This window comes from Schistocerca americana, chromosome X (genome assembly GCF_021461395.2).
Source record: "Schistocerca americana isolate TAMUIC-IGC-003095 chromosome X, iqSchAmer2.1, whole genome shotgun sequence".
In the NCBI taxonomy this organism is placed as follows: Eukaryota; Metazoa; Arthropoda; class Insecta; order Orthoptera; family Acrididae; genus Schistocerca; species Schistocerca americana.
This window is the reverse complement of record NC_060130.1, coordinates 99,738,195-99,810,283: the sequence shown is the minus strand read 5'-3', so window position 1 is coordinate 99,810,283 and position 72,089 is coordinate 99,738,195. Positions and strand designations below refer to the sequence as shown.

Sequence of the window (72,089 nt, the reverse complement as noted above, 5' to 3'; positions counted from 1 at the left end):
TTAGAACAACTGAACCCATTGTTGACTGGAAATGGTTATGATCGGCGACTTGGAGATCATTTGCAGCCATTCTTGGACTTCATGTTCCCAAACAATGACGGAATTTTTATGGATGACGATGCGCCATGTCAGAACATTCTGGACAATTCGAGCGAATTTCTGGCCACCTAGATCGCCCGATATGAATCCCTTCGCACATTTGTGGGACAAAATCGAGAGGTCAGTTCGTGCACAAAATCCTGCACCGGCAACACTTTCGCAATTATAGACGGCTATAGAGGCAACATGGCTCAGTATTTCTGCACGGGACTTATGAGTCCATGCCACGTCGAGCTGGTGCACTACGTCGGGCAAAACGAGGCCGACCCGGCATTAGGAAATGTCCCATGACTTTCTTCACCTCAGTGTATATAGGGTGACTCTGCTAAGAGTCGACAGACGCCTGTTCTCCGGTGTTTCGGCAGATGTATGCAATATCGTTTTTGCAGTGTGTCAATGAAGTTGCCTCCTCAGATGTTTTATGCGACAGCCAATGACAACGGAAAGCGTCGATTTGTTTCCCGTGACCACTCGACAGAGCAGTCACAGATTAGTCAAGTGTGATGCTCGTTTTATCGAGATGTGTTAACAGAGACAGGAAAACACGAAGAGCAACCAAAGCTCCAGCAACGACTGAATAACTGCGCCACAGTGGCGCGCAAGTCCCTGCTGCAGTGCCGATATTCTTCCTGTTTTGCTGTCCCTGTCAGTACGCACTGATGAAATGAACTTCGCACTTGACTAACCTGCGACCGCTCTATCGAATGGGTTCTTAAAATTGCGGTTTGAAAAACAATGTCTTTTTGTAACAGGAAACAAACCAACGCTTTCCTTAACACTTGGCATCGCATGAAAGACGGGGTGAGCCAATTTTTTTGGACTGACTCCACTTACACATTGTAAAACCTAAATTGCAAACTCCAGAGTAAATGAGCCTAACGACTCTTAGGAGAAAGACCATTTATAGGGAGGCTTCTGAATTTTCCTCTGTGTGAGACTTCATGTGCCAGACAAGCCCTCTTCTAAATTCTCAAATTGTGCATTTTATTACCTTTTGACAACAGTATCCTCGCTCAAAAACAATCGTTCCTTTATTTCATTGTTTAATTATGGTGAATAAAAAGATACATTGAGAATTTTCGGACTCTCCTAAACGTATATTTCTGAGAATTTTCTTACGTAGCAAAGGATATGTATAGCTTATTTTGTAGTAAACCGTCATTTGTGATTTACAGTTACTGTAAATATTTAAAGTATCTTGTCGTATTAGTTTTCTCTCATGAGAGTATATAGTCTGAGTTCATCGCAAATTAACGCTCTTGCCAAAATTATTTGTGACTTTAACGTCAAAAACTTTTCAAAGAAACAGTAAATTTCATAGTACGTATTTCTGTTGTCGTAATAGATGTCTCATTTTGGCTGTTATTCGCTTCAATTCTAAAAAGCTACTGGTAATACTCGTAAAACATTAGACCCATAAATTAAAAGAGAATCAGCAAGCTCAGTGAACCGCGGTTCATCGGTCCCTAGACTTACACACTAATTCATCTAACGACAACACACACACCTACGCACGAGGGAGGACTCGAACCTCCGGCGGGTCGGGCAGCGCAGTCCATGACATGGCGCCTGAAACCAAGCAGCAATCATTTAAAAAAAAGACTCCGTCTTCAGTCCACAAGTGGCCCATCGGGACCATCCGACCGCCGTGTCATCCTCAGTTGAGGATGCCGATAAGAGGGGCGCATGGTCAGCACACCGCTCTCCCAGTCGTTTTGATGGTTTTCTGTGACTAGAGCCGCTACTATTCGGTCGAGTAGCTCCTCAATTGGCATCACGAGGCTGCGAAAAATGGCAACGGCACATGGCGGCCCGAACAGTCACCCAGCCAAGTACCGGCCACGCTCGATAGCGCTTAATTTCGGTGATCTGACAGGGACTGGTGTATCAACTGGGGCAAGGTCGTTGCCTGCAATCATTTAAGATTTTATATTTAAAAGCCAACTGAAAATTTTTTAATCTTAATGTTTTGATTATTAATATACTTCAGATACCTGTTAATGGTTGGTTGGTTTTGGGGAAGGAGACCAGACAGCGAGGTCATCGGTCTCATCGGATTAGGGAAGGACGGGGAAAGAAGTCGGCCGTGCCCTTTGAAAGGAACCATCCTGGCATTTGCCTATACCTGTTAATGTTTGACTAATCGGTTGGTTTCTTAACTGTTTAAAAGATCTTTCCCTGACATCAATTGCTAATCTCATTTTCTCGTTAATATTCAATAAGTTGTTTGATTTCTTATTTGTTTCTAAAAAACCACTTTATTTACAAATAATATTGTTAACTTTTATTTAAATGAATGAAAGATTATACACGTTTTAAACTGTGAACGCTACTTTCTTGCCTTCTGGTCCAGCTCAACCGCTCAACAGTGTATTAAGCTACTTTAGGGTACCTACGCCCAGACCACTTAGTCTGACGTTAATATTTTACGGTTCTGTAAAATACTGGACCAGCCACAACACAGACCCATTGTGAATGTGGTTCTTGGGCATGGGATGTCTTAGCCGCTGTTTGTAAGCAGCTCGAAGTCGCCTCGACTAGTGTCTGGTTATTTGAAGCTGCAGCAAATGGTTTTGTTGGGATGGCTGCCGAGAGTCATGCCATACGGGTAGTAAAAGTACTTCAAGTACTATTCTCTCCTTTGGATACTGTCTCTTCTCCAGGAAGTGCTAGATCAATCACTACTCGCCCACTTGACTGTGAGTATCGTGTCAGGTGAACGTCTAGACGCAGAAAGGGACCAGGGACGACTCAGGTTGTTACATTCACCATCATAACCAACAAGTCTGAGGTGCTGTCTTACACTGAACCTAAAACTGAGCTAATGAGACTCACGTCACCTGCTAAAAAACGTGGTGTGAGTCAGGTCACGGAGAGCCAAACTCAAAAGGGTAGGAAGTTCAAACATGAGCAACACATTGCTACCGTTATGGAAATGGCAGCAAGGGATGGGAAGGAACACAAGGTGTACGCAATGTCTTGCTGAAGACGCTATTCTGGCAGCATTGAGGGAGTATGGTACAACCGGCTGCAGATTGTGGCGCACATTGCAACAAATGATGCCTGTCATCCAGGCTTCGAGGTTATATTTGGACCATTCTAGCGAATGGCAGAGAAGACTGAGAATACTAGCCTTGCTCATGGAGTTTCAATAAAGCTTATAATCTGCAGCTTTGTCCCTAGAACAGGGCGTGTCCCCCTGGTTCCGCGCCGAGTGGAAGGATTCATCTACATCTACATGGTAACTCTGCAATTCACAATTAAGTGCCTGGCAGAGGGTTCATCGAACCATATTCATACTACTTCTCTACCATTCTACTCTCGAATGTCGCGTGGGAAAAATTAACACTTAAATCTTTCCGTTAGAGCTCTGATTTCTCTTATTTTATTATGATGATCATTTCTCCCTACGCAGGTGGGTGTCAAAAAAAATATTTTCGCATTCGGGAGAAAAGTTGGTGATTGAACCAGAGACTGTAACAGGACAAGCTAACCCGCGATTTCCATGTCTTGCACCATTGGATTGAGAAATGTATTGTCGCCCTAAACGGGTCAGATGTGCACTACACATCAGAGGCAGTTCACTATAACAACTGACGAAGCAATCTCAATAAAGTGCGAGAGTTTCCAAATACTCCAAAAAAACGGTTCAAATGGCTCTAAGCACTATGGGACTTAACATCTGAGGTCATCAGTCCCCTAGACGTAGAACTACTTAAACCTAACTAACTTAAGGACATCACACACATCCACGCCCGAGACAGGATTCGAACCTGCGACCGTAGCAGCAGCGCAGTTCCGGACTGAAGCGCCTAGAACCGCTCGGCCACAGAGGCCGGCCACTCCTAAAAAGCAACGAAGTTAACATGATAATATCGGTCAAATTATCCATTTGTGTAAATGGTATCAGTAACTGTTGTCTAAAAATTTATTAATACTGGTATTGTGTATACGACTACTAAATGTGCTTTTTCTCTACGATACACGTTTCGTTGTATTCAGATGAAACACTGCCAACTGTAAGATTTACTCGTCTGTTTTGCCGGCCGCTGTGGCCGAGCAGTTCTAGGCGCTTCAGTCCGGAACCGCGGGACTGCTACGGTCGCAGGTTCGAATCCCACCTCTGGCATGGATGTGTGTGATGTCGTTAGGTTAGTTAGGTTTAAGTAGTTCTAAGTTCTAGATGACTGATGACCTCAGATGTTAAGTCCCATAGTGCTCAGAGCCATTTGAACTCGTCTGTTTCTGGCTTTTAATGTGTAATTGATATCTGCATTCACGTTATACTTGAATTTTCCTCTTCATAGTGGAGCTGTAAATAAAAAATCGAAAGAAATTGTTTGACGAACAATGAACAATAAAGTCTACTGGTGAGACAATATTTTTCAGACGGCTAGTAACACAGTTCATGGGCAGTCATAGGGCGGAAGTAAGCGAGGGGAAGGGCTGTTTTCCCGTTCCCCACCAGAACCCTCACAGGCATTCTTCTGAGATGCCTACTGAACAGCAAATTGGTTAAATCTCGAAATTTACAGCAGTCAGATTTTTCAGAAAAATTTAAGCGTATATGGAAAGAATAGGCTAGTGAAAAATGGAGGTGGTGCGTTTCTCACAGCAGACAAGAAACTAAAGTCCACAGAGATAGAAATTGAAGGTACATGAGATATTGTTGGGGCAAGACTCAATATCAGGGCTAGGAATAAAATTATAATTCGAAACATATATGGATTACCAGACTCACTTCCTAATGTATGAGAAAACCTTAGATAAAACCCCGGTTGGCTAGTAAGTGAGTTCACAAGTAGTGCTGTAGTCATCAGAGGAGACTTTAATCAGCCACCAATTAATTTGGATAATTACGGTTTTGTTAGTGATGGGTGTGACAAGATATCATACGGAACATTACTGTATGCATTCTCTGAAAATTAATCTAGAACAGATAGTTCGGAACTCCACTCATGACAGAAGTAGTTTGGATCTAATGGAAACAAACAGACCTGACCTCTTTGAGGATGTCCACACTGAAAATGGTACCAGTGACCATGTGGTAGTTCAAACAGCAGTGATTACCGAAGTACAAAGGGCAACTAAAACAAGTAGAAAGATTTATATGTTCGGTAAACTAGATGAGGAAGCAGAAGTATGACATCACAATTAGGAACTTAAAACTCTTAACGCAGGACAGGAGCATACACATCAAGTATGGCTTACGTTTGAAAGAATAGTTGGCCATGTACTGGACAGATATTTATCTGTTAGACTATTTCATGATAGGACGGACCCTCCTATGGTATGCAGTCACTATAAAGAAACTTCTAATGCAAAAGAGACCCGCATAACAGGTGTAAAACAAAGATAATGCATTGACTGTCAAAAGGGCAATGCGTGAAAACTTCAATCAATGTAGCAGAATAGTATCCAAAGATCTTTCACAAAACCCGAGAAAGTACTGGTCGCATCTAAAGACTGTTAGTGATACAAAAGATAGTGTCTAAGCACTCCTTTGCGAGACAATAACTGAAAGTCGAGGTAATAAAGCCAAAGCAGAAATGATTAAGTCAATTTTTAAAGGTTCCTTTACATGCGAAAACACAGGAATATTGTTCCAATTTAGTTCTCGCACCATTGTAAAGACGAGTGAATTGGGTATTAGAGTCAGTGGCATTGAAAAACATGTGGTACAGTAAAAACTGAACAAACCTCCAGGACCAGACGGAATTCCTATTAAAATCTGTACCTTACTTTGCGGTTTAGTTAACCCCTGTTTTTAACCATAATATACCAAAAAACTCTCAAACAAAAAACTGCGCCCAGTGGATAAAAGAAAGTACTGGTCACAACCATCTATAAGAAGAGCAGCAGAATTGCTCGACAAAACTACCATCCAGCATCATTCACATCCATCTGTTGTAGAATCTTATAACTAATTATGAAATCAAATGTAATGAGGTACCTCGAAAAGAAAGACCTCCATTCCAACCAGCATGGATTCCGAAAAACATCGATCATGTGAAAACCAGCTCGTGATTCTCTCATATGACATCCTGAAAGCCGTGGATCAAGGTAATCGGGTATATGCAGTGTTTCTTGTGTCCAAAATGTATATGAGTAAGTACCACACATACGCATACACTTATTACTGAATGTAAGATCATCTGGGATATTAAGCGAGATTTGTGGCTGAATTAAGGATTTATTGGTGGGGAGGGCACAGCACGTTATCTTGGATCGAGAGTCATCGACAGATGTAGAAGTAACTTCACATATGCCCCCGCGATGTGTGGCTGTTCGTGTACATAATATTAATGTCAGCGGCCTTCCCACAGTGGTAACGCCGATTCCCCTCGGATCACCGATGTTAAGCGCTGTCGGTTTATCTAATACTCGGATGATTGACCTTCTGGGCCTGTCGATCACTGTTGGCAAGCTGAGTACACTCAGCCCTTGTGAGGCAAATTGAGGGGCTACTTGACTGAGACATGGCAGTTCCGGTCACGAAATCTGATAACAGTGTGCTGACCACATGCGTGTCCATATCCGCATCCAGTGAGGCCCATCGGCTGAGGACAACACCGCGATTGGTCGGTACCGTTGGGCCTTCCGTGACCTGTTCTGACGGAGTTTAGAGCTTTTAGAAAATGTTAGTAGCAATACCATACTTTTCGCCTATGATGCAGTTAACTATAATGAAGTAGTGCCTGAAAAAAGTTGCACGAATGTGGAGTCGCATCTTGATAATATTTCGAAGTGGTACAAAGACTGCCAACTGACTTTAAACGTTCAGTAATGTAAAACTGTGCAGTTCACAAAACGAAAAAATGTAGTGTCCTTCGACTATAATATCAATGAGTCACCGTTGGAATCGGCCAACTCATACAAACACCCAAGTGTAACAATTTGAAGGGATATGAAATCGAAGATCACGTAGGCTCCATCGAGGGTACAGTTGGTGGCAAACTGCGGTTCATTGGGAGAAGAGTTAGAAAATGCAAGCAATCTATAAGGGTGACTGCATAAAAAACACTCATACGAGGTACCCTAGAATATTGCTGGAGTGTATTGGATCGGTACGAAGTAGGACTAACAGGGGATATTGAACGGATACAATGAAGGGCAGCACAGATGGATATAGGTTTGTTCAACCCACGGGAGAGTGTCATGAGGATGCTGAAAGTCCTGACCTGACAGACGCTGGAAGGTAGATACAATATATCCCATGAAAATATAATTACAGAGTTTGTTGTATCAACTTTAAGTGATGAATCTAGGATTATACTAATACCCTCTAGTTACCGCCCCATAGAGTTTGCACAAACAATATTAAACTAATTACAGCGTGCACAGAAGCGTTTAAACTGTTATTCTTCCTTCGCTTCATAGATAAGGGGAACGGGAAAGACCCCTAATAACTAGTAGTGGATAATTATCCACTAGAATGGGCAGTCAAGATCCTAATAATTGGTAGAAAGGAACATATTCTCTTCCATGTACTTTGAAGTGGTTGACAGAGTACAGATGCATAGTAAATTTAGTTTATGTCGAAAAGAGCTGTTGGTCATGACTAGCACTTGGAATGGAGACCGTCCGCGTCTGCCAAGTGCTGTGGGCAAGCCGGGTGCACTCAGTCCTTGTTAGGCCAATTGAGGAGAAGAAAACTGACAGCAGCCGGGAGAGTGGTGTGCTGACCACATGCCCCTCTGTATCCGCATCCGGTGACGACTAACGGCTGTAGATGGCTGGCCTTCAGGGCCCGTTCGGCTGGTGTTTGTTTTTTAATGGCTACTACGTCATGTACTACAATCAAACCGTAGTTACTGGTGTTTATGTGGCAGAATGGAATAGTGAAGTACTTCCACCTCATATACCTGACCCATGTGTCACGTGTGTATCTGAGACATGTGGGTGACTGACGAGTATAGGGCGGTGGTGGTTTTGAATTTTATAGCTGACTATGAAAATGTAAGGTAGGAGGAGAGAGAAATCAGCTTAAGCCCATTTCTAGTACCGTATGGTCTTGTTCTGTGAGGCACTCAGGACACAGCTTCAGCGGTGGTGACGAGAAACTAGCCTTTTCTCCTCTTTCAGTCCAAAGCCTGGTGACGAAAACGTCTTCCACCAGACTCGAAAGAGCCAACTCTGGCTAAAGCGTATTCGTTATCTTGCTGTCCAAGGCGGACCAGTGGTTCGATACAAAATGGTCATTTGTGCATTGGTTGTGAGGAACGATATGGGGAGAACTGCGTAACACAACGATCTTATGTAGTAATGGCAATTAAGTATTGGCGACAAGAGTAGTATGTGACCTTAGTTGGAAGGAAATTACATGTGTAACAGTCCTAGATAGTTCAAAATCAGTGGCACAAATGCCCGAGAACGATTCGATAATGCGATCGTGTCAGTGAAAATTTCCATAGATCGAGAAAGTGAACACCAGGCAAGTCATGAAGACGAATTTCCAATACTCTGAGCCACTATAGGTGACTCATTGAGATCACCGCTTCAGGTTGCGGGCCGTCATTTACAACAACTGGAAGTCAGTATAAAGCATTAAGGCACCGTGGGAGCGTCATAAGTGTTCTGGTATACTGAAGACAGTGGCAGTCGACAGACATGAAGTTCACTCACCACTCATTAAGGATGAACCGATCAATCGTCATCGCTATCCAGAATTATGCGTCAACCCTAAACGACGCTGTGTAGACCAGAACGATATCGCGGTGTCTTCCAGGAACGCTACTTCCCGTTGAACACCTGATCTGGGTCTGGTGTCTTCCCGCTTATTTTATGAGTGGTTCCAGTAAGTGCCCGTGAAACTTTGTGAGTGGCTCCAGTACCGTCCTCGAAACTTTGTGAGTGGTTCTAATAACCATCCGTAAAACTTGGAAACTGCATTTTATCTGCATGCGGATGAGTATAGGATCCGAAGAGAGAGAAGCGTCACACCATCACAACATGGCGTGAGTCCCTACTACTCCCTGTTTCCTGCCATCACAGTATATGGCCCAGAGAAAATCGACATATTGTCGGCTTTTATTGGAAACTCTATACTCGGGTTCAGTTGCCTTCAAAGGGCAAGTACAGAATTTTATATTCCAACAAGATACTGGCCAACGTAAACCACATGAACCTTTTACTGCCTTACAGCTTTCTATAAATGTAGCTTAGCCAATACGTTTATAACAAGAAAAAAATCTTCACAGAGCGTCAGATACAAAACACGCTGCTGGGCACCCAAAATGCAATACCCTGAAGCAAGCATCAAAATCTGGTAAAATTTGCAACATGCGTTTGCGGCGACGAGATATGCACAGTGCAGGCACACATCTCGGGGGCCAGTAGCTCCACTTATAAAGGGGGAACAGACGGCTCTGTGGACATACTGGAATTCTTCTTTCGTGCGACACCTTTGCGCAAGCAGCTTCAGTATACCTCGTAGGAGACAGCGAGTATCTTTCGAGTACGTTTCGGAGTGCGACCGAAAGAAATAGTTGCCTATAGGGATTGCGAATTATCTTTCAGAGAACTCGGTGATCGTGTCGGACGGAACCAAGTTAATGTGATGCGGATCGGTAATTGCTGGATGCAGGAGGGAAGGATGGACCAACAGGACCGATTGCACTCACCTCGTTGCGCCATTTCACGTGATGGTTGGCATATTGTGCGCACGGCAGTGATGGATCACTCTGCTACATCACGAACCATATCACAGCAAGTTCTGTCTGTTGCATAACAAACCGTGTCCACGTGCGCCGTTCGACGTCGTTTGCAGCAGAATGGACTGTCCGCAAGGCGTCCATTGCTGCGTTCACCAGCGAGTCAACGCCAGAGGCGTTTGCGGCAGCAATGCTGTGGATGAACGATGGACGTGGACGACCGAATGGAACGACACTTCTTTTACCGACGAATGCCTATTCTGCCTGCGTCAACAGGATGGCAGGTTTACAGACTCGAGACACAGTGGTGAAAGACTGTTGAACTGCTGTCTTATGCATCGCCATACTTGTTCTGCTACCGATATTACGGTTTAGGGTAGTATTGGATTCCATTCACGCTTCCCCTAGTACGCATTGCCAGTACACTAACCAGCCAGCGTTCCATCTCGGAAGTGTTGGAAACCTTTGTCCTCCCATATCATCGAAGCCTGTCGACGGCCGCATTGCAACGGGGTAATGCACGACCATACGTGGCCCACATCTCATCGGAATGAATTGTTGCCTTGACCTCCACGTTCTCCTGGTCTCTCGCCCATCGAAACGTCTCATCGGTGATTGCGGAACGACTGACTCGGGATATACCACCCGCTGCTACACCAGACCAATTTTGGCAACGCGGACTGCAATACCCAAACAACACTTCAGGAGCCTCTCTGAATGCCTAGGCGTGTAGCAGCGGTCGTGGGCAGCAATGGCGGCAACACTCAATTCTGATTTCATCATCTTCCTTACTTCACATGCGGCAGTATTTTCAATCATGTCCTCTTTGTACAACGTCTATTTTCCCAAATCAGTTCCGCTGTGATATCTCTGGTCCTTCTTGGTGTCGTATTCTGGATGGCCAGGAGTGTATTTGGAGCTATGAACAATCTACCTTAGGACCATATTACAAGTCTCTATGTCCGCTCACTTCGGCGAGTATTTTTCAGATACATGAACGAGAACTACAAGTTAAGCGACCATTCTGTACGGGCACGGTTAGCGGTAGAACATTGTTTCGGTTTGCTAAGGATAAAGAGATGTAGGAGATCACTTCTCTGTGCCCATGCTGAGAATTCGCCCTAAAATTACTCAAGGAAATCACGTGAAGCATACACTGTTCATCGAGAACATTATGACCACCGACCTACTATCGACATAAATCCACCCAGGCGATCCAGCGTCCTGGCGTGGAATGACTGCTAGTCAGACACACGCACGGCGCATGTAGTATCAACGAGCGCGCTGTACGTGAGTAGAGTGGGGAAGGCGTGCGATCTATCTGAGTTTGACCGAGGGCAGACTGGGATGGTCCGGAGGCTCGCCACGAGCAATTCGGAAACTACACGACTTCTGGGATGTGCGAGGAGTGTTGTGGTGCGTGTCTTCAACACGTGGCGAAACCGAGGAGTGTCCACACGTTCTGGGTTTGGGTGCCACCCTTCGCACGTCATAGGCTGGGCAGACCGATAAAACAGGACAGGCGGCGAACTGTGGCAAAAATAATGCCAGACTTTAATGCTGGGCAGAGTACAAGTGTGTCTGAACACACAGTGCACCAAACACTAGTAGTAATGGGAGTTTGCAGCCGACGACCCGTGCATGTTAACACCACGACATCGGCAACTACGGCTGGAATGGGCACGTTACCATCAGCACTGGACGTTGGCGCAGTGGCAGAACGTTGCACGGTCTGGTAAATCCCGATACCTTCTGCATCGTGCCGATGGGTGGGCGCGAATCCTTCGTCTTCCAGGGGAACATCTCGTTGACACCTGTACTTAGGCAAACAGACAAGCTGGCGGCGGCTCCATTATGCCCCGCGGAACATTCACGTGGGCTTCCGTGGGTCCAGTGGAGATCGTGCAGGCCAACATGACAGCCGAGGAATATTGTACACTCGTTGCAGACCACGTACACCCCTTCATGCCGATCATGTTTCTCGGCGGCGGTTGCATTTTTCAGCAAGGAGTGTGATGGAGTGGTTCGAGGAACACAGTGGCGAGTTACAGTTGATGTTCAGGCTCTCGAACTCGCCAGATCTGAATCCGATCGAACACATTTGAGATGTGACTGAACGTGGCGTCAGAGCTTATCTTCCCCTCCCCGGAATTTCCTGGTATTTGGTGACTTGCGTGGGCAGATGTGGCGCAACTTCCTCCTGCAACCTGCCAAGACCTCACTGCTTCCACACCACGACGCGTGGCCAATGTTATTCGTGCTAAAGGTGCTCGTACGGCTACAAGGTATGTGGTCGTAATGTTCTGGCTCATCGGTGTACGTCAGTGAAGCTAAGTAGAAATTTCAGCCCCTTTCTCCAAAATGTGGATAAAGTCTCCCATATCTGTGTCATTTCGACTCATATTCAGTCAATGGCACGGTGGCGTCATATTCAGTGCATCATCAGACTGAGTTTTTGTAAAACTCGCAGCTGCCAAAGTATAATATTGTAATGGATCTTTAGTAGGGAATGCATATCTATTTTAAAATTTATGTAATGACACTGTAGCGCAAAGCATTAATTTTATAGGTATTATATTACGTAGGTAGACACCATTGAACTTTCAGTGTACAAGAGGCAGTTGTAGGCTAAAGTTTTGATTATAACCGCGGAAAAAGAAAGTTAGGTAGCAGCTTCTTGTCTAATTGGAGGTAAATGAACGTACTCCTCGTACCATGGAAATACGCGAGCACAGTACCTTAACACACCATTAGAGGAACCAAAACTAAATGGCGCAGCCCACTATCAAAATGGAATATCGTGCGGTATCCATTTTCGACAGCAGGGGAAATGTTGCAGCCGTGTCAGACCATTGCATATGACTTCTGTAGCCTCTGAGATGTCCTAATACAGCTGCAACATTTCCGCTGCTATCGAAAATGGATACCGCACGATATTCCATGGCAATGTTTGAGAGTTGTTTTTCTGAAAAGTTATCCCAAAGATCCATTAAAAAACTAGTAAGTCGTGGATAACTGAAAGTATTAAAAACTCATGTAAGAGGAAGAGGGAAATTTATGCAAAAGCGAGAGTAAGTCAAGGTCCAAAATTGCTTGTATACTACAAAAAATACTGTAGTACTTTATGGAATGCCATTAAAATGTCCAGAAGTATGCATGTACTGATAGAAATGAATAATGCAGATAGTATGCCCAAAACTAAATGGGACATTTTCAAACGGGAGACAGGACAGCCAGACAGTGTACAAGATTCCATAACAACTAAACTAAATGACAATGTTATGACTGACAATTCACATGTCACAAGTACTTATAATAGTCACTTTATAAATGTAGCAGAAAATATAGGATTAAAAGGTTCAGCTGAAAGAGTAAGAGAATATATTAAAAATGTCATACCACAAAACTTTAAGCAAAAAGCAGTAGCACCAAGGTCCGTCACCGAAATTAATACAATTATCAAAATTTAAAAAAACAAAAGCTCTTGTGGGGTTGACAGAATTTCAAACAGAATTTTGAAAAGTTGTTCCAACTTAATAAGAAACGTCCTTAGGAATATATTCAACGCGTCACTGGCACAGGGAATTTCTCCAGGCAGGTGAAAATATGTAATTACTAAACCACTTCATAAGAAAGGTGACGCGACAGACTTAAACAATGATCGTCCAGCTTCCTTACTGACATCTTTTTACGAAACATTCGAAAAAGTAATGTGTTCAAGAGTGGAAACAATTTACTTAGCAAATCGCAGATTGGATCCTAGAAAGGTTGCTCAGCTGAGAATGCTAGTTATACATTCACTCATCAAATAGTACAAGCCTTAAATAATAATATATCGCAAGTTGGTATTTCTTGTCATGTCTCTAAGGCCTTCGATTGTTTAGACCATGACACTCTCTCAGAAAAACTCAAGTTTTATGGAATTTATGACCTTGCACACAGCTGGTTTGAATCATACTTGACAAACAGAATGCAAAAGAAAGTGCCGAATAATTCAGACAACTTTGGAAAGATAGAAAATTTTAGTGACTACGGTAAAATTACAAAGGGAGTCCCACAGAGCTCAATTTTGGGTCCACTCTTTATTCCATATACAGGGTGGTTCAATGATAGTGACCAGGCCAAATATCTCATGAAATAAGCAGCAAACGAAAAAACTACAAAGACCGAAATTCGTCTAGTTTAAAGGGGGAAATCAGATGGCGCTATGGTTGGCCCGCTAGATGGCGCTGCCATAGGTCAAACGGATATCAACTGCGTATTTTTTTCATAGGAACCGCTATTTTTATTACATATTCGTGTAGTACGTAAAGCAATATGAATGTTTTAGTTGGACCACTTTCATCGCTTTGTGATAAATGGCGCTGTAATAGTCACAAACGTATAAGTACGTGGTATCACGTAACATTCCGCCTCTGCGGACGGTATTTGCTTCATGATACATTACCCGTGTTAAAACGGACCGTTTACCAATTGCAGAAAAGGTCGATATCGTGTTGATGTATGGTTGTTGTGATCAAAATGCCCAACGGGCGTGTGCTATGTATGCTGCTCGGTATCCTGAACGACATCATCCAAGTGTCCGCACCGTTCGCCGGAGAGTTACATTATTTAAGGAAACAGGAAATGTTCAGCCACATGTGTAACGTCAACCACGATCTGCAACAAATGATGATGCCCAAGCAGGTGTTTTAGCTGCTCTCGAGGCTAATCCGCACATCAGTACGAGACAAATTGCGCGAGAATCGGGAATCTCAAAAACGTCGGTGTTGAGAATATTACATCAACATCGATTGCATCCGTACCATATTTCTATGCACCAGGAATTGCATGACGACGACTTTGAACGTCGTGTACAGTTCTGCCACTGGGCACAAGAGAAATTACGGGATGATGACAGATTTTTTGCACGCGTTCTATTTAGCGACGATGCGTCATTCACCAACAGCGGTAACGTAAACCGGCACAATAAGCGCTATTGGGCAACGGAAAATCCACGATGGCTGCGACAAGTGGAACATCAGCACCTTGGCGGGTTAATGTACGGTGCGGCATAATGGGAGGAAGGATAATTGGCCCCCATTTTATCGATGGCAATCTAAATGGTGCAATGCATGCTGATTTCATACGTCATGTTCTACCGATGTTACTACAAGATGTTACACTGCATAACAGAATGGTTATGTACTTCCAACATGATGGATGTCCGGCACATAGCTCGCGTGCGGTTGAAGCGGTATTGAATAGCATATTTCATGACAGGTGGATTGGTTGTCGATGGCCTGCACGTTCACCAGATCTGACGTCCCCGGATTTCTTTGTGTGGGGAAAATTGAAGGATATTTGCTATCGTGATCCACCGACAACGCGCAGCATTGTCAATGCATGTGTGAACATTAGGGAAGGCGAACTACTCGCTGTTGAGAGGGTTGTCGTTACACGTATTGCCAAATGGAGGAGGAGGAGATTAGTGTTTAACGTCCCGTCGACAGCGAGGTCATTAGAGACGGAGCACAAGCTCGGATTAGGGAAGGATGGGGAAGGAAATCGGCCGTGCCCTTTCGAAGGAACCATCCCGGCATTTGCCTGAAGTGATCTAGGGAAATCCCGGAAAACCTAAATCAGGATGGCCGGACGCGGGATTGAACCGTCGTCCTCCCGAATGCGAGTCCAGTGTGCTAACCACTGCGCCACTATTGCCAAATGCATTGAGGTTGACGGACATCATTTTGAGCATTTTTTGCATTAATGTGGTATTTACAGGTAATCACGCAGTAAATGCATGCGTTCTCAGAAATGATAAGTTCACAAAGGTACATGTATCACATTGGAACAACCGAAATAAAATGCTCAAACGTCCCTACGTTCTGTATTTTAATTTAAAAAACCTACCTGTTACCAACTGTTCGTCTAAAATTGTGAGCCATATGTTTGTGACTATTACAGCGCCATCTATCACAAAGCGAAAAAAGTGGTCCAACTAAAACATTCATATTTCTTTACTTACTACACGAATATGTAATAAAAAATGGGGGTTCCTATTTTTAAAGAACGCAGTTGATATCCGTTTGAGCTATGGCAGTGGCATCTAGTGGGCCAACCATAGCGCCATCTGGTTTCCCCCTTCAAGCTAGAGAAGTTTCGTTCTTTGTAGTTTTTTCGTTTGACGCTTATTTCGTGAGATATTTGGCCCGGTCACGATCAATGACCTTCCACTTAACATTCTACAAACAGAATTGGTACTTTTGCAGACGAAACCAGTGTTATAGTAAATCCCATTACAGATAAAGTAACAGAAGTGTTAGTGAATGATATTTTTCAACTAATTATTAAGTGGTTCACTGAAAATGGACTCTTCCTAAATTTTGAAAAAATCACAGTACATTCAGAGCTGTACAACAAGTAGTCATAACAACAATTGAGGTAGCACACGAGCAGTATTTGCACTCAATAATGTCGTACGGAGTAATTTCCTGGGGTAACTCATAACTTAAAAAGAAAGTATTGACTGCACAAAATCCAGAAATAAAAAAAATATGTGGCGTTCACCACGGACTTCATGTAGGTAACTGGTCAAGGAGTTAGGCATTTCAACTGTCCCGTCACAATAAAGATATTCGCTAATGAAATCGTCATAAATAATCCCTCATAATTTGAGAATAACGGTGACATACATACCTGCAACACTAGAGGGAAAACTGACATCTATTACCCATTATTAATACTGTCAGTGGCTCAGAGAAGAGTTAAATATGCACCAATAAAAATTTGTGATCAGTTGCCCAATAACATTAAAAGTCTGACAGGTAGCGGAGCAAGTTTTAAATCTAATTTGAAATCATTTCTCCTTGACAACCCCTTCTGTTATACTGACGAATTTCCCCTTAAAAACTGATAGCCAGTATAAAATAAAAAATTTTAAAAATATATAGAACTTATTTTCAATGCAGTTACATGAGTAGGAATAAAATTATGTGTTTATTCATGTTGACAGTAACAGTGTATACGTATTCTGTAATCTGACTCATTCCACATCATTTCGATAATCGTCCAAATGACCTTTGGGACAAATAACTAACTAGCTGTACCATTTTGTTTTGGTTCCTCTAGAAGCGTGTTAAGGTACTTTGCCGCAGGGATTTAATTTTGTATCAGAATTGCAGACAAGTACCTGCAAACGAACAAACAAATAATTATGTAGCTTTATTTTATTTGTAACTTCCCTCGTAATGAGTAAAACCAGTGTTACACCGCAGAATCTAGGTAGAATTTCCTGAAGTCACAGCAAGAATATGTAACCACTATTGTGCCACAAGTCATAGGAACAAACGATCGGAGGGTATTACTTGGCTGAGACATACATGCCCGTAGGTGGCAGTTGTATAAAGACAGTCATTTGAATTATGTGAACGGCAAACATTTATACAAAAATTGAGGTTCTTTGAGACCTGCAGCTATCGCCGCAGCCCGAATTTCTGTTCCCAAACGCCTTTATGCAGCCACGTAACAAATTTACCTAGCTGATAGAGGATTTAAGCATCAGATTCGCAGTCATGGGGAACATGATTCAAACCCTATTCGGTTATATACGAATTGAGTTTCAGTGATGTCTCTTAATCACTTCAGTGTAATGTTGGGACGATTTCTTTGAATGGCCACCGACGGTCTTCTTCTACACCCACATCTACATCTACTTCTACATATACGTACATATTTCGCAAGCCACTGTATGGTGAACGGCGGAGGGTAATTTGTACCACTACTAGCCATTTCCTTTCGTGTTCCACTCGCGAATAGAGCTAAAGAAAAAAAGTTGTGTATACGGCTCCGTACGAACCCTAATTTCTCTTATCTTCGTGGTCCTTACGCGAAATGCCCGTCGGCGGCAGTAGAATCGTTCTGCAGTCAGCTTCAAATGCCGGTTCCCTAAATTTACTCTGTAGTATTTACTCTGTAGAGTCCCATTTGAGTTCACAAAGCATCTCCGTAATATTTGGGTGTTGATCGAATCTACTGGTAACAAATCTAGCCGCACATCTCTTAATTACTTCAATGTCTTCCTTTAATCCGACCTGGTGGCAATCTCAAACACTCAAACAGAACTGAAGAATAGGTCGCACTAATAATCTATACGCTGTCTCATTTATAGATGAGCTACATTTTCCTTAAATTTTTCCTATACAACGAAGACAACCATTCACCTTCCCTACAATCGCCATTACAACGCTTTGCAACCTTAGATCTAGATATTTAATCGATGTGAGTGTGTCAATTAACACACTAGTTATGGTGTATTTGAACATTATGGGACTTTTTTTCTCCTACTCTTCTGCTTTCCACTTTCTATGTTATCCTGTATCCCCCTACACTTACTCAAAGACGACATGTTTCCGTACACCACAGCTTCATCAGCAAAAATCCGCAGATTGCTGCTTACGGAGTCCGCCAGATCATTTATGTACCATAAATATTATAAAAATGTATGTATGTGTGTTCCACATCTGCTCCTAAATCACGGGGCTGATTTCAATCAAACTTGGTTAAATACTGTCTGGAAAGAATCACTGTTCGAGTAAGAACCACTTAGCTATCAAAGGCGTGGGGATAGAATTGTAAAAGAAGCGAGGCCCAACACACGTGAATGCTCAGACTTTATTCATCCAATATTTGAGAAAGAGAGCACTTAGTGACTTTCAACAAATATTCCACACAATTTCAAACCTTTCCGAAACGTTTTCTCGCTGAAAACTCCCACAACATTACGAAAATAAAAAAGTTTCTCGCTTACTACAGTTTCACTGTTCATGCAATAAAACTGCCGCATGAGGCATGACGTTTTAATTTATTATTTCTTTACTACTAACTGCATTCGTGACAGACTTTGAAAACGGTATTCACATATACCACTGCATGTGCCTCCAAAATTACATCATTCGACGCCACGTAGATCAGGAGACATGACGACATAAACATTGAGCTGTGTGCAAATGAAACTGCAGGGCGAAATTCTTCACAGATACAGGTGAAACATGTATTCAGATATAATAAATATATGAAACATAGCCGGCCGCGGTGGTCTCGCGGTTCTAGGCGCTCAGTCTGGAACCGCGCGACTGCTACGGTCGCAGGTTCGAATCCTGCCTCGGGCATGGATGTGTGTGATGTCCTTAAGTTAGTTAGGTTTAAGTAGTTCTAAGTTCCAGGGGACTGATGACCACAGATGTTAAGTCCCATAGTGCTCAGAGCCATTTGAACAATTTTTTTTTTTTTTATGAAACATACGTGAGATACTTGCGACACGTGCGATGCGGTCAAAGCCATGGATAAAAAACTCTTTCTCAACCCCCAGATCGAATTCAACTAGTCTTGGTGCACATTTACGTAATATCTGACAACAAATATTGTGGCTATAAGAATCGGCAACCTCCTATTGGGCTGAGGGGCGATAACGTGGAAAGAGAACGGGGGGGGGGGGGGGGCGAGGGGGGGGGGGGGAGGAGGGGCGATGAAGAGATGGGGAGAAAGAGACGGGGAATGAGGAACTGAACACAGAAACGGCGGAGGAGGAAACTGGACAGACAGAGGTTCAGAGAGATGGCGGAGGAGGAAGAAGCGCAGAGTGAAATCAGTAGATGGACAGAGGTGGTAGGAGCAGATGGGCAGGGAGAGGGTGGATAACAGATGGGCACAAAGAGGTGCAGGATACAGGACATGGACAGCGAGAGGGAGAAGAAGGAAATGAATAAGAGGAGGGCGGAGGAAACTGACAGAGTGAGAGGAAGGACAACGTTGACTAATAGAATTGGAATAAATGTATAATCGGGCAATAACAGTGGTCCTAAAGAGTTACCTGAGCCACCCTTGACGATACCCCTGTTTCCAATGAACACTCGTCGAGAACAACGCACTCAGTTCTACCACTAAAGAAGTCTTCGAGCCACTCACATAAGTGGGAACCTAAACGGTATTCTGCGACCCTCGTTAACAGCCAGCAGTGGGGCGCCGTCAGCTCTACTCGGAAATATATAGAATCTGCCTGTTGCCCTTCATCTATGGTTCGCAGGATGTCGTGTGGAAAACGGAAAGTTGAATTTAGTATGAGCCACGATTTCTAAATCCTTGCTGATTCATGGACAGAAACTTTTCCGTCTCAAGATAAGTTATTATTGGGCTGGTGAGTAAGTTCAGAGCATTTTCCTATCAGTTTATTAAAAACAACAGATACACGTAACAGAGACCTTAGTCATCAATAACATATTCTCCTTGACTGTTTACAACAATCTGCCAACGCTGGCCTAACTTCTCGTTTCCGCGACTGTAGAAATCGTGTGATGTTGAGGCGAAGAAGAACTCGTCGAGGCATGTTCGGTGCACATATTCATCCGGAAAGGAAGTTGCTTGAAGGTTGTTAGGTAGTGAGCGGAAAATTTGAAAATCTGAGGACGCAAGAACAGGTGAACAAAGTGGGTGCGGAATGACTTCCCAGTCCAACTCTTGCATAGCGTTTTCTGCAGTGTACCAGAATGCGGGCAGGCGTTATCGTGGAATAACATCACTTCATGCAGTCTTCCTGTTCGTTCTTCTCGGATACCGTATCCAACACGTTTCAATTGTTGACAATAAATGCCAGTATTGATGGCTACACCACGGGGAAGCAATTAGTAGTACACCACAAAGTCGCTGTTCTACCAGATGCGTAACATTATCTTTTGTAGGCGCGCAGGTCTTTATACGGGCCGGCCGGAGTGGCCGAGCGGTTAAAGGCGCTACAGTCTGGAACCGCACGACCGCTACGGTCGCAGGTTCGAATCCTGCCTCGGGCATGGATGTGTGTGATGTCCTTAGGTTAGTTAGGTTTAAGTAGTTCTAAGTTCTAGGGGACTTATGACCACAGCAGTTGAGTCCCATAGAGCTCAGAGCCATTTGAACCAATCTTTATACGGGGAGTTGCTGCTTTATTTTGGCTCAATCATTGCTTTCTTTAACTTATGTTAACATAAAGACACCATTACTAGGCACCCGTAACGATAGAGGATAGGAATGGTCGGTGTTTTTCACGAGTCAATCGATGATGAGCACGCAGAGATGCACATATTGCTACCCGCTGATTTTTGTGGTTTTTGGTTGAGCATACGGTACCCATACACAAGATTTCTGAACCTTCCCCACTGTATGAAACTGTCGCACGGTGATGGAATGATCACAGTTCACCACATTTGTCAGTATTTGAGTACAATGACGTGCATTATTGTGGATTAATGTGTTTAAACGATCTTCATCGAACCCCGAAGTTCTTCCTGAACGTAAAGAGTCACTAACGTCAAAATCATCCTCCTTAAAAGGCGAAAATCGTTGCCTTATGGTCTGTCCAATGGCAATATCCCCACATACAGCGCAAATTTTTCTGGCTGACTCCGCTGCTGTCACCGCCTCTATCGAACTCAAACAGATTATGTAGGAAACGTTCAGTTTTCTCCACCTGGTATATCATTTTCTAACGTTCACAGCTCCACTCACTATCTCCGAATGACAAAAAGAAAATATGGAAAATGAAATAGCAACAGTGAACTACAAATAAAAAATGATAAAGCCAAAGCAACCGGATTACCGACGTTCAAAACAAAAACACTACGGAGTTATGCACCAACCTAGTATTTTCGAATTCTGCATCAAACCGATGTTAATGATATTGGTCTGTAATTTCGCGCGTGCGTTCTTTTACCATTCATATATGCAGGAGTCACCTGTTCTCTTTGCAGCCGCTTGGGACTGCGCGCTCGGCGAGATACTCGCGAAAAATGCAAGCTAATTAAGGGACCAATGCCGTAGAGTACTCTCAGACCTGGTGCCATTTATTTTCAACCTCTCTACTTCAGGTTTGCCTATTACCATATCCTCCATACGAGAGCCTGTGCCACGGCCAGACGACGGTATGTTTGTACGACAAACCTGCGTGAAATTTTAAGCTTCAACATTCCCTTCGCTGTCTTCTGCTGTCACACCAGACTGGGTAGATGCCTCCGACCTGTTCAGCCATTTTACCTAGGATCATGACCTTTCCGGGTTCTCGGTGAAGTCTTTTCTTGAGGTATTACGGCAGGAGTCAAAATGCTTCGCGCAGACGCACGAATTGCTATTGTCTTTTGCTTGTCGTTACTCGCGCGTTCTGTTTTGAGCCGAGAGTGCAACAGTCTCTTGTTTCCTCAGTATCTTTCGAGTTTTGTTACTAACCGAAGTTGGGACTTTTCTATTCTCAATCCGCTTATTGGGCACAAATTCTCCAGAGCGTGATTTACAATCTGTTTAAAATTTGCTAGTAAGTTCTCTCTGTTCATCACACTGGAGCTAAATGTTTATTCGTTGCCTAAGTGGAATGATGACAACTGCTTATCTGCTCTTTCTAAATATATATATATATATATATATATATATATATATATATATATATATATATATATATATATATATGTATATACTCTCCTTGTATTCTTGATGGATTTATTAACTTTAGTAAGCACAGTTTCTGTTGTAACCTGATGTGACCGCGACCGGGACGGTCGCAGGGTGGCCGAGAAAGCGCGACGAGACCAAACGGAGAGCGGCCCGTGCAAAAACAAACAGAAAGGACGGACACGAAACAACGACGGTCGATGGAGAAAGACCTTACGACGACATCACGCAAGACGCAACGGAGTAACAGAGACAACCAAACGAATCCAAGACGTCCACGATGAACGACATCAAAGTACGATAAACACGCTGTCTTGTCGAGGAATTGTGTCGAGCCTCGCACAACGATTAGAGAGCGAGAGGCCGGCTCTTAAATACTGTATCGGGGGCCTCGCTGTTGGCTGCTGGAACCACGTGTTCCACCGTGGCGCCCTCACACTACATGCAGGCCAGTACGAGAGCGCCGCCACAGCTTACGGCGAGATGATGCAGAGACCTCTAGGGGTCTTCGACGACCATGACGTCTGGCGGGGATTCAAATTCCGCGGAGCGCGTTACGAGAGTTTCTGTGATGACATCATCACCAATACTTGCCTTTACCCTGACACTGTCGAGAAGGTCAGATCTGTTTGTAGGTACAAGGATTAAAATACTTCCATTTCGTGCGGGTTAACGAACTAGCTGTTCATGACAATTTTTGGAAAGTATGTTCGAAACTACTTCACAAGACTGTCTGTCCGTACCACTTGCAGTAAATCAATAGACGTTCCAGTCTATGTTCAGTAGGTTAAAGTCGCCTCCAGTCAAGATTGTATTAGTGGGGTATTTCCGTGCAGTACTTTGAATGAGCCGGCCGCGGTGGCCGAGCGGTTCTAAGCGCTACAGTCTGGAGCCGCGCGACCGCTACGGTTGCAGGTTCGAATCCTGCCTCGGGCTTGGATGTGTGTGATGTCCTTAGGTTAGTTAGGTGTAAGTAGTTCTAAGTTCTAGGGGACTGATGACCTCAGAAGTTAAGTCCCATAGTGCTCAGAGCAATTTGAACCAATTCTTTGAACGGAGCTAAAGCTGTCACGGCGGGATCGGGCAGACGGTTGTTGCTTGCGTCCAGGTAAAATAACTATTGGACTCAGTTTCGACCTCGAGGGACACAATATTTTTAACGATTGCAATGAAAACTTCCCCCACCTACGACGTCTAATCCGGTTTCTTACATATACGTTTCATGCCGCGCTAAATATTTCGGAGCTTTCTATTTCGGATCTACATCCATACTCCGCAAGCCAACTGACGGTCTGTGGCGGAGGGTACTTTGAGTACCTCTATCGGTTCTCCCTTCTATTCCAGTCTCGTATTGTTCGTGGAAAGAAAGATTGTCGGTATGCCTCTGTGTGGGCTCTAATCTCTCTGATTTTATCCTCATGGTCTCTTCACGAGATATATGTGGGAGGGAGCAATATACTGCTTGAGCTCTCGGTGAAGGTATGTTCTCGAAACTACAACAAAAGCCCGTACCGAGCTACTGAGCGTCCCTCCTGCAGAGTCTTCCACTGGAGTTCATCTATCATCTCCGTAGCGCTTTCGCGATTACTAAATGATCCTGTAACGAAGCGTGCTGCTCTCCGTTGGATCTTCTCTATCTCTTCTATCAACCCTATCTGGTACGCATCCCACACTGGTGATCGATATTCAAGCAGTGGGTGAACAAGTGTACTGTAACCAACTTCCTTTGTTTTCGGCCTGCATTTCCGTAGGATTCTTCCAATGAATCTCAATCTGGCATCTGCTTTACCGACGATCAACTTTATATGATAATTCCATTTTAAATCACTTCTAATGCCTACTCCCAGATAATTTATGGAATTAGCTGCTTCCAGTTGCTGAGCTGCTATGTTGTAGGTAAATGATAAAGGATCTTTTTTTCTATGTATTCGCAGCCCATTACCCTTGTCAACATTGAGATTCAATTGCGATTCCCTGCACCACGCGTCAATTCGTTGCAGATCCTCCTGCATTTCACTACAGTTTTCCATCGTTACAACCTCTCGATATACTACAGCGTCATCCGCAAAAAGCCTCAGTGAACTTCCGATGTTATCCACACGGTCATTTATGTATATTGTGAATAGCAACGGTCCTACGACACTCCCCTGCGGCACACCTGAAATCACTCTTACTTCGGAAGACTTCTCTCCATTGAGAATGACATGCTGCGTTGTGTTACCTAGGAACTCTTCAATCCAATCACAAAATTGGTCTGATAGTCCATATCCTCTTACTTCGTTCATTAAAGGACTGTGGGGAACTGTATCGAAGGCCTTGCGGAAGTCAAGAAACACGTCATCTACCTGGGAACCCGTGTTTATGGCCCTCTGAGTCTCGTGGACGAATAGCGCGAGCTGGGTTTCACACGATCGTCTTTTTCGAAATCCATGCTGATTCCTACAGAGTAGATTTCTAGTCTCCAGAAAAGTCATTATACTCGAACATAATACGTGTTCCAAAATTCTACAACTGATCGACGTTAGAGATATAGGTCTATAGTTCTCACATCTGTTCGGCGTCCCTTCTTGAAAACGGGGACGACCTGTGCCTTCTTCCAATCCTTTGGAACGCTACGCTCCTCTAGAGACCTACAGTACACCACTGCAAGAAGGGGGGCAAGTTGCTTCGCGTACTCTGTGTAAAATCGAAATGGTATCCCATCAGGTCGAGCGGCCTTTCCTCTTTTGAGCGATTTTAATTGTTTTTGTTGTTTCACCAACTCTCGGTTCCGAGAATAATTTGAGCGCAACAACTTTCCTGGAAGTCTGTAAGTTCAGGTACTTTGTTACGAATAATTCGACAATTTACTGCAAAAATTTGGACTGTTGGTGTGTCTTTACTTTTTATTTGGTTTCATTTTGCTCTCTCCATATCGACTGGCGAGTGTTCGCCGGAGGACCTGAGCTACCGCTTAGACCAAAAAGCCGCTATGTTCACACCATAAATACTCTCCTACTCAAGTAGTTGCTTCCTTTGTGTAATGCACCCCTTACCAGTCAATGGAATCCTACAAATCTCCACCCCATAACGCAGGTCCAGAAATCTGTAGCCTATACCCTCACAGAATCGACGAGGCCTCTGGTTAAGACCATCCACTCAGCTCTGATTACGATGTTGCAAACTGTGAACAAGGCATGCACCCCCGCGAGTGAGGCAAGCAGTATACGCAAGTTCTGCCAGCTATGGCCTCCTCCCCATTTGAAACGAGGCCGCTCCGGCAGACATGACGAGCACACCTTGGTCTTCTGTCTGGCCCTGGACGCTACTTCTCTAATGGACTCCATGAGGGGCAAAACAATGGAGCTCTCGATAGGGTAAGTAGCAAAAGCCTGTCCCCGTGCGACTGCTTGGACCCTTCTGAAGGAATGGCCATGTATCCTCCCCTAAATGAGCTAGTGCACCGTGTGACATCGCTGTTGGCCTAACGGTAGATGATAACTTTCTTTCCTCCCTCTTTCGTCGTATACGACCATTTACAGTGGCGAGCGTTTTTAGAATGCCACCGTACATTTTTCATACAATATCTAAACTGAGATCCACTGAGATTGGGAAAGTTATTGTAAGTTTTACGTCAATACATATTTTTCATTCACTATTTCTGCGAACACTGGTCAAACTACCTTGAAAATCTTCGTTTAAAATGTAAACTAAATACGTACCTTCGACTACCAGTGATATGTTTCAGGCACAGTTACTATCAATTAATATAGTACTACTGAAATGCAATTCTTTTAGACCTACTGTGACGTGAGACCGACACTGAAAATTTTTGGCCGCATAAGAAACAAAAAAAAAAAAAAAAAAAAAAACACAGACGGAAAAAAAATCGAAACACCAAGAAGGAGTTGTGCGACATAAACGAAAGTTGTTAGGCATGTTTTTATAGCGGAAAGATGATGGGTATCCAGATTTCGCGCCAGTATGAGGATGCAAATCACGTTTACTTTAAAGATTCACTTTAACGGTCGTGTGCGGTAACTACCTTTGAGATTGGACGTGGTGATTTTAGTCATAAATGCCTTTACGGCGACGAAGATGCCATTATCAACACCTCACTGAGTTCGAACGAGGTCATGTGATAGGACTATGAGAAGCTGAATGTTCCTTTTGTGGCATTACAGAAAGACTTGGCGGAAATGTAGGCAGCCGGCCGAAGTGGCCGTGCGGTTAAAGGCGCTGCAGTCTGGAACCGCAAGACCGCTACGGTCGCAGGTTCGAATCCTGCCTCGGGCATGGATGTTTGTGATGTCCTTAGGTTAGTTAGGTTTAACTAGTTCTAAGTTCTAGGGGACTAATCACCTCAGCAGTTGAGTCCCATAGTGCTCAGAGCCATTTTGGAAATGTAGGCACTGTAAATGATTGCTGACAGCGGTGGTTAAGAGAACGTACGGTCGCAAGAAGACGAGGTTCCGGATGGCCACATAGCACTACCGAGAGGGAAGAACATCGTGTTCGGCGTATGGCTCTGGGGAATCGTACTGACACAACGAACTGTTACTTCACGGACAGTTCCGAGCCAGACGACCTGCAGCGTGCAATCCACTGAACCCAAACCACTGGCATATGCAGCTTCAGTGGTGTCCAGAGAGAGCTCATTGGAGGGCAGGGTGGAGGGCTGTTCTGTTTTCTGACGAAAGGCGGCTCTGCCTCTGTGCCAGTGATGACCGCGTGCTGATTAGGAGGATGCGAGTTGAGCGCCGGCAACCAACCTGTCCGCGTGCTAGACACGAACCTGCAGCTAGAGTTACGGTCCGGGATGCGATTTCGCATGTCAGCAGGAGCAGTCACTTTGATATTCCAGATATTCTACGCACCCTGACTGCAATCTGGGGACTCGATCTGTTGTGCTGCCATTCGTGGACGGTATTAGAGCAAGAGTTTTCCAAAAGGATAACGCTCGTCCACATACCGCAGTTGTAACACAACATGCTCTGCAGAGTGTCGACAAGTTGCTTCGCCCTGCTCGATCGCCCGATTTGTCTCCAGTCGAGCTCATACGGGACACCGCCGGACGACAACTCCAGCATCATCCTCAAACAGGACTTACCGTCCCTGTACTGACTGCCCAGGCCCAACAGGCGCGGAGCTCCATCCCACAAGCTGACATCCGGTACCTGTACCACACAATGCCAGGACGTTTGTATACTTGCATTCAACATTCGGGCGGCTACACCGGTTATTAATGTCCCATCATTTCGCATCTACAATGGCTTAAAAAAATTGTTCAAATGGCTCGGAGCACCGTGGGACTTAACATCTGTGGTCATCAGTCCCCTAGAGCTTAGAAGTACTTAAACCTAACTAACCTAAGGACGACACACACATCCATGCCCGAGGCAGGATTCGAACCTGCGACAGTAGCGGTCGCGCGGTTCCAAACTGAAGCGCCTAGAACCGCTCGGCCACTTCGACCGGCTACAATGGCTTATCTCACGCTTGCATTAACCTGATATTGGATTGTTACCATTCGAATGTGTTACCTAGACAAATGTATTCCCGAAATTTCGTTATTCGGCATTAATAAATTTTCGATGCTGATAATTTTGTACGTCAGAATAGTTTCGTTTGTTGTTACCTGTTTATTGGTCAAAAGAAGACGAAGTTGCCAGAGGAAAGTGAGCTCACCAATGCAAACTCTTCAGGTATTAGGGCTTCCTTGTTCATTAGCTGCTGTAATCAATCACATGAACTACCTGTTGCTCGCAAACTTTGAATACTTCAGAACTTCCTGCCATATTACACATCGTATGCCCAACTGATACTCGAACAGGGAGTGTTGTCTATTGGAGGCAGCGGAGTTATATGAGCACGCCCCACGGCCACAACCTACTACTTTCTAAGCTACACAGTGGCTCTTCTGCATACTCTGTTGGTCTAGCTCTCCTCGGAGAAAAAATATTGGAAATAACAGCTGAAACATAGAATAGGAATCTTTGACTTTTCCAGGAGCCCGTTAACTGAAACCAAAGTCACATACAGTGCATCTGATCGGCGGCCGAAATGAGAACATTATCTTTTCCGGGAAAGGCTTTTAGTATACGAGCGATCCGACTGTGGCTCACAGCTAGATTCAAACTTTTAATATTCTATTATCTCTCTCCTATTTCCAAAACTCCATAGTGCTTACGATACTGCAGTGTTTGTGTTGTTAAGAAGAACGATGCAGTGTTCGATCGGACACGCATGTCTGTCCGAACCAGGCAGCGTCTTTCAATTAAAATGTCTTCCTCTGCACGGGAATTACATAACGTGTGCAAGAATACAGGAACGACAACATATGGAATATTGGACCTGCCCGTGAATCTCACGTGTTAAGGGCGATCGCTCGCGTAAAGCTGCAAATCCGGTTTCGAGTCCCAGTCCGGCCCAAATTTTCCTTGTCGTCATTCCTTTATACAGCTGATGGTTCATTTCATGTCTCTTTTGGTAATCTTTGCAGGACTAACAGCTCTAGTATTGACAAATAATAAATACTTCAACAATATTATGCGGTGTACCGACACGTGGTGAGAGGGCTTCCTACATTTAGACACATATAATTCATGAAATTATTGCGGTGAGCTTAACTGATAGAGAGAGAGAGAGAGAGAGAGAGAGAGAGGGCGACGTTTTTGATGGGAAATGCACACTAGGTTATGATGCCCATACATACGGCGGCTAAAATGTGAGGCGAGTTTTCTTCACTAAGTTCGTGGAACCATTATAAAGCAACTGCGAAGCTGATTACAAAGTTCTTGCTAGGTACACCGCTGACTCGAAACGGTGTGCTGTGGAGAATCTTAAAAATTTGTTGAACAATGCAAATCGCCATGTCTCCGTCTTACGTGGATTCTGTTTTGTTACACCGTACCTATTCATTCGGCTAACTGGTTTTATGAAGTTAGTGGTAATTAAATCATCGTGCTTTCTAAAGACCGCTCATAGGTCATTAAATAATTTGACAACTAGCAAAATAGAGGGTCTGCAGAACGGCTAGAATAACAATATTTCGCTCTGCACGCACCCTTTTTGTGTCCTCTCTCTGTTTCTCTTCCCTGAAGCCAGGGACCATAAAATGAGGTATAGAGATGGTTGGTTACACAGCTGGTGTGACTACAGATGTTTCGAACTGTGTTTTCAGCGTTAGTAGCCATCCTGAAATATTCGTACATATCAGTCAGGTGCATAAGTGCTAAACTACACATGACAAAAAATGGTTCAAATGGCTCTGAGCACTATGGGACTCAACTGCTGAGGTCATTAGTCCCCTAGAACTTAGAACTAGTTAAACCTAACTAACCTAAGGACATCACAAACATCCATGCCCGAGGCAGGATTCGAACCTGCGACGTAGCGGTCTTGCGGTTCCAGACTGCAGCGCCTTTAACCGCACGGCCACTTCGGCCGGCTCTACACACGACACCCAAGACTTCTGTCCCTGTTCGCAACATAAGTTACCATAAACAAATGATCAGAGAGACCTCTCCGGTTCACCTCCCATGTGAGGAAATGTTGTCGGTATGCAATTCTGTCCTCTCGGTTTCAAGATTGCTGTTAAAAAATGATTCAAATGGCTCTGAGCGCTATGGGACTAAACATCTGAGGTCATCAGTCCCCTAGAACTTAGAACTACTTAAACCTAACTAATCTAAGGACATCACACACATCCATGCCCGAGGCAGGATTAGAACCTGCGACCGCAGCGGTCGTGCAGTTCCAGACTGTAGCGCCTAGAACCGCTCGGCCACTCCGACCGGCTGTTGGAACGTGTCAGATGTCCCACGTAATATGACCACAAACTGATTTAATCAGTCAAAGTGGAACTGTCACACGCATGAGTCAAAACACTAATAGCTGCCTTCTATCGCTGTGGCAGTTATTTTTCGATGTGTTTCCCGAAGGTATTTCAGGTGAATTCCAGTATAGTTCGGTGAATAGGAACACGAACGATTTCGTTTTCGTCCTCATTGATACAAGAGCTTGTTCTCCATATATTTCATGACCTTGATGTCAGCGGGACATTCGTTTTTCCTTCTTTCTTAAACTGTATCTAACTATAGTAGAGATTTGGTGCAATGTATACTAAAAGACAAGCCACAAACAATACGAGTTCCTACTGATAACGTAGTGTCGTTATTGGAAACTTAATACATGTGACATACTATTCCCAAAATTTAGATCACAGTCAACTGTTTACGCAAGCAGCAATTTATTTGTCGCACATTCCGAACGCAGGATTTCAACTTCGGACTAATACGAAATAATAGTACCAAAACTATTATACGTAATTAATAGAATCTTTTTCCGAAAGTGACTGACGGAATGTTGTAAAATAAAACGCCTTCTATGAGTATACAAGACGTCTACAGGCACAAAAATTTTCGTTTACCTATGCACTAAAGTATTTTGTGTCCTTTGACCTCCATCTTCACATAAAGAGCATTTTCAGTAGAGTTCTTTGTTATTATCCCAGAAAATTCCCTGCACCTGAAGACAAGACTACAGAACCCGAAATATAATTGTGCATAGGCAAAGAAACCTGCTTTGTGTTACAACATTTTTAACATTCATTTATCTTCATTCATTACAATCTCGGTTAACGATATAGATAGAGTTAACTAAATTATCAATTAAGTCATTAATGCAACACCGTTCGCTTCAGTGGTAAGCTAACATATAACGTGCTTGTATGTTTATCTGTTATATCACACGAATATTTGCACAACGGTGTCAAGTGACTCCTTTGACTACGATAATTCGTAACTTCCTACGAGTCTATGCTCACTAACACAATTGACGGATACACAAATCCACGACACGTATATTTATAAACAAATATCACCATAGAAGAAATGATCTGTTGCGCGTATTGCAGGTGCTGATTACCCTTGACAAAGGAGATACTTTTTTAAATCTATTAGTCGCTACGTCGCTGTTAATGAGCGTATTGGACGCAAATAATGAAAGTACTAGCACCTGATCGTGGAAAACCATCCCCAAACGCCTCGTGCCGATTCTGTAGTAATAAACTTGTGGCCGACGCGGAGCATGCGTTGTTCCGCTACGTAGCTGTCAACATCAAGTATTTCTGATACCAGTGCAGATATCAGAAAAGGATTTCTACAAGTAACACTACGCAAAATAGTGCGGACAGTGCTCGTAATATTTTTACCTAACGAGACAATGTAGCAACTGATCGCCTGTCTAATGACATACTTTACGTTCATTGTTACGGAATATATGAGCCTTTACACAAAGTAGTACAGCAACAGTGCAAATAGACGAGTAATGTGCTAAAAACAAAGGCCAAGACTGCCAACATAACTTTGGTGCTGCCCCGTTTGCTGATGTTTACGTGACAAGTCAGGTTAAACTAAAATGTCCCTTTCATGTTCAACACGTTCCCCGTATCATTTTGGGAAAAGATACATTGCAGCCTCGACAGGCGTCATATCACAGCGTTCCTCTTTTCGAGGACTTTCGATTGTCGGTACAAAGTGTATAGTTCCATTGAAAAGCAACAGTTCCTTCATTATCTCGATCGATAAAAATAGCTGCTAGCACTGGCTATAGAGTGCCACGCTCTCCTCTTAGCGCACTGTCACTTGCAGAAAACTTTCCTGTCATATCTTCGACGCTTCCAGAAATATTTGAAGTTTGTAGCTTAGACGACTCACACTGTTTGTTGTGTACGATCACTAACCGCCACAAAATCCCGTGCGCTACAAGACTCGAATAAATTCTGGCGGACTCTAGCATTCGACGGCCTTTCCGTTTCGCAACAAATACTATTTTGCAGCTTCCGAAGTTGTGCCGGTATCTGAGCAACGCGAGCACTGGTGGAGCACACGCGGTCTGCGCCGGAGGTGGGCTTCGACTGCGCCAGCCGTTGCCGGCGGCGCGCGGCTCTGCCGCCTCTTCCCCCTCCTCGGGCGCGTCGCTGTGTTTGTGTCGAAACGGACCAATTGGAACGGACCTTGCATCTCGGATCGTTGCCGGGTATTGTTGGCCTACTGGCCGGCGATGATAGATACGCGATCGTGGCGACCGTCATATTGCACGTCGGGATGCTCCTCTCCTTTCACCGTATCCTCGGCGCGCCATCCTTGAAGATGCACCCGCCGCGTCGCCGTAGGAAGGGATGCGGCGGTGCCCCCGCTATAAATACTCGCGCCGGAGGTGGAAGGCGTCAGTCTAGTGTCGGCTCCCACACAAGTAACAACAATCACAATCGGCAGGTAAGTCAGCCGTGCTATACCTGCTACGGCTTCGGTGCTCGCAATTGTTTACACTACAGTTTCAAAAACCGAGTGTTTATCGGCCCAAAAAAAGTGTGAAACAACTCAAAACGTACATTTTAAAAATATCTCTTAGGGAATATAGTCCACTCGGAGTCGATTTCTTCGTAAAAGAAATTTTGTCGTTCTTAATTTTGCAGTGTAGGGAACTTTTTCGCATTAGATTACACCCGAAGTCGACATTTATTTTTACTTTTCTGTTTCAAAAACAATTTGATTTCTCATTTATGGATCCTTCCGCTACTTATTGGTAGATAATTCCACATTTAAGGTGGAACACCAGGTACAATGTTTTTCTTCTACTGGTTTTTATTTCAAACTAGTTTTCGGCTTATTGAGCCATCTTCAGAAAACGACTGACTAGCATCTGAAAGGGACACTAGTTCTTAGGTAACCGAACGTTATAATCAAAGATACAATCCACTTTTTATTAACTTTAAAATTCCAATTTTCACAGTGGGCAATGTCAAGCACAATAATTAGTTAAACTACACAATATTACTAGTTAAATGGTTACAACGCTAAATTTTGTCAGGTCTTGACAGTGACTAAGAAACTGTTAAACTGAGCACCCTTCATTTATGTTATGCAAGAAACATGCTCTTTAACTTTGATTTCTCCAAAGATTTTTTCTCCTTCGAGACCACCATCGAGCATTAAGCCTAACTGAATTTTAAACTTTTGTTTATAGAGGAATATCTCCCAATGACATTGTTTTTCTTCTTGGGCAGGGTGAATTCCATGTTTTGAGTGAAACGGTTAACTATTATCCAAAGCCAATATCACTTTCACAAAACGCAGCAGGACTTCAGCCCTACTTACGGACGTGACTTAAATTCTAACGTGTGACGAACCACCGAGTAGACCTCACAGCTCTGGTTTGTACGCGTGCCTATGCTTTGGAGATTGGTACGGTTTATTTCGTTCGATCAACTGTTCATTCTTCGTGTAATACTAACCTACGCAGTGTCAGCTGTAGCGTGAGTACGTTAATGGTAGACTAGGTGGGAACTTGCTAGTTTACCTGCCGTACAAAAAAGGCCAGTAGGCACGCTGAGACTTCTTAGACGGTGTGCTTACTGACCACTTTACACGCCACGAACTCTAGCAACCTACCGTCTATTCCACGTGCAGTGCGTTCTATAAAGATGTCGTCTATTGCTGGCGTTAGAGAATAACGTTGAAAACACAATGTAGACGCATACAAAAAGTTTGAAGTTTTTTTAACTATGAATCAAATGGTACTAGAATAGCCATTGGACAGAAATATCCGGTTAGTTTAGTCCCTATATCTCTTGCTCCGAAATTTTCATTCTCTTCCCAAATCAATAAAATTTACGATAATAGTACTAGTTTCCAAAATGATGGGAACAGCAAAGCGAGAGTTATCTAAACTTCATCCAATGTCAGTTTGCCTGTTACAGCCGTGGTCGTGGCAGTCGCTAGCTCTCCGATATTTCATCTCACTCACACGCGTCTATTCGCGTATAGATGGCTGTTGAGATAATTCACAGTCACGTATTCTATGGAGTCCAGAGTCCAGGTGCTTTAGAGTTAGAGCCAGTTTTGGAAAATGGAAGTTATGGGAGTTAGCATCTAGCACTGTGCAGTACGGTACTTTACTGCTTGATCTTTCTCTTTCTCTCTCTCTCTCACTCTCCCTTTATTTTATTTTATTTTTTTTACACGACTGCTCCTAAAGAGTGTTCTATACACTCTCACTGAAGCACATAATACTGAAATGGACTGACCTGGTCCACAGCGCCATGTGCACGTGCTACAGTTTGTTCCAGAGCTGAATGAACAGTGTGATGTATTTTAAAAATTACATCTCTAACGAAACTGCCTGTCTCGCTCTGTACAACTTACTTACGTAAACACGTCCCATATATGTGGTTTTTTTATTTCGCAGGTGTTGATCCACTGGACAAGACGCGCCAGCGCCATGATGCGGTTGGTGCTTTTTCTAGGTAAGCGCGTCAAAATCAGCCCATTTTTAGAAATCAACCGTAGCTACTGACGCTCCATTTATATGTCAACGAGATGATACAAGAACTCCTCTAATGTATTCCCTTTGAGTACATTTAAACTATTTTTAATTCCTGGCAGCTTTGTCAAACTGTGCATTAGACGGTCTTTAAAAAAAATTAAGTTTGATTTCAGCTGGATGAGGAGCATGTAATTCACATACCAATGAGTACAGACCCCATAATAGATAAATACCTATACATAAGCAATATGTTCAAAAAAATGGTTCAAATGGCTCTGAGCACTATGGGACTCAACTTCTGAGGTCATTAGTCCCATAGAACTTAGAATTAGTTAAACCTAACTAACCTAAGGACATCACAAACATCCATGCCCGAGGCAGGATTCGAACCTGCGACCGTAGTGGTCTTGCGGTTCCAGACTGCAGCGCCTTTAACCGCACGGCCACTTCAGCCGGCAAGCAATATGTCATAGAGTAGAATAGTAATAGTAGTAGTAGTAGTACCACAAGTAAATATTGCTATGGAAATGCAGAGCATCTGAATGTTCATTAAACTGCAGCTATTAAAGACTTAAGTTTCACGAGTGGGTATAACAGAAGTCGAGCAATTTATTTTAGATGTAAGCCTTCCTTCCCCTTTAGAAGCCGACAGTATTTCGATAGTTTTGTGTAAGTCATCCCTTCCCTTAATAAACCTACAATTTACATGTAATAGTACGGTGATTTTTGAGCAACTTCCGAGAAGTCCATGTACATGTATCACAAATGTAAGACTCTTTCCAACATGGCTGGAAAAGTAAAAATGAAACTTACGAAAGAGGGAAAGTCGGTACATTTATTCAGGAATCACGAAGATTTAAGGTTTCACTAGAAATCAGTTAACTGTGCACTCCAGAAAAGCAAGCGATTACCTGGAGAGCAGATACGCCATAAATCATTACATACCGCGCTCTGTTAGTGCCCGTTTGCTTACTAAGTAGCTGTTCTCTCTTGCATTTATTGCGAGAAACGTCGGCAGCGCCTTTAGCTGCCTAGACAAGATCTTCTCTCAAGGGATGGCGCAACTCCAAGATGCGGGAAAGAAGGGCCCTGCTTTAATTCCTTGTCGCACTCTCATTGCTTTACTTTCTCACGATGATTCTGCACTAGTACCCGACTCTCTCACCAAACTTTGCGGAAACACTAGCTCTAATAATCTCATTATTCAGGTAAACATGGACAACATAACACATCTTAAAGTTACCGGGGATAAATGTTAGAAGAGGAGTAAAATTTGCACATACTTTCTCTTCCGCAATTGACGGACGGTATAATCGTCCCAAAACAGCAGATTGCGGGTTTGTTTCAGGTGAACACGCACGTTTCTGTGAAGGTCGTGCGTGAGTACCTTGGCAGTTGCATCACATGAGACGTAATTACGAGGTACAGTGGTGGCGGTGGAGGTCAACAGCGTTAATTTGCCGGTCATCAGCGTAAATCTCACGACAAAAGTTTGAGATACAAAAAGAAAATAGAAGATAAACAGCTATTCGTAGTCTATGAGTAAACACTGAAAGTCAGAGATAAAATGGCAGAAACTTTTTGAGAATCGTTGTCTGTCTTGATCGATAAACTTAGCATGATCTATGAAAGACAAACAGCAGCTAGAACCACTCACACCGGAAGAGAACAGAGCTACTCCGGCGAAACGTGCAGCATATCTTGGAGATAGGACGTCCCATCGTGTCATTTCAAATGTTGTTGTTGGGAAAATATCATGATAATTCGTACCAGCTAACAGGATACCACTTTCATTTTGCGGTGCTTGTATCAGTGAATCTGTCTACCAAAGACTAAGCGTAATCAGGAGGGTCGTTGTGTTAGCTCCATCAGAGGGGCGAATTACAAGCTACAGCGCCTGCCAATTCCCACGCTAATCAGGTGTTTGCAGCGGTGCGTAATAGGGACAGCATCTCGAGGCGGAAAGACCTGCTGAGAAAGGTGAGGGTAAGGGAAGCGCATGCAAATCGCGATAGGCTTGTTGCTCTCAGAGCGTGTGAAGCGCGACCAAAGACGCGGAAACTAGGCGCTTGAGGTTTCGAAAACGCGTGTTTCAAATCGCCTTCTGCTAGCAGCTCAGCGTCTCGCTCCCAGCTGTATCGCCGGGTGCTAACGATGACGTAATTTCACGCCAGACAAGCGGCCTTACAAGTGATTATGTAGATTAGATATTCTGTGGACAGCGTTACTTTAACAACTGCCACAAGGAAGGTGAAATATCAAAGATTTCTTATAATCATCTGCGCTCAGGAAGATTTCATTCAGATGCGTATTTTATCAGTGTCGAACGAGTTCACATGCAGGAAGGGATATTCTGGAGGATCTGCATTCGGTATCTGACCTATCAACCTTTTTTTTTTCATTTTCCTTTCTACTCACCTGGTTCACTTCATTAATCTGAGGGCAAAATCTAGCACAGATTCACAAATTACAGGCGATGCCATCTCTGGATTGATTTCTCAAGCAGATAATCCTGTTGAGTGCCTCGTAGACGTAAGCAAAAGCGAAGTAGTTGCGAGCAAAGATGGACCTAGGACTCGATCCTGTGTTAAACGAAGCTCGTAATGTTTTATAGAATTTCTTGCCATTTCCGAGATAGTACTGTATTCTGCGAAAGATAGGTGATAAATTTGGAAATTGGAATGTATGAAAATATAAAGACTTTTAGTGAAGTGTTGCACCTGGTTGTAAATATACCATTGTCACAGAGAGGCTGAACACTACTGAAACATTCGAGGACTGATTGGAAAGTTTTAAGAATGGGCTCGTAATTGTACAATGGTGGTACCTACATGCTACTCTGATGCATCTCCTTCAAAATAGTCCCCTTCTGACTGAACACACTGACTGCAACGGTGTTTCCACTTTTGGAAAAATTCCTGGAAATTTTTTTCCTGAAGGGTGTTAAGGACGCTCCCTGTATTTGCCCGGATGTCTTCAATCGAGTAAAATCGCTTCCCTTTCAATGAAAATTTCAGTTTGGGAAACAGGTAGAAGTCCGCAGGGGCCAAATCAGGGGAATATGGCGGTTGTGGAAGCACAGGAATTTTGAATTTGGTCAAAAATTCAGCGATGGAGAAGGCACAATGAGACGGAGCATTGTCGTGGTGTAGCACCCAACTCCTGTCTTCTGCACCTTTTTGCGCAAACGCTCAAGGACACATTTGTAGTATTCCTGCGTTATTGTCTCTCATACTGGGGTAAATTCATGATGCACAATACCGGTGGATACGAAAAAAATCACCAACATTGTCTTCCCCTTCGACCGACTTGCCTTGCTTTTTTCGGTCATGTTGAACCTGGAGTCTTCCACTGGGAAGACTGCACTTTGGTTTCAGGATCATATCCATATTCTCACGATTCGTCACCTATAATTACCCTATTTAACAAATCTGAGTCATTTTTAGTCCTATTAATCAGTTCTTGGCGCTCTTCAAGTCGGTATTGTCTCTGGTCACTTGACAACACTTCTGGAATGAATTTAGCGGACACTCGACGCATGTTCAGATCTTCAGTTGAAATTGACTGAACTGCATAGAAACTTAAATTAATTCATCAGCCATCTCCCTAATTGTAAGTCTACGATCAGAGCGCACTAAGTCACGAACTTTCACAACATTTTCATTTGTTTTGGATGTGGAAGGACGGCCGGACCGTGGTTCATCTTCAAATGATTCACGGTCATTTTTAAATCTCTTGAACCGGACAAAAACACTTGATTGGCTCACACAATTATCTCCAAAAGCTGTGTTTAAAAGTTCGTAAGTCTCAGAAGCTGATTTCCCGGTTCTAAAACAAAATTTCACACAAGCTCGTTGCTCCGTTTTTACGTCCATTTTCACGCAGACAGAATCCGCCAACAAGCCCTAATAGACCCGCACTCAACCAGCTGCCATAACGAACTGAATAAAGGAAACGCAGCTTCCTGTAAGAGGAAGTTCAAGGACAAGAAAATGACTCACTCCCCACCCTCCGTGTACCTGCTTGCCAAACCAGTGAGCGGTAGCGTATCCATGCTTCAAACTTTCCAATCACGCCTCGTATAACGAAAGTTGTGGTATCGATGGAACAGTCTTCACAACTTACCAGTTTAGACGGATTTTCAGAAAGTATAAAGGATTGCTTACAGAAATTTCTGAGCACAGGAACATTCCAAAATATAATTTCTTGTTACGCTGAACAAACAGAAATGGAAGTATTAAGTTTACATCGCGCAATATATAACATACAAGGGACTTTCGGCGACGGCGAAGCGGTTAGAAACCAGCCACTAATTCGGTTTTTACAAAGGCTGTGAAGCTACCAAAAAACTGCTTTGTAAGGAATTCCTCATTGACAGCAAGGTCATTAAGGACAGAGTACTAGCTCTATTAAATGGGACAAGAAAAGAAATTGGTCGTAGGCCAATTATTAATTATTTAGACACAGTGTAGACATGAAACTTCTTATCAAATTAAAACTGTGTGCTTCCTTTCTCCTAGGAGCCCTAGTCCCGCAAGATTAGCGGGAGTACATCTGTGAAGTTTAGAAGATAGGAGATGAGGTACTGGTAGAAATAGAGCTGTCAGGACCGGTCGTGTGTCGTACTCGAGTTGCACAGTTAGTAGGGCATTTGCCCGAGAAAGACAAAGGTCCCAGATTCGACTCACAGTCGGGCATACACTTTTAAGTTGCTAGGAAGCAACGTATCTGGGCATGCTCCGCTGCAGAATGAACATTCATTCTGAAAACAGCGCGGACACCCTAAGCCACGACTACCGAATACGGATTTGAACCGCATTCATTTCATACACAGTCGAGTGTCTCAAAGAGGGCGTCACCTTTCTCCTTTTCCCTTATTCGTGTATAATCGTTTAGAAAGATACCTGCAATGTTATAGCTTGATTGAATATGTAGTGACTCAAGAGTTATATTTACGTCATATCTTGCAAATACCGTAACTCGAGTCACTGTAATGCTATGTGGAGTATACTTCATCACGACATCTATTCAGCATAACCGTTCTTTACTCTTCGTTATTGCTACTTTTAAGTGACATACGTAAGACTCGCTAACATATGCACTTAGTAAAATTTTTGTTACTGATTCCATTATTCAAGCAAATGTTGTAGATTGTAATTCGTCACGGCGAACACCAGATTGCAATGCTGTCACCTCCATTCTTAGTTGGCTCGAAAAAATACAAAGTTGACTAATTTTTCATTTTCCCACTCGAATCCCGTGGCAAGATACTACCTGTAATAGTTATCTTTGTCCTTCTTGCGTCATTTTTCTAACACCATTCGTAAAACATAAAATTGTTCTCCGAGGGTGTTTTTGCTTATAAGCAATAGGTGTCTCATCATTGTTGTTCTTCTCAAAAGATATAGCGACATACCATGATCAGTATGAAATGCGCATAGTATGACATTATGTTCCACAAAACGTGATGTACCCACGGTGATTGTAATAATTGCCGTCTGTCGACTAGAAGAATGGAGCTTCCAATTCATAACTAACTTACTAACTTAAAATCTATATTAGCAAGATTTAATTATTTTTGTTTCTAAATATTGTTTTCCATTTAAACGATCTTTCGCGGTAAGGCAGCTGAGACTCTTCAAGAATCTTTAGCGTCATAGACAATGAAATTCATTTGAAAATGAAGTCTGTATTGGAAGATTAAAAGGAATTGTCCCTTATTCCACTCCCTGTATGATACTCCATTCCTGCTTTTCAGTCCAATACCAAATACAGTTGAACGAAATGTAGCATTGCTATTATGTTTACAAGTACTTAGATTTACTATAGAATTCCACACTCATAGGGATCTGAAGATGAATTAGTTAGGGTGATAATTAGGATATTATCACCTTAGTAGTTTACCATGGAAAGTATCTACTAATGTCAGCTGCATCCAGTACATATTGCCAACGATGGACAGGTAGTTCAATATTCACAACACATTATAACATAGTGAAAGTAGTAATAATCTCAAACTACAGGTTTCCGAAAAGAAGGTAATGCAATATTTCAGACCCTAGTCATCCAAGAACTGATTTCTTATTGTTTCAACTTCCCAATCATTAGGGATCTTTCTTTTCATATTATTAAGTTTTCTTAATGTTTTAGTAGATCCTAGACTTTTAACTATTATGTAACTGTTTTATTATTTAACAATGGTGTTAATGTTTGTCTATACTTTTAACAATATTCCTTCTCCTCTATTTCAGTCCTCTTCAGCATATGTGAAATCACTCAGGTATGTGTCACAATCCTTTGGTCAATTTAGATGTAACTGAATTAACTGATGAAGAACAGAGCAAAATTATTTATTTTATGCTTTGGTGATTACAGGCTGAGGAAGGCTACAAGTATGAAAAACCAACGAAGCCTTTCATCACTGGAACACCAGGTCTAAGACCAGGAACAGCAGGCCCAGGAGGATTTGCACCTGGAGTGGGAGCTGGACCAGCTGCAAAACCCGGTTTTCCTGGACCCAGTGGCTACCCTTCTAGTGGTCCTGGAGGAACACCTGCAGGATTTCCATCTGGCAGTCAACCAGGAAGACCTGGAGCAGGCGGACCATCTGGATATCCATCTGGGGGACCAAGTGCCGGCAGACCAGGTGGCACCGTTCCTGGAAGACCTGGGACAACAGGAGGACCAGGTCGTCCAATTATTCAAGGAGATGTTGGAGGCAATGGATATCCATCAGGAGGGCCTGGCAGTTTCGGACCAAGTGGTCCATTTGGACCTGGTGCTGGACGACCTGGAATATTGGGGCAGCCTAATGGTCCAGGCACTCCTGGAACTCAAGGCAGTGTTGGTTACCCTTCTGGAAGACCTGGTACAGGAAGACCAGGTGGTCCAGGTACAATAGGAGGTGGAGGTTATCCTACAGGTGGGCCTGGAGTATTCCGTCCTAGTGATTCATTTGGTACAGGCATTGGAAGACCTGGAGTTTCAGGAAGACCAGGAGGACCAGGTGCTGCAGGATATCCTTCTGGAGGTCCTGGAGGACTTGGGCCTGGTGGTCCCTTTAGTCCTGGTGCTGGTGGAAGGCCTGGAGGTGTTGGAGGTCTAGGACAGCTAGGTGGCACTGGAATAACAGGAAGGCCAGGTGCTCCAGGCAGTCCAGGTGGTCCTGGTGGTCCAGGAGGACCTGGGGTTCCTGGAGCCCCTGCTGGCCAAGGGTATCCATCAGGAGGACCTGGAGGATTTGGTCCTAGTGGTCCTTTTGGACCTGGTGCTGGTAGGCCAGGAGGAGTTGGAGGCCCAGGGGGACCTGCTGGTCCTGGGTATCCATCAGGTGGGCCTGGAGGCTTTGGTCCTAGTGGTCCATTTGGGCCCAGTGCTGGTCGTCCAGGAGGTCAAGGTGGAGCTGGAATAACAGGAAGACCAGGTGCTCCAGGAACACCTGGTGGTCCTGGTGGTCCTGGAGGACCTGGAGGTCCAGGAGGACCTGCTGGTCCTGGATATCCCTCTGGTGGGCCTGGAGGATTTAGCCCTAGTGGTCCATTAGGACCTGGTGCAGGTCGGCCAGGAGGACCTGGACGACCAGGAGGAGCTGTTGGTCCTGGATATCCATCTGGTGGGCCTGGGGGATTTGGTCCTAGTGGTACACTTGGTCCTGGTAGACCAGGGGCTGTAGGAGGTCCGGGAGGGCAAGGTTATCCATCAGGAGGACCTGGTGGGTTTGGTCCTAGCGGTCCATTTGGACCAGGTGCTGGTCGCCCAGGAAGCCCTGGTAGACCAGGAATAGCAGGAAGACCAGGCACTCCAGGTACACCAGGTGGTCCTGGTGGTCCAGGAGGTCCAGGTGGTGCAGGGGGACCAGCTGGTCCCGGATACCCATCAGGTGGTCCTGGAGGATTTGGTCCTAGTGGTCCCTTTGGCCCTGGTAAGCCTGGGGCTCCAGGAGGGCCAGGAGGTCCAGGAGGGCCAGGTTATCCATCAGGAGGACCTGGTGGATTTGGTCCTAGTGGTCCATTTGGACCTGGTGGTGGTCGGCCAGGAACACAAGGTCAGCCAGGAATCCCAGGCAGGCCAGGTACACCTGGGGCACCTGGAGGTCCTGGTGGTCCAGGTGGACCAACTGGTCCTGGATATCCTTCAGGTGGACCTGGAGGATTTGGTCCTAGTGGACCTTTTGGTCCTGGTGCTGGAAGACCAGGTGGTTTTGGAAGACCTGGTGGTCCAGGAGGGCCAGGTGGCCCAGGATACCCATCAGGTGGGCCAGGAGGGTTTGGTCCCAGTGGTCCATTTGGACCTTCTGCTGGTCGGCCAGGAACACCTGGTCAGCCAGGATTCCCAGGCAGGCCAGGTACATCTGGTGCATCAGGTGGTCCAGGCGGACCTGGAGGCCCTGGTGGTCCAGGAGGTCCAACCAGTCCTGGATACCCAACAGGTGGACCTGGAGGATTTGGTCCTAGTGTTCCATTTGGACCTGGTGGTGGACGCCCAGGTACTCCAGGTCGTCCAGGAACCCCAGTAAGGCCAAGTGCTCCTGGTACTCCAGGTGGTCCAGGAGGTCCAGGAGGCCCAGGAGGTCCTGGTGGTCCAGGAGGGCCATTTGGTCCTGGATATCCGTCTGGAGGTCCTGGTGGATTTGGCCCTACTGGCCCATTTGGTCCAGGAGGTCCTGGTATACCAGGTAGACCTGGCCGTCCTGGTACACCAGGTGGTCCTGGAGGTCCAGGTGGTCCTGGAGCTCCTGGAAGGCCTGGTGGTCCTGGATATCCATCAGGTGGGCCTGGAGGATTTGGGCCAAGTGGCCCTTTCGGTCCAGGTGCTGGTCAGCCTGGTCGCCCTGGTGGACCAGGGGGTCCAGGAGGCCCTGGAGGCCCAGGTAGGCCAGGAACAGGGTACCCTTCAGGTGCACCTGGAGGATTTGGTCCTAGTGGTCCATTTGGCCCTGGTGCTGGTCGGCCAGGAGGCCCAAGTCGGCCTGGTGGTCCAGGGGCTCCAGGTTCTCCAGGTGGACCTGGGGGACCAAGTGGTCCAGGAGGACCTTCTGGTCCCAGTGGCCCATTTGGTCCTGGTGCTGGTAGACCTGGAGGACAAGGGGGCCCTGGTGTACCTGGACAACCAGGTGGTGGATTTAAGCCAAGTGGTCCATATGGCCCTGGTTATCCTGGAGGTCCTTCAGGTGGTGTTGGTCGACCTGGCCGTCCTGGTGGTGTGTTAGGTGATGCTACTGGTCCTGGAGGGCCAGGTGGTCCTTCTGGTCCCACAGGCTATCCTTCTGGTGGCATTGGAGGCAGGCCAGGTGGAGTTGGTCCTGGTGGTCCTTTTGGTCCTACTGGCCCTACTGGACCTACTGGTCCTACTGGACCTACTGGTCCTACTGGGCCTACAGGTCCTGGAGGACCAACTGGTGGTGTTGGTGGTGTTGGTGGAATCGGTGGAACTGGCCCAACTGGACCTCCAGGGCCAAGTGGACCATATCCTAGTGGGCCTGCTGGCCCCAATGGTCCATATCCAGAAGGATCACCTGGTCCTGATGGTCCTTTCCCAACAGGTTCCCCTGGTCCTGGGCCATACGATGAAGGAGATTATTCTGCTATTCCTGGAGAACCAGGAGTAGATTATCCCATATATTCTGAAGTACCTGCTACTTCATTTAGTTGCAGTCAGCAGAAATTCCCTGGATACTATGCTGATGTGGAGACACAGTGTCAGGCATTCCATATTTGTGCTAACAATCGCACATATGATTTCCTGTGCCCTAATGGTACAGTGTTCCATCAGGAATATTTCGTTTGTGTTTGGTGGAATCAGTTTGACTGTAGCAGAGCTCCAGGGTTGTATAATCTGAATGAATTTATTTATGACTATACAATATTTGGAAGCCCTGGTGCAGAACTACTCAAACCTTCTGGTCCTGGAGGATTCCCAGGTGGAACAGGTACTGGAGCTACTCAAGGCCGTCCATTTAGTCCCGGCAGTGGTGTAACTCGTCCAGCTGGACCCACTGGGCCCATTCGTCCTGGAACACCTGGTAGTATAGGAACTGGAATAGTAAAGCCTGGTGGAACATTTCCATCTGTAACCCCTGGAGTGACTGGTGGAAGTGGTGGTCCTGTCGCTGGATATCCACGTCCTGGTGGGCCAGGTGGAGTTGGTGGCATTCTTGGTGATGGAATAACTGGACCTTCTTCTGGTGGAGTACCACCGTCAGGATTTCCTGGTAGTCAGATAGGACCAACACGCCCTTCAGGTCCCAGCACAGGCCTACCTGGTGGTACTGGTGGAGTAGGGCAAATTGGTCGACCAACAGGCGGCTACCCAAGGCCAGGTACAGGCAGACCGGGACTGGCTGATACTGGAACACAACCAGCCTACCCAGACAGACAGTATTTGCCTCCTAGGAACTCTTAAATGATTACTATGCTGAGTTTTGGACTTGCTTATGACCTACAAGCACAGTAGCAGATGAGAGCTCATTGAATCCATCATTTGTTTTCCAATAACACTGAATGTAATGAGGTTGTATGTAAGTGGAAACTACCAAGATGGTGACAGTTTCATGGAGTGCTCCTCTTTTTTGTGAGGGACGATTTGTATTAGTATCGTACTCGTAATCGTACTCTACTTTTCTTTGAAGTGACAATGGGCCCTTGCTGCTGTGTGCTGTTCAGGTTTAATGTTTATTTAAATAGTATCTGTGTGAATGTATAAATTATTGTATCGTGTCATGAAATTTGAAAGCATTGGACCCTAAACAACATTTATATCAGATTTCATTGTTTTTCATTTACATGAATGTTTTTAAAAAATTATTTTGTGTCATTGAAATTGTGAGTTTCTACCACAATGTGTCTCCCTTATATAGGGAATTATGTTGCCATATCATATGTGTAATAAATGTTGTTTGCCTACTTTCTCAGAAACTTTATTTTTATTTTTCATTAAACGCCACGTTTTCCTCTAAATAATCGACAAAATAACGATAACAGAAAAGTGGTCAGTATTTTATGTCGTCATACTACTGTAGTTTTCAAGCTTTCCTACAAGTGCAAAAATTCCAATACTACAGTACCCTTTATTCATTTCACTGTATATGTAAACAGCATTATGGGCTTAGTGCAACATATTGTCATTCATAATATGTTGATTTCGCATTCAGTGCGAAATAGTTTGACACACGAAAATAATTTTACGTATTGGAGTAAACTAACTGCTTATTCGTTGTTTTGGCAATGTATTTAATCTAGTCAGTTTGTAAGTTGTTCAGGTTTTCTTTCTTCTTTTCTTTATGATCAAAGTAAGAGATACACATTGTCCGAAAGAAAGTTTGACGTATCACTGGTTCATCTTTGAGCAAAGGACTCAATAATTCACTGGAAATATCCCTGTCCGAGAACGCAACAAGGAGAAGTAACTGTAATGGCACAAGATTCGTAAAACACACAGGCTGTACTCAGAGGTGGGCACGTGATCCGTCATTTTGTGGTCCACAGACATTGACAAAAATTTGTAACCATAGGTTTAGCATCATAAACTTCAGGTTAAATGGGCAATAGCTGTAACAATTGGTGGTGATCATTGTTTGATCTTATGCAGTCAGAGGAACTGGACAGTAACTGCACCTCACCTACACGTGCATCTGGTTGGAACCTATACTCTAGGAATCACTATACATTTTATAGAATGTTGGGATTTCTTAGCGTTCTTGCCGGATTAAGCGTAGGAAATAAAGTGCTTGTCTGCCTCTGTGGGAGCCGATTTACCTTCAAGGTATCAACAGATGGAAGAATGTTCTTAGTTTGCACTTTGTAAGCCACCTCTCGGATTCTTGAAGTTATTTTTCGCAAATTTTCAGCATATTTCCTCAAGTCTTTGATAGGTAAGTCATTTTCAGAATTTCCTTTACTCGCTATCACCAACTAAACCAGCATGTTACCTTCCACGACACCTTCCTTACTGCACAATCTGAGTTCTATGTTCTCATAACCTAAAATAGGTCCATCACTTTGAACAGAATTCCCGTTTTGATCAAACAAGAGCTTTGTAAGCGTTCTCTCTCGTAAATTAATGGAAGAGTCCACGTTTTGCACCAACAAATTGAAATCTAAAATTTGCTTTACCTACATATTCGAGCTTATTTGATCATCACACTTCATATTTCTACACATTGTTACTGCCAAATATGCAGGCCTATTGAACACATGAGTGTACCGTTGACCTGCTACTTGCAAAGTGAAAGATTACTGCATTTTTATGTTTTGTTGAAATACACAACTTCACATTCCTGTATATTAAAAGCATGTTGCCAGTAGTTACAACAGGGCAGTATTTTGTAAAGGATCTAACAGGATATTACTGCGGCATTTTCGGATAAAACTTTGCAACATATATACCTCCTAGCAAAAAAGGTGAGGCACCCAGAATACGTGGTGGGATGATAATGTAACTTAGAACACATACACAACATAAGGTGGTTGTATGAGGAGAGTTGGCAGTAGTTTCTGTAACCTATGCTACAGGCAACTTGGTTCCTGACAAGGGAAACTTCCCATCGCAAGCCTCTCAGACTTTGTGGTAAGAAGGCCCAGTGGACAGCCCGTCAGCAACTGAACACAGCTCAAGGATGAAAACAGGAGGAAGGTGTACTGAACTGTGAAAAAAAAGCAAAGTAGAAAGTGAGCGGACCAATTTGAAGAAGTGCAACATTGATCATGAAAGCGAAACGGTGGTGTCGTGGTTAAGTGGTTACAGTGTTGGAATACTACGCTGGAGTATCTTTTTTATTATTATTGTTATTTTTTTCACTATTCGCTGTATTGAAATTAGTGTCTGTGTTGTGGTGTAACGACTGTTTGCAACAGCGAGGTGAAAGGAAGGGACCTATAATGAAAGTTGATTCTGCACAACTACTCTATTAGCAGCTGAAAGGAAGTGGCTTTAGAGTGGGAACCGCTAACGTTTGATGAGAAGGTGACAAGCCAACAGAATCGTCCACCGGAAAACACGTCTGGTATGTCATACACAGCATTAGTGACAGCACGTGTGTCATATAATTGGACCTAATTTGTACGCCCTGATGAGTGGGTGAGATATGCCGAATTTAGGTGTTCGTATGAAGGTGAATGTGATTACACCCAGGGTACGAATGTGAATGCGATTACACCCAGGGAAATGATGAAAACATAATACACACACCAAAAGAAGTTTTGCACCACTCCGGTTCCCAGAACTGACGATAGGCATTGACTGAGGATGTTGTATCACAAACACAGTCCCTTGGACTGTCCAGAGATGTCAATAAACCCGCCCAAAGATGTAAACAACCATGCATAAGCAGCGTCTGTTAGACCAAGGAGGACCGACAGCCGACCAGTTCCAGTTATTCATCCCACCAGGAAGGAGATACACAGCTCGTGTTGTCTGCAGTTCAATCATACCTAGACAGTCAATACCACGATCCTATAACATCCACGTTGTTACTTTGTGCCAGGAAGGGCTCTCAACAAGGGAAGTGTGGAGGCATTTCAGAGTGGACCAAAGCGATGTTGTTCGGACATGGAGGACATACAGAAAGAAAGGAACAGTCGTTCACATGCTTCGCTCCGGCCGCCCAATGGCTACTACTGCAGTAGATTACCGCTACCTACGGTTATGGCTCGGAGGAACCCTGAAATCAACACCACCATGTTGAATAATGCTTTTCGTGCAGCCACAGGACGTCGTGTTACGACTCAAACTGTGGGCAATAGTCTACATGGTGCGCAACTTCACTCCTGACTTCCAATGGCGAGGTCCATCTCTGCAAACACGACACCACGCAGCGCGGTACAGAAAGGCCCAACAACATGCCAGTAGAATGGAATTGTATGTTCTAGCTATCTAGCTCACTCACTAGCTCAATAGCGCAATTTCTGACTAATTCAACACATTTTTTAAGATTCAGTCTATTTAAATCATTCCCACCGATTTCTGAGCTCAAGCTCAATACGTCAGTTTCCTACTAACTTCACTGGTTTCCGCTATTTACCTCATTTTTTCGTTCACCAACTGATTTCTGAGGTCTTTATTTCATATAAAAGGTGAACGCAAGGAAAAAGGTGCACATCAGATTCACCTATTTTTTACGCCATTTTATAAAAGGTGAACGTAAGAAAATAAATAAAATGAGTTCGTTAACGAAGGTAAATTATATTAAAAAACTCTATATGATGAAATTCACTATTTTTATTTTTAAGTTCCTTCATTCCTTTATATTTCAGTTTCATTTGTCCTTTTCCAATTATTTCAAAATCCCAGCCATCAATTGATTTGGAATATCTATCTGGTAAAATAACTTTAAAATCATTATTAAGCTCCATACAAAATTTTTCTCCATATCTAGTATTTAAATATTCAGAGCCAGGAACATTATATAAAACATTTATCTCTAGCTCACTTATTTTTGTAATCTCTTTAGAGTCTTTTACATTGTTGAGCCTCTTGATTAGAGTCACTATTTATATAGAAAAAATTTTATTCGATTTTTATAATTTGTAATGCCCATATAGTAATGCGTCTACTCCGTTTTTCAAGACATATCTCTTGTTGCCATGTGAACTCAAAGTTTTCTTGTTTATTTCTACTGTAGAGATTTCATTTTTCTCACTTCGAGCAATATTAATTGTTTTGTACTGATCTCTACTGTTAAACAAAGAATCTTTGTCATCTTCTAAACTTAATCTGTTTTCAACAACACATTTCTTAACTCCTTTAGATTTTTTCTCTGTTTTATCACCTACTTTATAAGCATACATTTTTGCTCTCAAAACACAAAATTTTTCCATTATTTTTCCATTACATTCATCTTTCATTTTTCCAACAACTTCCTTGTTTACTTGTGGAATACCACAAATATTATCTGCTGGGTAGTCACTTCAAATTAATCAATCATTGATTTCATGTCTTTGTAGAAATCATCAGTCTTAATATTGTAAATGTAACTGTCCATATCTTGATAACACAGTCAAATATTTTCTCCGTATTTTGGTTTCATAACTCTGTAGTGAGAGTCATACATCAATTCCTTAGACAGATCAAGTATACTCATTCCAACATTGATAGGCTTATTAAATGTGATTTTTGTTTTATTAATATGGATAGCAGCAAGATTTTCATTAAATATAGTTATTCCTTTAAAGTTTGGCTTAGTTACAAGTATATCACACACTTCTTCATCTAAAATTAATTTTATATCCACTCTGTTTCTTATATTTTCCATCGTTTTATCAAACACAGAATTGTTCATCAATTTGTAGAAATCTTTCTCAAACTCATTTGAAGCCTTGGTCGTCATCTGTGTGTTCAGATCTACATATTTCTTTAGCCAATCAGATTGTTTAAATTTTAAAACTTTATGTATTTTTGGGAGTTTCACTCCATGAGACAGATACTGTTCAAGGTTTCTATAATGAACTACATAATTATGCCTGTCAATCAGAGTAGCCATCAATGTGCTTTCCTTCGTCCCTGCCACAATTTTCCCTTCAGGAGCTAATGCAAATCTTTATGTAAATCTTGTAATTCTAGAGATACTTCGAATATGTATCCCTCTCCACAAGTGTTTGACATCTCACTTATTGTTGTAGAATCAAGATTAGCTGGCTCATCCCATTGAAATCCAGAATGAGGTTAATATTGACTCATAGCATAACCACACAGATTGTTTGCATCTAAATATGCCAAATAATTTTATATCTTTTTATCATCAAAATCTTTCAAATATTTATTATTTGCGTATACGTTGCGTAACATTGTGATATTCGTCCTTGTATACTCTTTTCAAAAACTAAAATCATGTCATAATCATGTAGTAAATCAAGCAGTTGTTTAGTCATTTTCAACATTGCATCCCAAGATAAACCTGGTGCTGTAAAATACCAAGATGTATCCAAATCATAACCTTTAATACAAGTGTTTCTTAAGTTTTCAAACACATCAGCCAATAACAAAACATCAGTTCTCAAATACAGATCATGATTTTTACCACGATTTTTTGTATTGAATGTTTCCCCAACTAATTTTGCATGTTTGTAAGCTTCACAAATTATGTCACAGTCATTCAGTTTATTGTAAAATTCGTCTTTTGGCGGTAAGTGCGTCTATTCAAATTTCTTCCAAGAATCCATGTAATCATATGGATATACACCTTTTCTGATCACTGGCTTGAACAACTCTGCTGAAAAAATTTGCTAATGTTTGTCATTTGATTCTTTTTCAAATTTGATGAAAGTTTATGAAGTGACAAAGCCATAAATTTAAATGTGTCAATAAATCTCATTTTCAAACTTTCTTTTCCCTTACCAAAACTGATGTATTTATCTTTACTGAGTGGGATTAGGATTATCTCTGTGGCGTCACCGCCAGACACCACACTTGCTAGGTGGTAGCCTTTAAATCAATCGCAATCCGTTAGTTTACGTCGGACCCGCGTGTCGCCACTATCAGTGATTGCAGACCGAGCGCCACCACACGGCAGGTCTAGAGAGACTTCCTAGCACTCGCCCAGTTGTACAACCGACTTTGCTAGCGATGATTCACTGACAAAATACGCTCTCATTTGCCGAGACGATAGTTTAGCATAGCCTTCAGCTACATCATTTGCTACGACCTAGCAAGGCGCCATTATCAGTTACTATTGATATTGAATCATGTACCGTCAAGACTGACGTTCACCATTAACGGATTAAAGTTAAGTATTTCACCAGCTACGTCCGTTTTTCTAAATTCTAATTTCCTTGTCCTGTTCCAGACCTCATGCTAGCCTGCATGAGCTAAAACGCGTGCCTTTCGGCCTCCTCTAGTAACACGGTGTTGGCTCTCCTGCCAACCAAAACAATCTCCTTCTTATTGTGGCAAGTTCTTTCACAAAGAGGTGAGAATCTTACCTATATAAATTATGTAAATAAATAGGTACAAATTCAGGATGCTTTAGTTTCAAATTACAATTATTGCACAATGTGGCAATGTATTTACCAATAAGATAATCATGATGACAAACCTTGGTATTTTTCTGCGTGTAATGACATCCACACAGTGTACAATTTTTTGATCTTGCATGTTTTGATTGTTCTTCAGTAGTTAACGGTTTCATTTCTACAACTGAACAATAAATTCTTGCAATTTCTTCAACTTCTTGTTTTATACATTCAATGAATTTCTTAAGGGGATTTGGTCCACGATAAATTACAGGATCTTTATAATGTCCATTTATGAACTTGATATAGTAACAGAATCCACTTAGATCATATTTTTGATATTTCATTGTATATGATTTTTCTGGATTTGGTTTGACAGTTGTCCATCTTCAACAGTAAACTTTCAAAATCCGCATAAATTACAAATGTAATTTCTGTGTTTGTTGATAATTTTTAAAATGTGTGTAAGAACCTTTATGTGGCATTTCTACTTTTAATGGCTTCTTAGTCAATGTGAAACCGTTAACTACTGAAGAACAGTCAAAACATGCAAGATCAAAAAATTGTACACTGTGTGGATGTCATTACACGCAGAAAAATACCAAGGTTTGTCATCATGATTATCTTATTGGTAAATACATTGCCACATTGTGCAATAATTGTAATTTGAAATGTGTGGTTATCCAACCTCTGCTTGCTGTTGAAGTGAAGCAAGCACATGTGACAAATTTTGCTTCAGTATGTTTGGTGATTTGACTCAAGACAAGCCGAGAAATTTTTTTGTGTAACAATAGTGTGAATTTTCATATTTTTTGAAATAAAGGAGATTTAAATGTTTCTCTCTCTTACTCAATAATTTCAAGTTTCTGATCAAGATCAAGACCAACATTTTTGTATTTCGTTACTCTTTCAGCATTTTATCTACTGGGTACAATGCGGTTTTTATAGCCCACAGAAAACATTTTTTAACATCTTTTTTTACATTGATGCAAGCTTTTTTGTTTTTTTTATAGCTTCAGGTAAGTCAATGTAAGATGATCCCCACAGTGGAACATATCTGTTAATTGCTAGCCATAAACCAATAATTCTATTTAATGTCCATCCTGATCCTTGTGCTTGAAAATTAAATCTTTTCCCTAAAATATCTAACTTCCCACGCTCGAATTTGTTACTAAAATGCTTCTCTGTCATAATGGTATAGTTTTGTGTTTATTGTCCAAATTCCTGAACTTTAACATCTGTCTGCAATTTGTACTCACAAAATAAATTGAAACCACAATGTACTCTCAGGTTGTCTTTCACAGTTATCAGAATTTCGTCTTCACTGCAGACAAGAAATGATCAGATTCAAATGAGTCCACACTGTTTTCAAAATCTATAGTTTGTAATCTGTTTGGAAATGTTTTATCAACTACATACCCTTGTAATATCTCTTTATATTCGATGAATTATTCAGGTACAATTCTACCCTTGAATGACGTTTACTAATTTTCTATCTTCATACTCGCAGAATCCATGCGAAAAGTAGTTCATACAATAGCTATGCAATGAGTGCATAAGTATTCTTTGTAGTACTCTCTCTGGTGGTTGTTAGAAAAAAAAGAAAGGGGGATTCCGAGATTGTCTTCGTGCCGATTAGCCTGAGCTTGGTTTGGAAGAACTGTAATCTGATTATTGAGATGTATCACAGAAGATATCTGATATGAACTGTACGATTAAAAAGGAAATATATATAGATTGCTCCTTCAAATAAAAGGTGTGTATTTGACATTTGAGAATTAATGATATTTATCGATATATTGCGTAGTTGTTAATCAGAAGGGAGCTTCCGAAAGACTGGATACGAACATGCATTTAATAATCCAAGAGCTCCATTACTTCTTCGGAAGGTTAAACTTCATCAAAGCCAAATATCCACTTGATATGCGGTTTCCCGACTGATTGTACAACGCTCCCAAAAATTACGAGGCATTTTATTTGTACTGATTAGCAGACTGCCGTAAAGCACGAGCCTCCAGAGAAGAAGAATCAGTGCCTGATCTCATTCTAACAAGTAAAATTTCAGAATCATTTCGAGTGACTGAGCTATGACTGTGTTTCCTATCATGAATGATTGATTGCTCGAACGAATTGAGAACTACATAATCACGTAGAAAAGAAGGAAAAAATTACAGTGGCGCCAGTATGACAGGACTCTCTTGGATTGTTATATAATATATGTATTTTTTGTTTCATGGAAACCAACGAGAACGAGAGGTAACTAATCTGAAGAGAGATTCGATGCCCATAGTAAAAGATTGCTGATACCAAGAAGCGATTTCAACTATTGGACAACACCGAGACTACAGAACAAGGCCAGAGAAATCAAATTTTTTTATCCTGTAGTTAAAATAGTTTGAAATAAATTTGGAAAGAACTTTTTTTCAGATAGTAGTTAGATTGTAGATCTATATATTGTGTGATTTTCGTATCTGGACATTGAACTTTATACCATCTGTGAAGTAATTTGAAAGTTAAGTGTGTCTACGACAGTAAATTTGAAACTGTATTTAGTGATTAGAACCTGATATTGACAGTTATTTAATGGTATTCACTAGAACGGCATTTAAAATGTCATTGAATCAGCAATGAGAAGTGCAACAGCCTTCAGCTGTTTGCGCAGAAGCAGAGGCCACGGATAGCAATTCTGAGACTGTTGTGGCTAGTGGTAGCAATATAAATAATCCCGCTGGTTCAGAAAACATTCATACAACAGCTGATCAGACTGTTGTTGACACATTAGTTGTTATTATGCAACAGTTGTCTCTATTAGCTGAAGGCCAAGCGGAGGTAAAACGAGACTTATCCGTTATACAAAATTAACTCGAAAATCAATTAGCCGAAAATCAAACAGAATTACAAAATCAGTTAAGAGCAACCTTTACCGAATTAGATCAGAGATTAAATACCCAGACACAGGAAATAAAAAAACAGGCAGAAAGGACCGAACAGAATCTTATTGCTCAAATTGAGCAGGTCCGCCAACAATGCCAAGAAAACAATAGTAAATTAAAAGCGGAACTAACCGAATATGTATCCGTCAAAATTGACACGATACAAAAACAAGTAGAACTGTTTCCTCAAGTAATACAAGCTCAAGAGGACATACAGTGTTCCGTAGCTATGATACCAGAAATTATAGAATCCCAAGATAATCTAAAGAAGCAATTTGACGAAGTGAAGGAAAAACAGGAGACAGTGGAACATAGAATGAATGTACTTGCGGGAAAGTTTTCAGAAATGACATTACAGCGGCAAAATTTTCCTTCGGAAACCATAGAAGAAACTGTGAAAGTAGCTTTACAGTCAATTTCAGAGAGTTCCGAGGAGAATTTTTTCAACAAAGGGTTAAAGGAAGTTCGAGAACAACTTGATGAAGAATTCTCACGGTGGAAAGAAAATATTGAAAGATCACTAAATCTCTCGCAGGAGGATTTAGAAACTGCGAGAAGTAGGAAACAACATTTTCAATCTGCGCGTGAAATTCCGTCCACGTCAAGAACCGATGTAGACAGAACTGGAACGTCACAAGTTAGATTCGATATAACGGATAGCCACAGGGAAGAGTACGAACAGGATGATTTTTAGAATCGTAGTACCGTTGAGGAAAAGATGATTAAACAGAGACAATTTCAAATCTTTAACCCTGACAAAAAGAATGTTCAGCCTGTAGTCTTTATTCGAAGTTTCAGAGGTCTATTTCCACGATCTTGGACAGAATGGCAAAAGATTAGTTTTGTATCTGGATATATACAAGGAACAGGAGCATTGTGGGCAACCGAACAAACATCTTCTTGTAAATGTTACAAAGAATTTAAGCAGGCTTTTCTAGCAAAATATTGGTCTGCTGGAATACAAGAAAGACTTAGGCAGGAAGTATTATATCCTGAGCCTTTCTCATTTTCTAGAGGATCTCTAACGAGATATTTTGAGAAATACATTAATAAATCTTTGTATTGGGATGTACCGATTCCTTTGTCGGATATACTTAGTCAAGTCCAGACTACCCACCAGTATAAGGAATCAGCTGTTATATATAAATGATAAGGATATAGAATCATTTATGACTACATTTGATCATATTGATATAACTGAGGAGGACAATAAAAGCGCAAGAGAAATGTCATATCAGAGCAATAGGAGCGAATCCGAGCTGCAACTCGAGTGGGAATGGCAGTAATGGTAGCAGTAACAATAATCATAACCGACTACACTCTCCGAGGAGACTTAGCAATGGACAAAATATAAACAATAGTTATTACCATAATGGAAACTTTAGTAATGGTGCAGCGAGGGGCTATTTTAGGAACAGTAGGAATTTTAGTCGACATAATCCAATGTATGGCAACACAGGACAGTTCTACCAACACCAGCAGAACAACAACAATAATTACACGAATCAAGCAAGACAACATAGACAGAATTCACCACAACAACCGATAATCACTGAATTAGCTGAAGAGACAAATACCAATCGGACCAACAATCAGTCAAACTAAACATGACCGCATCGTGCCCTGGAGGAGCGGTCAGGGGATCTGTTAGGGGCGAAACAGTAAAATTACAATTGTTAAGATATGATGATGGTGAGCTGTTGACTGAAGAGTTGACAAAGGATTTAATAACGTGTCATAATGACAGATGGAGTGTTCCGGTATCGGAAGTATTTGTTGAAATAGAGGAAGTTCCAACGAATGTGATATTAGACGACGCAGCTTCCGCCAATGTCATCTCAGGCGCTCTTTTTCGGAAAATTAGTAGGAAGAAGAAGGTACCAATTTTGCCAGTACAGAACTGCAAAATCATCGGAGCTGTTGGAGCACGCTCTCCCAATGTCAAAATACAAACACAATTAGAGATGAAAATGGGAAATGCACGTTCCTTGTAGTGGAGAAGTTATTAGTGGACTGTATTCTTGGTATTGGGAGTATGCAGGAATACGATTGTCAGATTGATTTTTTGGAAGGAATAGTTAAATTTAGATTAAATGGAGAAGAGATAGCACTGGATTTAAATACAAAGGAAACGGTGCATGAGAAATATTGTCGCGGTCCCATAATTCAATTAATTGACACTACAAACGGTCGTTGGAAGGAGCTTTCAAAGGATTTGACACAACAGGAGGACTTTAACCAAACAACAATGATAAAAGCTAGTGAATCAAATCAGCTTACCGGAGAACAAAGGCAGCAGCTTCATTATTTGTTAGAGGCATATGAAGAGATTTTTGATGAGAAACCAGGAATTATTAAAGGGTATATTTGTCACCTACAAGTGAAGCCACATCAAACTTACTGTTACACACACTATCTGATCCCCTGGCGTTTAAAACAATCCGTTCTAAGGGAGATAAATAGAATGTTAGAATGGAACTTGATTGAGCCATCAACTAGTCCATATTGTTCTCCGCTCTTAGTCATCCCAAAACCTGGAGGTAACGTTAGATTAGTTCTGGATGTGAGAGAGATTAATAAAATAATAGTACCTTTAAGGGGCTCCGGAAAGGCTCAAAATCATGAAAAGTTCAATTTTTACTTTTTTGCGTTTTCTGAATCTGCAGACTATTACCTTTTAATAGATATATAATTTATTCAATTCCGAAGACTACAACTATTTTTAAATTTTTTTTGAAATGTGTTCTACATGGGCGTGACCCACTGTGGCGCTGTTAAACTGCTGTCAAATGGTGTTATTATTAACGTCCATGTTCATCAGGTACATTTTAGTGATGTGAGATAATGTATGTGTTGTGGCTAACCTGTGATGGTTCAATATATATCGCTGGTGTGATTGTCGATTGTTTCATGTTTATTTACTCTGTCGTTATCTCGAAAATATTCGTAATTAATTCTGTTTCTTGAGTCTCTGTTTTGTTGAAGTGTAATAATGAGTAAAAGTAAAGTTATTAGAAATCCTCTGAAGGCCTTTAAGAAAAGGAGAAAAGTTGGAAAGCCAAAGGTATGTGTTATAACTGTAAACAATAAAGACGATAACCAAGTGAGTGAACCTAACCTCTCAACTACACCTGCCCATAGCAGTCGAAGTGGGAAAGAAAATACTTCACAGAAGAAGCTTGGTTCAATGAGTGAAAACTATGAATGTTTTATGGGCGAATCGGATGTGAATGAAGTATTTGATATGTCGGTTCTCAAAGGAATTTTTTCAAACTGTGTAAGATGTATTCATTGTAGCGAAGTTGGTCTGGAACTCTCCATAATAAAGCACGTAGGACTTGCTAGTGAAATACAACTGAAATGTGATAAGTGTTCATACATGACCACCTTTTGGAACAGTGTTGCAGTAACTGCAACTGAAGAAAATGGTAGCAAAATCTACGAACACAACAACGAGCAATGCTTGCTTTAGACGAGGAACGCCTTCGGGCTGCAGACAGGGCTGTAAAGAGTCTAGAAATACAAGCAAGAGTAAACAGGAGGAGGAACTAGAGGAAGCTGGAGGAGGAGTTTGCAGAGGATGAAGATAATCCATCCTATGGACCTGGAATGCACTAAAAAGTGAATCCAATCTTTGTCGCTCGATTCCCAAAACTTTTATTTTCTCATACTAATTACATGTTTTCTAAGGATCTTCCAAACATATTTGTTTCAAACTTTCAGTAAATATTACACAGTACCTTCTGCATAATTTAACACAGCCTTTTTCCAAAAAACTGTATATTTTTGAATATATAAATAAAAAATTGCAAAAAAATGTTGTGAATTTTCATTACAATTGAAAAAAAATCATCTTTAATAACTGAACTAAAATTTTGTAAAATCCCTGTGTTAAGTTGTAGCCCATATTCCAATAAATAATCTGTAAAAAGTTCAACTTCCTAACTCAAGTACTTTGTGAGGAAAGATGTAATTTATAAGTGTTATTTTAACATTGCAAGTATAGGGCGTTCCGGAGCCCCTTAAGAACTCATCCGGAAAATATAGATGAATTAATTCAAAATTTAAAGGCTGTTTCGTACTTAACTAGTGTTGATTTGAGAAGTTCGTACTGGCAGGTCCAAATGGATGAAGAATCTAGGAAATATACCGCATTTATCTATGCTGGGAGAAGTTACCAATTTAGAGTTGTCCCGTTCGGACTTAATATTAGTGCCGGAATATTTATTTCAGCGTTGGATTATGTTCTTGGACCAGAATTTCGTAGTCATATAACTGTGTTTGTTGACGACTTATTAATAGCCACGAAAACATGGGAAGACCATTTGCATATTTTGGAAAGGATTTTTGCTGTTTTCAAGAAAAACGGAATTACAGTAAACTTACAAAAGTCTGATTTTGCTTTACCACAAATTAAGTTCTTAGGACATATGATAGATGCGAAAGGTATCCTGGCTACCAAGAAGAAGATAAGTGCAATTCGAAATTTTCCATCAGCACAGAATAAAAGACAGCTGAAGGGATTTATAGGTATGGCATCGTTCTTCAGTCGTTTCATAAAGACTCAAGCCATGAATTCTGAGGCATTAAACCGGCTTCTACGGAATGATGTGCCATGGCAATGGACTGAAGAATGTGAACTAGCTTTTCGAGACATTAAAGACCAATTCGTTAATGCATCCTTATTATATCACCCTGATATGAATTGTGAGTTCTGACTGTCCACGGATTCATCGGATGTTGGATTAGGTGCTTGTCTCTTCCAAATAAGGAAAATAAAAGGGGTACCAACATTCTGTCCGATAGCATTTGCTAGTCGAGTGTTATCGCCCTGTGATCTTTCACGACCACAGAACTTGAAGCACTTGCGGTTATCTGGGCATTTAAGAAGTTTAACTATTATTTATATGGTTCGAAAACGATTGTGTATTGTGACCATAAATCACTAACCTTTTTGCAAACATGTAAATTACTACATCCTAGACTGTCACGTTGGACAATGACACTACAACAGTACCAATTTAAAATTATTCATGTGTCTGGCAAAGAAAATATTATTGCGGATGCACTGTCAAGATCCCCAGAAGGTTTAACGCCGGAAATAGAATCAGTAAATACTTCGGATTTTCCAGTATTACTGATGCAGGACAATATCTACAAGACTTATTATGTACATCTTTGTAGAGATATGGGAAATTTACAACGAAAAGACCCTCGATGGAAGAAGATAATTCAGCTAAAGAAACAACAAAATTCAAGGGCTAGTTTAGATCATCATAAATTAGTAAATGGAGTATTATTCTTCAGATGTGGGGAGGACAACAATCCACGGTGGTGTGTATGTATCCTGAAGGAAAATGAGAAAAATTTAATTTGGTTTACCCACTTATCATGGCGACATTTTCGTGTAATTAAATGTGCCAATAAAATAGGATCATACTGTTATTTTCCGAATATTCGGAGAAAAGTGAACCAAACAATACAAAACTGTTTACTCCGTCAAAAGGCAAAACCGGATAATAGAGGTAGTAAGCATGTTCTGCATTCAATTATTCCACGAGAGCCAAGGGCGTTAATTTCGTGTGATATCTGCGGTCCTCTCCCACGATCAAGAGGAGGAGTCAAATTCATTGTTGGATTCTTTGACGTGTGTACAAAATATGTAAAACTATATCAATTAAAGTGTCCTACTGCCAGAGCTGTTGTAGTGAGATTGGTGTGTGACTATCTTCCGCATGTAGGTTTACCGAAATCCATAATTACAGATAACGCCAGAATTTTCACTGGATTTAAATGGAAGCAAACATTAACACAACTTGGTATTCGACAAATTTTGACATCATGTTACCATCCACAAGGTAGTCCAATAGAACGAGTTTTCCAAGAATTAAACCGATTTATGCGTACATACTGTCACAGTAAACAAACATCATGGGCTGATTATTTGTCAGAATTTGAACAAATATTTAATAATCTGACACATACCTCAACTAACTTTACTCCAACAGAGCTTATGTTTAGTCAGATTGAAAAGAACTTCTGGATAAACCATCTGCCAAAGTATGAAGACCAGAATTTAAAATGGGAGGAAAAGATTCGACTCGCACTTGTCAATTTAACTAAAAAGGCAATACAACGGAAATTGACATATGATAAATAGATTCACTGGATTCAGACGTTTCATCTTGGAGAAAAGGTTTTATTGAGGCGACACATCCATTCCTCAAAACTGATGAAGAACATAAAGAAATGGAATTTTATTTATACTGGACCATATGTTATTGTAAATATACCAAATCCTGGATCATATTTGTTGGCATATCCCGAATCGAAAAGAATAAAGGGATTATTTTCGCATAATGATATTAAGAAATTTTTTGAAGGATTGTAGATCTGTGATACCAAATATGGAGAAGAATTTAGAGAGGAATTTGACTATGAGTCGAATGTGTATATAAATATCAAGAAGTTTATGTTGCCTAGAGGTTAAGAGACAGTGAGACTACTCCTGTGATAGGTTAAGAGAGGTGAGATTTCTCCTGTGATAGGTTAAGAGACAGTGAGATTACTCCTGTGATAGGTTAAGAGACAGTGAGATTACTGCTGTGATAGTTTAGCACAAAAGTTTTAAGATAGGTAGAAGAATTTGTTGATTACTAGTGTTTGTAAGTGTGGACTATGAGCAGAAGCCACAGTGATATACAATGAAAGTGCATCTACATTTCCTCAAGACACGGCACTTATGGAAAATTGCGTGTGAAACTTGAACAGTGCGGTATATGTAGGTAAATATGCTGTGAGTATGATGTGCGCTGTTCGCACAAGAAAACAGATGAACTGTGAAATGAAGCAACAGTCGATAATGTCACTGTTGCAAACAATTGAAGAAACTCTCTGGTTGCGGGAGAGAAAATTATTATAATTTTTAGATTTTTCATTATGCCTTCTTTACCAGGAGAATTAATTTCAGAATTTTAATTAACTTTTTAAGAATAGCAGTTTGTGTGTTTCATATTATGGACATAATTGTTGAAATATATTTCCATAAATGTTCATGAGAGGATGAAGAAGATTCTGCGATTGGATGATTTGTTAAATGATCATATGTCATCATTAATGATATTTATTTGCAAGTGGATCTATAAATCAATTAATTATAAGAATAATGAAAATTTTTCAAATTATTCCTTTTGTGGAGTCAGTGTCAGTATCCATAATTTCGTAATTGAAAGCAAACCTCGGACAGACTCAATGCTCTACATCCACCTGCACTATAACAAAACGAAGATTAGATTAAAATTTTTTTTGAGAGGTATACATTCGATATGAGCTACAACAAAATTTAAATGCCCACAGTCTATTTGGCAATGTTTTGGACAATCAGCAGTTGTAATGCAAAACAACTTTGGTATTGAGGACTACAAAAAAAATTCGCGATTGTCAGGACTGATGGATGTTCCAGACTAGTACAGATGGAAGAATATAAGATTCCACTCCGATTTGGAGTACAACGATGAAATATGGACTTCGTTGCCTTAATCCAATCTCTTCCAGGGATTTATTCAGTCAGAACCTTTTCTTATTCCACTTTAAACCTGTTTCATGTTCACGTCCCTGACCATCTGTTCCTGAGATCATCTTCCTGTTTCTACGGCACATTACCAGCTTCTATCCTGTACCATAAGCCATCGCCTGTCCTCCGTGCCGCCTCCACCAAACGCTGTACGTCGCCTCCCGGTGTCCGTACCCAGTGTTCCTGTTCCATCGACTTCACAATGAGATCGCCAGCTACATCGTCGAAAGAAGAATTTTGAAAATTTTTTTTACCAATATTGTAAAATTTTTTTTGGCTATGAGGCACTTTTCCTTCGATCTAATCTATGGAGCTTCTACACTCCTGGAAATGGAAAAAAGAACACATTGACACCGGTGTGTCAGACCCACCATACTTGCTCCGGACACTGCGAGAGGGCTGTACAAGCAATGATCACACGCACGGCACAGCGGACACACCAGGAACCGCGGTGTTGGCCCTCCAGTGGCGCTAGCTGCGCAGCATTTGTGCACCGCCGCCGTCAGTGTCAGCCAGTTTGCCGTGGCATACGGAGCTCCATCGCAGTCTTTAACACTGGTAGCATGCCGCGACAGCATGGACGTGAACCGTATGTGCAGTTGACGGACTTTGAGCGAGGGCGTATAGTGGGCATGCGGTAGGCCGGGTGGATGTACCGCCGAATTGCTCAACACGTGGGGCGTGAGGTCTCCACAGTACATCGATGTTGTCGCCAGTGGTCGGCGGAAGGTGCACGTGCCCGTCGACCTGGGACCGGACCGCAGCGACGCACGGATGCACGCCAAGACCGTAGGATCCTACGCAGTGCCGTAGGGGACCGCACCGCCACTTCCCAGCAAATTAGGGACACTGTTGCTCCTGGGGTATCAGCGAGGACCATTCGCAACCGTCTCCATGAAGCTGGGCTACGGTCCCGCACACCGTTAGGCCGTCTTCCGCTCACGCCCCAACATCGTGCAGCCCGCCTCCAGTGGTGTCGCGACAGGCGTGAATGGAGGGACGAATGGAGACGTGTCGTCTTCAGCGATGAGAGTCGCTTCTGCCTTGGTGCCAATGATGGTCGTATGCATGTTTGGCGCCGTGCAGGTGAGCGCCACAATCAGGACTGCATATGACCGAGGCACACCGGGCCAACACCAGGCATCATGGTGTGGGGAGCGATCTCCTACACTGGCCGTACACCACTGGTGATCGTCGAGGGGACACTGAATAGTGCACGGTACATCTAAACCGTCATCGAACCCATCGTTCTACCATTCCTAGACCGGCAAGGGAACGTGCTGTTCTAACAGGACAATGCACGTCCGCATGTATCCCGTGCCACCCAACGTGCTCTAGAAGGTGTAAGTCAACTACCCTGGCCAGCAAGATCTCCGGATCTGTCCCCCACTGAGCATGTTTGGGACTGGATGAAGCGTCGTCTCACGCGGTCTGCACGTCCAGCACGAACGCTGGTCCAACTGAGGCGCCAGGTGGAAATGGCATGGCAAGCCGTTCCACAGGACTACATCCAGCATCTCTACGATCGTCTCCATGGGAGAATAGCAGCCTGCATTGCTGCGAAAGGTGGATATACACTGTACTAGTGCCGACATTGTGCATGCTCTGTTGCCTGTGTCTATGTGCCTGTGGTTCTATCAGTGTGATCATGTGATGTATCTGACCCCAGGAATGTGTCAATAAAGTTTCCCCTTCCTGGGACAATGAATTCACGGTGTTCTTATTTCAATTTCCAGGAGTGTATATACTGTATTTCAAAATTACTGGATTTAGGCTTTCTATCTTCTTTAATACCTGACCTGGGGTCTATTCTTCCGGGTTTTCCAGGGTTTCCCTGTGAAGGCCAGTTCCCAAATGGGTAGACCTTTTTCGTAATTACACCAATCTACATCTTCCCTGGTCATGTACTCGGGATGCGGTTATACCCCGGTACATGTAAAAGCTACAGCTTAGGTATTCTCGTAACTTATTGTCTTAACATGTTACCCATACTCTCTATAGTAAAATTCTACTAATTCAAAATATTCGTCTTTTGAATAAACAACCCAACAAATTTTTTCTGTTAGCTCGCAAAGTGTATTATCATTAACTTTGATCGCTGCGAGGGGCAATTGTAATATCTTGTTATATTCGATGAATTATTCAGATACAATTCTACCCTTGAATGACGTTTACTAATTTTCTATCTTCATACTCGCAGAATCCATGCGAAAAGTAGTTCATACAATAGCTATGCCATGAGTGCATAAGTATTCTTTGTAGTACTCTCTCTGGTGGTTGTTAGAAAAAAAGAAAGGGGGATTCCGAGATTGTCTTCATGCCGATTAGCCTGAGCTTGGTTTGGAAGAACTGTAATCTGATTATTGAGATTTATCACAGAAGATAACTGATACGAACTGTACGATTAAGAAGGAAATGTATATAGATTGCTCCTTCAAATAAAAGGTGTGTATTTGACATTTGAGAATTAATGATATTTATCGATATATTGCGTAGTTGTTAATCAGAAGGGAACCTCCGAAAGACTGGATATGAACATGCATTTAATAATCCAAGAGCTCCATTACTTCTTCGGAAGGTTAAACTTCATCAAAGCCAAATATCCGCTTGATATGCGGTTTCCTGACTGATTATACAATGCTCCCAAAAATTACGAGGCATTTTATTTGTACAGATTAGCAGACTGCCGTAAAGCACGAGCCTCCAGAGAAGAAGAATCATCGCCTGATTTCATTGTAACAAGTAAAATTTCAGAATCATTTTGAGTGACTGAGCTATGACTATGTTTCCTATCATGAATGATTGATTGCTCGAACGAATTGAGAACTACATAATCACATAGAAAAAAAGGAAAAAATTACACCCTCTAACTGTTTTTCTGTCTCTTGGTTACTCAAATAAATCAGTGTAAAAGGGAAATAATATTTCTTTATTGGTTCTAGTCTTCTGTTTCGAAAACTCATCGGTAGAGAATGGAAATACTCTTTTCAAAGGTTTATCTTCAGTTTTCTGCTTTGCAAACACATCAGAAAGAAAATGGAAATATTCTTTTCAAAGACTTATCTTATTTATTTTGGAAAACATCATTTTAAATTTTATGATAGGGTAATTGTTTCCAAAGATTGTCCTGCATGTTATGTACACGATGTCTAACATTAAATGCAATTAGGTCACCTTCACTTAATTTACTGTAGCCTTGTAAATTATTTATTTTGCAATAATCATGTAGTTGAGCAATGGTGAACTGCTCCATTTGTCCACAAAGTTGAGCAACCATGTATCTTTCCATTTTGCTCCTTATATTTAAAGGAAAAAAAATCATTAGATTTGCAGAAATAGTTTTTTTTACAAATTGACACTAAGGATTCACAAATCGATGGAAAGGATTCTTATTTAATAGATAATTAATCATTAAGTTCAAGATACTTCAGTTGTCAACTGACTCATCTTTAGCTTCTGCTGCTTTAGCTTTCTTATTCTTTGTGTAATCTAAAGTACACTTCTTACATTTATTGTTATAGTTATGTGAATGATTTATATTAAAAACAACTTAAATCTTTACTCTATTGATAAGCTTTACATTGCTTTGTAGATGCGGATTCTTGATCAGTGATAGCTTCTTTGTTATTCATCGACGATAATATTTTCAAATATTCTTCAATCGTAATCCAGAGACAATGTTCTTTGTAACAATATTTAGCAACACGTTTTCCACATATGCAAGGAATTCGACTTTCATTGTCATTTTTACATGATATATGTTTATACACAGTCTACACGTAGTTCTATAACCATCTTTTGTCTATTTCTGTAAAATAAAATTATCCATTGACTGCTTAGTATTACAGTATTCGTAAATTTTAGATTTCACAGAAGACTGCTGTTGAACCTGCTCTATTTATATAGAAAAAATTTATTAGTTTTGTGAAAAAGTTATTGTTGCAATCGTTTCCAATTTAATCTAATCATCATCAGACTCATAATAAATTTGGGTTTTAATATTACTTCCTCACAATGGGCAATTATTTCTTTCCTTTAACCATTCATCAATACACTCTTTGTGAAAAATATCATTACACTTTGTTTTTACAAATTGACGATTTTCATCACTTAAACATATAGAACATTCAATATTGTCAGGTTGTTCAATTAGTTTATAAGGATGAAATATTTTTTGTAAGAGCGAATATCATTCATATTGATATTTTAAAATGTAATCTCAATTAACTCTATTTTTAAAGTGTATAATGAAATTTTCAGATAACTTTTGCTCAATTGATATTTCATGCCAATCGAATTTGTATTGAAATTCTCTCATAAAATCTTCACTCAGATTTTTACTAGTTGATATAATAGTCCAATCTAATTTATCCAGAAATTATATGATGAATCTTTTAGAAAATACTTGGTTAGATGGTATACCATCCCAATCTTATCTGTCTTGAAATTCTTTGATCGTCAGTCAGTTTATGACAGCATGATATAATATCCCAATCTAATTTGTCTTGAAATTCTTTCATAAAGTCGTCAGACAGTTCTAGTGAATATAGTATAATATCCCAATTTACTTTATCTTGAATGTCTCTAATAAAGGTAACAGTTAATTTTTGATAAGATGATATACCTTTCCAGTGTAACTTATGTTGAAATTCTATCATAAAATATTTAGATAATTCATATTGTTCTGCTAAGTATTCCCAATCAGTTTCACTATTTCCTTTTGCTTCAACTTCCAGTTTGCAGACTTCCAGATTCTTGAGGCTCGCCATTTATAAGAAATAATTTTTATTAGATTTGTAAGAAATGAAAATAGATGATGCAGTTAGAAAACATGTTGATGAAGACGATAAGCTTATTTACAAAAATATCAGAAGCATCTGCCAGACACCCCTAACATATAATGAAAGAAATAATATTTTCGTCAATGAATGATTTAGTTATGAGCTCAAAATTACCAGCTGCAATACAATTTAAAAGATGAGGTAGAAAATATGGTGAAATCAAAAAATACGAATTTCATCTACTGTTTATTTTTTGCAAAACTAATAAAAATTATTTCTGAATAAATGGAGTCGATTGTACATCTATTCAACAACAAGCTTACATACAACAATAAACAAGTGTTTTTCATTATTGATGAGAAAATAATCCTTGGTTTTATGCTAATCAAGTTGCTGATCTGTTAGGATATATTCTACCTAGGGATGCAATTAAAGGCCATGTTAACCAAAAATACTTTCAAAAAATACAAGAATTTTGGTACCGTCATTTCACCACTACCTAAATATATACAAAAATCAACAAAATTTATCAATGAATCTGTCTCTATTCTCTAATTATGAAATCGAAAATACCTTTTGCAGAAGACTTTAAAGATTGGGTTTATGAAAATGTTTTACCTTCAATTAGAAAACATGGAGAATATAAGATCAGAAAAGAGGTAACAAAGTTTTACAAGATCAGATTCAACATAAAAATTATTGCATAGAACAACTAGAAAATATAATACAAAAAATGAAGAAATAATCAAGTTAGAGGAGAAACAATTAGAAAATTTAAGAGAAACAGTTAAAATTGCTTCAGAAATAATAAATAAGGGAGTGAAACAATAAATAGTTTATTGCCTCATGTTGTTCCTCAAACAGTTAATGAAAATTTAAGATCAACATTCGTTCTTTTAAAATTATTCGATGATGAATGTGAATATGACTATTATGTGATTAGAACTCAAAGGAAAAATTTACAGAAACAGCTATATAAAACTGATGATCGACATCCTAATTGTGAAGAACTGTTAAGACTGAATTACAATCCAAATTCAATCAATTTATACCAAAGAATGAAAGAAAACTTAGCCATTGTTTGCTATCAAAATTATTTTAATCTTTTGGATGACTACCGACAAGAAGAGCTGATTACTGATATTAATTATATACTTGGCACAGATGCATTAAAAAGCAATGAGAAATTCGACACATAGGTCAATCACTTACATCTTATAAACTGTTCATTTACCCAGCTGTTGTGTGAATTGTCAAAACTCAACCACTTAACAGAAACTTGATCGCATTTCTTTCTCAAAACTTTTTCAGTGAGATACACGTCAGGGTATTTTGTCATATACAGTTCTTGCTCAAAAAAGTTCCCCCTTCTTCACCATCTAGAGCCTTCAACTTTTATGTGTTTGAATTAGAATGAATCACATCTTGAATTTCAAAAATTTCTTTTGACCAATTGGCAGTATATCCTTTTTCGAAAAGACTACTAATTCTCTCTTTATCACCTTTTTTTATTTAAGTTTTTCATTAGATACAATGGTGCCTATTTTTAAATTTTTCTCACTAACTTCTATTGGTTTCATTCTCACAGCTGAATGTCTTGTGTTGTTGTATTCATCAACTAATTTTGAGACTAGTTCAATCCATTTGTAATTTCGTTGAAAGTCAAATCTCTTCCTCATCTTCTCTTTCAATGTTCTGTTGAGTCGTTCAACAACAGTTGCTTGTAATTCTGTAAAAGTTGAATAACGATTAATGCTGTAAATCTCCATCAATTCTTGAAATTCTTTGTTGTAGAATTCTATGCTATTACCTGTTTGTAAATTTTTTGGCTTTCTAACTATGAAATTTTTTTCGAAAGCATCAGTCACATTCTTACCTCTTTTATCTTTAACAGGAGCAGCCCACGCAAATTTTGAAAGTACATTGATGACAGTTAATAAATATTTGTATCCTCAATTTATTTTTGAAATTACTTTCAAATTACTGGAGTCCATTTCAGCTAGATCAGCTTGCCGTAAGTCATCTATACCAAGAGAAACAACCCATCTTCTTTATAGAAAATTTCTCATAGGTTATTTAATTCATTAATTATTTCTTCACGAATATTATTTGAACCTTCACCGCCTACACAATTTTTTTAACGAATTTACTCTTTTTAGTTTTACATATTGTACAAAGACCTTCCATTTTTTGTTGTTACTCTGTGTGGGTTATGTGTCTCAGTAAAATTTTTTTCACTTCAAGCAGTAAATGTGATCGTCCTTCAGGACTAAATTCTAAGTGTGATCACTTTGAAGTGCTGAGTACAAAGCACAATCGTTCATTTCTATAGAATAAATATTTAATAATGCTTAAATTATTTCAGCAAATATAATTAACTTTACATATACAAGAACGGTTTTAACTCTATCTTTCAATCTTACAGTTAGGAAATTTGAGTTGTGTACCATGATTGATTGATTATATTTATTTATTTGGTATAGCTTATCAGCCACACTTGTAGTGATCTCAAAGTCATCAAATTTCAAGTCTCTATTTATATTCTTACGAATAACACACCCAGTCATGAAAGTAAATTCAATTATTTGTCCATAATGTACTATATTTTCTAGTCTGCTTTTCCTCTCTAAGGCAAAAGAAAGATCTGTGTCCATACTTTTCATCTTTTCCAAATGTTGTCGTGATGAATCTGCATAAGATCTTTTTTAGTGGCATTGTTGGTGAATTGTGTGAGAATACTTGCGTATTCAGACATTGTAACAACACTTGATAACTCATTATCGAAATAATATTTGTTCACAGCATCCTTTGCATCAATTGGGTCATTTACATTCGCAATTCTTCTGCCTTAAAAACCAATATAACCTCTAGTTACTTTAAAAATACCATTAAATCTTTGCAAAATTGTTTAATTGCATTGGCTATCTTTGGGTCTATTGATTGAAATGTTCTTTCAGTTCTTCAGCTTTCTTTCTACTTCGCTTAGCTTTTTAGCAACATCTGGATTGTATTTCGCAAACATTTATTAGAGAAGAAAAACATTAGTTAAATATTTCTAACGTTTGTGTTGAATGTTTATGTTGATGTTTGACATTTACATTTATGTTTGATGTTTGTGTTCATGTTTGATGTTTATCTTTATGTTTAACATTTATGTTGTTATGAAATGTTGTGTTTTATTTCTGAACTTTAGTAACGAATAGTCATCTGTCTTCTGTTTTTGTCTTGAACAGCCAGTGTCAGTTGGTCACAGCCAGTGTGCTCCCTGCCACCATTGGATAAGCAGCTGCCAGCAGCAAGTCGTATACCCCTAGCTTACCTATTTGTTACATAGTTTAATTCTTAATTTCTTTGCGTGTTTTTGGGTACTTGCATTGTTTAATTCATAAATTTCGGGCGTAATATAGTATTTGAGAGTTGTAGCATCGCGCTTTAGTGTTTACTTTGTAGATTCTTACTTAAATTGCGTGTGAGTTTCGTAAACGAGGTGAAATTTTGAGCTTTAGTTACTGTAATCGTAAATTCAGGCAGATTGTAGCGCAGTCGTTAGGCATTTGTACAGGTTAGTTCATACATTCTTTGCGTGTTTCCCTTGCGTTATCTAGGCACGGACTCGTGTTTCAGTAACTGTTGTTCAACATCGATTAGAATGGACAGGGACTGTAATTGCTGTGTTCGGATGAGGGCTGAGTTGGCATCCCTCCGCTCACAGCTGCAAGCGGCACTGACTTCAATTGCGCAGCTTGAGGCTGTTGCCAATGGGCACCATTGTGGGGGGCCCGACGTGGGTATCACGGGGATGTCAATCTCGTTCCGTCTGTCCCCAGGTCGGTCTGCCACTGTGGCTGTCCCAGTTGCTGCCCACAGTGGGGCTGAGCCCCCGCCTGTGGTTCATTGGGAGGTCGTTCCAAGGCGAGGCAGGCAGCGAAAGACGTCCAAAGAGTCTGATCAGAAAGCCTCCCCGGTGCGTCTGACAAACAGGTTTCAAGCACTTTCTCTGGCTGAGCCAGATGCAGTTGCCTGCCCTGTTTCAGAGGATGATTCTCAGCCTTCAAGGTCCGGGCAATCACAGAGGGTGGGCTTATTGGTAGTTGGGAACTCCAATGTTAGGCGTGTAATGGGCCCCCTTAGGGATATGGCGGCTAAGGAGGGGAAGAAATCCAGTGTGCACTCCGTGTGCAATCCGGGTGGAGTCATTCCTGATGTGGAATGGGTCTTTCCAGATGCCATGAAGAGCACAGGGTGCAGCCAGCTGCAGGTGGTGGCACATGTCGGCACAAATGACGTGTGTCGCTTTGGATCTGAGGGAATTCTCTCTGGATTCCAGCTGCTATCTGCTTTGGTGAAGGCTGCCGGTCTTGCTTACGAGATGAAGGCAGAGCTCACCATCTGCAGCATTGTTGACAGAACCGACTGTGGACCTTTGGTGCAGAGCCGGGTGGAGAGTCTGAATCAGAGGCTCAGACGGTTATGCGACCGTATAGGCTGCAGATTCCTTGACATGCGCCATAGGGTGGTGGGGTTTCGGGTTCCGCTGAAAAGGTCAGGCGTTCAGTACACTCAACTGGCGGCTACATGGGTAGCAAAGGCTGTGTGGCGCGGACTGGGCGGTTTTTTAGGTTATAAGGCCTCGGGAAAACATGGGGTGGGCTGCAATCTCAAAGGGCGCATGGCAAATACAGGACATGCTTGGATCAAGGAACAGTCGGAATTGTAAATTGTTGTAGTTGTGCTGGGCAAGTCCCTGAGCTTCAAGCCCTAATAGAAAGCACAGAAGCTGAAACCGTTATAGGTACAGAAAGCTGGCTAAAGCCTGAAATAAGTTCTGCAGAAATTTTTACGAAGTCTCAGACGCTGTTCAGGAATGATAGATTAGGCAGAATTGGTGGTGGAGTGTTTGTGTCTGTCAGTAGTGGTTTATCTTGTAGTGAAGTCGAAGTAGATACTCCGTGCGAATTGGTATGGGTGGAGGTTATACTTAACAGCCGAACTAAGTTAATAAATGGCTCCTTCTACCGACCCCCAGACTCCGATGATATAGTTGCTCTACAGTTCAGAGAAAATTTGAGTCTCGTAACAAATAAATGCCCCACTCATACGGTTATAGTTGGTGGGGACTTCATCCTTCCCTCGATATGTTGGCAAAAATACTTGTTCAAAAGCGGTGGTAGGCAGAAAACATGTTCCGCGATTGTCCTAAATGCTTTCTCCGAAAATTATTTCGAGCAGTTAGTCCACGAACCCACGCGAATTGTAAATGGTTGCGAAAACACACTTGACCTCTTAGCCACAAACAGTCCAGAGCTGACAGAGAGCATCATGACTGCAGGGATTAGTGATCACAAGGT

At 41.7% G+C, this 72,089-nt stretch overlaps 1 protein-coding gene across 1 annotated transcript; it reads left to right on the top strand.

The window, feature by feature from the left end:
• Window positions 1-32,335: 32,335 nt before the first annotated feature.
• LOC124555834 (collagen alpha-1(I) chain-like) lies at window positions 32,336-45,424 on the top strand. Its single transcript, XM_047129900.1, has 4 exons — window positions 32,336-32,461; window positions 34,434-34,491; window positions 40,763-40,791; window positions 40,887-45,424. The coding sequence occupies exons 1-4, from the start codon at window positions 32,336-32,338 to the stop codon at window positions 44,910-44,912; spliced, it is 4,239 nt and encodes a 1,412-aa protein (XP_046985856.1). The 3' UTR covers window positions 44,913-45,424.
• The last annotated feature ends 26,665 nt before the right edge of the window (window positions 45,425-72,089 follow it).

Coding starts and splice junctions, on each gene's coding strand:
- LOC124555834 (XM_047129900.1), top strand. CDS start 32,336: ATGCACCCGCCGCGTCGCCGTAGGAAGGGATGCGGCGGTGCCCCCGCT. Junction 32,462..34,433: donor ACAACAATCACAATCGGCAG/GTAAGTCAGCCG, acceptor TTTATTTCGCAG/GTGTTGATCCACTGGACAAG. Junction 40,792..40,886: donor GCATATGTGAAATCACTCAG/GTATGTGTCACA, acceptor TGGTGATTACAG/GCTGAGGAAGGCTACAAGTA.